Source organism: Salmo salar, chromosome ssa20 (assembly GCF_905237065.1).
Source record: "Salmo salar chromosome ssa20, Ssal_v3.1, whole genome shotgun sequence".
Lineage (NCBI taxonomy): Eukaryota > Metazoa > Chordata > Actinopteri > Salmoniformes > Salmonidae > Salmo > Salmo salar.
Window position 1 is genome coordinate 62,260,345 of NC_059461.1, and position 72,089 is coordinate 62,332,433.

The 72,089-nt window shown below is 44.9% G+C and overlaps 2 protein-coding genes across 2 annotated transcripts; one reads left to right on the plus strand and one right to left on the minus strand.

Moving 5' to 3' along the window:
* Window positions 1–8,570: 8,570 nt before the first annotated feature.
* Window positions 8,571–30,367, minus strand: LOC106581039 (protein ABHD15). The gene is made up of 3 exons (XM_014162712.2): window positions 29,221–30,367; window positions 9,946–10,298; window positions 8,571–9,383 (listed from the first exon to the last, which is right to left on the minus strand). The coding sequence occupies exons 1-3, from the start codon at window positions 29,770–29,772 to the stop codon at window positions 8,762–8,764; spliced, it is 1,527 nt and encodes a 508-aa protein (XP_014018187.2). The 5' UTR covers window positions 29,773–30,367; the 3' UTR covers window positions 8,571–8,761.
* A 22,575-nt stretch (window positions 30,368–52,942) lies between these two features.
* LOC106581025 (uncharacterized protein K02A2.6-like) lies at window positions 52,943–56,885 on the plus strand. The gene is given in 4 exon segments (XM_045703390.1): window positions 52,943–53,567; window positions 53,600–56,252; window positions 56,254–56,662; window positions 56,790–56,885. Coding segments are annotated over 4 exon segments (3,783 nt in total).
* The last annotated feature ends 15,204 nt before the right edge of the window (window positions 56,886–72,089 follow it).

Below are 72,089 nucleotides of genomic sequence, written 5' to 3' on the forward strand. Positions count from 1 at the left end.
AGAGAGAGAGAGAGAGAAAGAGAGAAAAAAACTATGTGGACACCTGCTAGTCGAACATCTCATTCCAAAATCATGAATATGGTGTTGGTCAACCCTTTACTGCTATAACAGCCTCCACTCTTCTGGGAAGGCTTTCCACTAGATGTTGGAACATTCCTGCCTTGAATTGCTTCCATTCAGCTATACAAGCTTTAGTGAGGTCGGGCACTGATGTTGGGTGATTAGGCCTGGCTTGCAGTCGGCATTCCAATTCATCCCAAAGGTGTTTGATGGGGTTGTGTCAGGGCTCTGTGCAGGACAGTCAAGTTCTTCCACACCGATATCAAAAAACCATTTCTGTATATACCTCACTTTTTGCACGAGGGCATTGTCATGCTGAAGCAGGAAAGGGCTTTCCCCAAACTGTTGCCACAAAATTGGAAGCACAGAATCGTCTAGAATGTCATTATATGCAATAGCGTTAAGATTTCTACGTTTCTAACTAAGGGACCTAGCCCGAACCATGAAAACCCCCCTAGACCATTATTCCTCCTCCACCAAACTTTACAGTTGGCACTATGCATTGGGGCAGGTAGCGTTCTCCTAGCATCTGCCAAACCCATATTTGGAGGATGCCAAATATATAAAAACAAAGACTCATGTAGGCTACCCGTGCATGTTCATCGTCTCACAAATGAATTCCAGCAGCCAAAACAGCGCTCTGTGCACCATTTGATTAATGATAAAAAAACACCTGCTAAAACACCCAATTAGTTTAATGACATTCGGCAATTGTCATTATCCTTACACTTGAACCCTGAATTGATGCGTCTACTGCTGTCTGGGCGCTTCAGTCTCAGCCAGTCATATCTGCCTTGGAAAAATGTCAGTGTTCTCATTAAACCACGCAGCATTTTGAAATGTATATAACAGCCATTTTCAAGTCCATTCGCTCATTTTTCAAGTTACTGACATGCGGTCATGATAAATAATGTTGTAAAAGCCTACAGTTTTCTTGACATTTTGTTTTAATTATTGTGAGAGTCTTATGTTTTACTTGTATGGCGTACCCCCACTATTTATTTTGCCGGGACACCATACCGGACCGTACCGGACCAGCTTACTTTCACCCCTGGCGCTAAGAAACATATGGTTCTCAGAACACCATTATGTGCAAGCTGGGTACCTAGCTGTCACATGGCATTAGTTCTCTCCCGTAGTGTCTGGCTGCCCTCCCTTAGCTTCAGGCACGGGCGTTAACACACAAGTCCTTAAACCTGAACCTTCGCTACACAGGAAACACATGATACTACAAGGACAACCACGGATGCACAGAGCCTACTAACAGGAATTCATGTAGTAGCTAGCATAGAGAATAACAAGGCTTTTTCTTGCAGATATCCCCACACCACACCCAATATGCACCATAGCCATAGGCCTTTAACCCTTTACACTTGTGAGAATTGGACTATATGGATAGGGCTAAATTGAAAGGTTTCTTACAGAATAATTATGGAAAGCATATGCGTAACCAAGGATTGCAATTGAAAGGGAACAGTTTGCAGATAATGTGGAAACTTTTAGACTAAAGGTGAGTACACAACAGTTCACCTGACACAAGACTGAATCCAACATTACACTGTTGATTTTTAGGTGCATTTTACATTTACTGTGCTTTTCGATGCATTTGTTGATAACTAAATCTACGATGGATACATTCAGCAACATGATAAGAATATTCTTGGAAAATTTGGGGTAGAAACAACATAAGACAAAACAATGACATGTGTTTGAGTGAGAGGTCAAACTGGTGTCTCCAAGTGGTCACACAGCCCTCCAACTGTGCACAATCCAAACATTAGACAGTATAATGTTTGGAGTGTGCACAATTCCTAAGTCATTTCAATGCACTTTTATGACCTAAATATGTTTTTAAGCTCTCCTAGCTGTGCCGTTGAGGAACTACAGCAAGCACACTTGTAGCTGTTTGTTTGGAACACAGCCCTGCATCCTCACCATCACACAATTACTGTTGTTGTTTACACAATCCAAAACCGGTCCATTATAAATTGCAAGCTGGGTCAGGTGGGCATAATTAGAAAGCTTGTTCTATTGCCGACATGACTAGCTATGGTATAAAATATGATCTTACAGTGTTAGACTTTCACAAGGCAACTCAGAGAAGCAGATGGTAATTCTGGTGCATTCAGATGCGTGGTATAGACTCATTCTGTTCAGGACAACCCAGGATATAACGCCATGTCTAACTGTACATCAAACAGAGTGATCATAAACGTTGACGCTGTATATGACAAGAGTTCTATGATATGGAAATGTGAAGTGCACATTTGGACTCACGGGTGTTCGGCTTGCTTGTATGACATCAAAGCGGTGTTTATTATTAACGTCTCATCTTCCAAAATACATAGAGGCCCGTTCATTTAAAGCATTTCCCTCTCAGACTGCAAAACATTTGGGAAAATGGCCCAATTAATGGGGCAACTTGTCGCACGGTGCAGTTCAGGACGTCTGTCAGTCCAAACCCATACAGAGCCTTTTTTTTTAAACCCATACAGAGCTGTGAAGCAGAGACACTGAGCTCTGACGTCATGTATATCATGTTATATCATCATGTACAGTCACTGCGTTCTAATTTAGGCACTTATCAGTGTCCAAGTCTGCCATTTTCAACCCATATACGAGTGTAAAGGGCTACCACAAAGGATCTGATGTGCTAGCTAGCTATAGAGATCAGTGATGTATTTTCCTAGCAAATACCATCAAACCCAGTATGAACCACGGAGGCTATACATCCAGGATTTAATGTGCTAGCTGGCTATAAAGAATAATAGTGATCCCTTCCTTAAGCCTTCCCCACACCACACCCAATATGACTATGTCATGTGTCTGCAGAGGAATGTGCTGAAGGCTAGTAGGCTACCAGAAATATTCTGCTTGAGATGGAGTTACTCACACATCACCATCACCAACCCCACTGAGGGTGAGGAGAGGATGGGAGAGAGGGGGGGAGTGAGGGGGGAGGAGAGGATGGGGTGGGGGAAGACATAGGAGGAAAGGAGGGGAAAAGGAGGTGGGAAAAGGTGAGAGAGGAGGGGAGAGAGAAGGAGTGAGGGGTGAGGGTGGAGGAGAAGAGGAAGTGAGAAGAGTAGGAGAGAGGAGGTGCACCAGGATTGAAAAAGCTCCAGATGAGCAGATGTTTTTACTGACGATCTGACTTTTGTGAGATTTTTGTGTTTATTGATGTTTTTCAGAAGTACTGCCAAAGCTGGCAGTCATAGACTCTTAGAAGTTTATGCAGCTGCACTTATTGGCATGTAAGGGCAACATATTGGATTAGAGAAGAGACTCGGAATCCGAGCTACCTTGGATAGGCCAAGCTGTTCTTTATCACTGCAAATGAGAACAGTAAGAGAGTGACCCAAAGTGACTGGTGTCAAATTCACTGGTCCATATGAAATAGCACACATTACACACATTATTAATCTGACTTGAGCGTGGACATAGGCTGAATACTGGATATAACTACAAGTCCACAATGTCCCCTCTGCATACATATTGTATTTTGGATTAATAAGTACAGTACAGTATATGCACTCATGACTTTATTGATTTGATTTAATATACATAATTATGTGCATTTCTGGCACAAAATAAATGTATCACTTCCCTGATTAGATTTTCTTGTGACTGTGCAGATATCTTTTTAAACCAGGGCTATATCTGGCCTCAATGTGCTGTGCTCCAGTTTCCCAGCCAAAAGCAGCAGAGATATAGCTGCGTCATTGTGTCTGTTAGGCAGTCTCTCAGAAAGAGAGAGAGAGAGAGAGAGAGAGAGAGAGAGAGAGAGAGAGAGAGAGAGAGAGAGAGAGAGAGAGAGAGAGAGAGAGAGAGAAATACCCCCATTCAGAAACCCTGCCAGTGCTGCCACATTCTTCATGAGGTCATTGTGATGGGTAAATAGATCAGACGATAACACCAAGGTAAGAGCATCATTAGAAATGTAGGTCATGCAGACAGGTCATAGGAGAGCCATAAAGGCTTTACATGGCTCTGCTCTGGTTGTTAGACAATATGCCCTTCACAAAATATTACAAGTTCTCATGTCAATACGGGTGGAAACATATGCTGTATTAATGTTGCTGTTGTTTTATGTTTGTTATTCAGACTCTTTTTTTGAATTATATTATAGTTAGTCCTTGAATCATTACAATAGTGTATTTTATCATTGAGCGCATTATAAAATGTGTAAAAAGTGACTGCCAGCATTTTGTAACATTCCTTAAAACGGTATCATGTGAAAATCAAGATAGATTTATCTGAAGCTGTGGTGCTCTATGAATCCAGTATCCATTAATCACAACATAGCTTATATTCAAGGCTGTATTAGTGGCTGTGAGAAGACACTAATGCTATCAAGCCTTTTTATGGGCTCCCGAGTGGCGCGGCGGTCTAAGGCACTGCATCTCAGTGCTAGAGGCGTCACTCCAGACTCTGGTTTGATTCCAGGCTGATTTGGAGTCCCATAGGGCGGCACACAATTGGCCCAGCGTCGCCCAGTTAGGGTTTGGCCTGGGTAGGCAGTAAAATTAGCATTTGTTGTTAACTGACTTTCCTAGTTAAATAAAGGTAAAAAAATATATATATACATTTTCCAGAGTATTTGGTTTTTCAAAACTTGTGGAATGTCACTTGCACCCAATAGCCACAAGATGGCGCTCCTCACCTTAGTGAAATATTACAGTACGTCAACACATCACTCCCTCCTCTTAGTCATCGAACAAGTCCATTATAATATCCTCTGTATTCCAGAGCAGGTTCTCTCACTGACCTATGGATATATCTTGATCATATCAAGGGACTAGGTCATTAGAAGCTATGAACGCTAATGAAATATCAATCAATGCAAATTCAATTGGACAGACGCAGACATTGGGGCTGGAATTGAATAAGCAACGTGTTAAAGGCCAATCCAATGTTAACAACTTAATTGGGCCGAGAGACTGAGAGGCCTGGTGGTTATTGTTTCTGTCGCCCCTATGTCTGTCTGCTCTAGTTGACATTTCACTAAATGAAAATGAACAACAAAAGAATGAGCATTCTAGGCAGGCTGCTTCGGCTCACAGTCATTTGCTCTATATTGCTACGAATAATTTACATCTTGCAAAATATTATTTTTAGTTTAACATGCAAAAATGACCTATCTGGTTAGCTACATTTACGATTCTCATATCTAGCTGATAATTATGAAGTAAATGTTTGCACTATGTTCTGTGCTGAAGTTGTCTGGGCACTGTGATCATATGTAATAGCTGTATTTACATGGTAGTTGCAGTGTCATTACAGTTTAGGTGCACATTGTTACATTACAACCATAAGGCCTGTTTGCATACTGTGATGCAGAGGTTTACAAAAGTGGAGCGATTGTAGACTACACCTATGGCTCTGGTACAATAAGGTACGATTACAGATACGGCTTTAGTAATCCTGGAATAATGGCACCAAGGAAAGGTAGTGTATTTTGTAAAGGGTCAGGGCTTGATGCTAACTGTAGAGTTGGCTCTGTGGTCCAGCAGTAGCAGCTGTCTATGTGGATGAGGATCTGTAGGGACACACCGTGGAGAGATATCTAACCAGATCACACGGTCACACACAGACACACACACACGTATGCACACACGAATACACACCACACACACATACACACACACGAATACACACCACACACATACACACACACACACACACACACACACACACACACACACACACACACACACACACACACACACACACACACACACACACACACACACACACACACACACACACACACACACACACACACACACAAAGACAGTGGTATTGCTCTGGGCATAGAGCTATTTTAGGAGACGTCTAAATGGAAAACTCTCCATGTGTTTGATGAATCCTCAGAGAAACAGAACTCTACTCTACATAGTCACAAAGTTCTAAGTATGACACATACAGTATTGTACATAAAATTCCACATATAGTAACTGAAGACTGTTAAATTCATACAGTGTTACACAACATTGCTGTAATTATGTCTGGACAAAAGATAATTCCTCCTCTTTTTCTTTTATTACATCGTTCCTTCCCAATCATTCAGATCATTTAACACATTTAGCACAAGTTTAACATTGTTTAGAAACTACAGGAAAATCATCATGTCACTAACAGTGCCAATTCAAAGTTGCGATTCCAGCTACATTCAACAAACCCCAGTCAGAGTTTGAATTACAACATGTGTGAAAAGCCACAAACCAACTGGTTCCACCCAGTTCAGCAAAACATCACAATATCATTACACATAGTTTCCCTTGAATCTGATTGGCTCGTCAGAGAAATACTGGCAGTCGTGTCCAGACGGGCATTTTTGGACAGTCATCGGGCGGAGGCACACGCACACACACACACACACACACACACACACACACACACACACACACACACACACACACACACACACACACACACACACACACACACACACACACACACACACACACACACACACACAGGCTTTTCTGGTTACACATAGTGTGTTTTGGAATGTTCATCCTTAAATTCTGAGTGTGTGTGTGTGTGTGTGTGTGTGTGTGTGTGTGTGTGTGTGTGTGTGTGTGTGTGTGTGTGTGTGTGTGCGAGTGCGTGTGCGTGTGTCAATGAAACCATGTTCCATCAATTACCCAGGTGACTGCTGCACACAGATTAATATTCAGCCGTTAAATGCAAAGCTTTCTTGTGCTGCAGATACAATCCCTTATCATCCATAATATAAATCCTTTATCATCCATAATATAAATCCATTTTCATCCATAATATACATCCCTTATCATCCATAATATACATCCCTTATCATCCATAATATACATCCCTTATCATCCATAATATAAATCCTTTTTCATCCATAATATACATCCCTTATCATCCATAATATACATCCCTTATCATCCATAATATAAATCCTTTATCATCCATAATATAAATCCTTTTTCATCCATATTATACATCCTTTATCATCCATAATATACAGTGCGGCAAAAAAGTATTTAGTCAGCCACCAATTGTGCAAGTTCTCCCACTTAAAAAGATGATTCATCATCATTCATCATAGGTACACTTCAACTATGACAGACAAAATGAGAAAAAAAAATCCTGAAAATCACATTGTAGGATTTTTTATGAATTTATTTGCAAATTATGGTGGAAAATAAGTATTTGGTCAATAACAAAAGTTTATCTCAATACTTTGTTATATACCCTTTGTTGGCAATGACACAGGTCAAACGTTTTCTGTAAGTCTTCACAAGGTTTTCACACACTGTTGCTGGTATTTTGGCCCATTCCTCCATGCAGATCTCCTCTAGAGCAGTGATGTTTTGGGGCTGTCGCTGGGCAACACGGACTTTCAACTCCCTCCAAAGATTTTCTATGGGGTTGAGATCTGGAGACTGGCTAGGCCACTCCAGGACCTTGACATGCTTCTTAGGAAGCCACTCCTTCGTTGCCCGGGCGGTGTGTTTGGGATCATTGTCATGCTGAAAGACCCAGCCACGTTTCATCTTCAATGCCCTTGCTGATGGAATCAGGCTTTCACTCAAAATCTCACGATACATGGCCCCATTCATTCTTTCCTTTACACGGATCAGTCATCCTGGTCCCTTTGCAGAAAAACAGCCCCAAAGCATGATGTTTCCACCCCCATGCTTCACAGTAGGTATGGTGTTCTTTGGATGCAACTCAGCATTCTTTGTCCTCCAAACACGACAAGTTGAGTTTTTACCAAAAAGTTATATTTTGGTTTCATCTGACCATATGACATTCTCCCAATCCTCTTCTGGATCATCCAAATGCTCTCTAGCAAACTTCAGATGGGCCTTGACATGTACTGGCTTAAGCAGGGGACACGTCTGGCACTGCAGGATTTGAGTCCCTGGCGTCGTAGTGTGTTACTGATGGTAGGCTTTGTTACTTTGGTCCCAGCTCTCTGCAGGTCATTCACTAGGTCCCTCCGTGTGGTTCTGGGATTTTTGCTCACCGTTCTTGTGATCATTTTGACCCCACGGGATGAGATCTTGCGTGGAGCCCCAGATCGAGGAAGATTATCAGTGGTCTTGTATGTCTTCCATTTCCTAATAATTGCTCCCACAGTTGATTTCTTCAAACCAAGCTGCTTACCTATTGCAGATTCAGACTTCCCAGCCTGGTGTAGGTCTACAATTTTGTTTCTGGTGTCCTTTGACAGCTCTTTGGTCTTGGCCATAGTGGAGTTTGGAGTGTGACTGTTTGAGGTTGTGGACAGGTGTCTTTTATACTGATAACAAGTTCAAACAGGTGCCATTAATACAGGTAACGAGTGGAGGACAGAGGAGCCTCTTAAAGAAGTTACAGGTCTGTGAGAGCCAGAAATCTTGCTTGTTTGTAGGTGACCAAATACTTATTTTCCACCATAATTTCCAAATAAATTCATAAAAAATCCTACAATGTGATTTTCTGGATTTTTTTTCTCATTTTGTCTGTCATAGTTGACGTGTACCTATGATGAAAATTACAGGCCTCTCTCATCTTTTTATGTGGGAGAACTTGCACAATTGGTGGCTGACTAAATACTTTTTTGCCCCACTGTACATCCCTTATCACCCATAATATAAATCCCCTATCATCCATAATATAAATCCCCTATCATCCATAATATCAATCCCTTATCATCCATAATATCCAATATCATCACCCCAGCTCATCGTGTATAAGACCTCTGCCAGTTGTAGATAGTGTGTATGTTATGTGAGCATGCGGGCAGCCTCTTACAGCTACTGACACTACGATGTCTGAAGACTTTGCCCTGGCTGCTACCCCCCAGGCCCCTCCGTCTGGCAGCCTGCTTAGCCCTCTCCTCTGCCGCAATGAAGTCCGTGGTGGCCCTAAAGAACTCCAGCAGGGCCCGGTGGCTCCAGCTAGTCCCAGGTGTCCCTCCAAAGGTCCCTCCCCCAGAGAAAGCACGCCCTTCCTGGGTGTTAAAGCCACAGTGTCCCCCTCTGGTGGTCAGCAGCAGGAAGAAGTGGGGGTTGCTCTCGAAGAGTTCCAGGGGTAGGGTAGACTGGGGGTCTCCTCTGATAGGGTCATCCTGAGCACAGACACTCAGAACGGGGATGGCGACTTCGTCTACATCCCGGAGGGGTTCATTGCGTTCCCAGTAGGCCTCCCAGGCTCCACCACTGCTGCTGCTGGTGCCCGCTGCTAGGGCCGGGGCTCCTTTAGGGCCTGGCTGCTGGCAGAACAGCACCTCCTCCAGGCCACGCATGGAACAGCTGGAAAAAAGGGCATCGGTGTGCACTGTCTCACCCAGCACTGTCCTGTACCTAGATATACCCAGACAAGGACACACACACACACACACGTGTTCATGAACACACACACAAACATAAAGAAACACACACAACACCCACACACAGCCACACACACAAACAAGTACAATCAGTAAATCAAACTAGAAGAGCTGCATGGCTCTATAACATCCTTGTTAGCATTGATTGTGAAACCACAAGTTGGGTCCCGATGCCCTGCTACATCAATAGCATGGTGGGCAGCGGTTGCCATGGTAATGGTATTGTATTTTAATCAAATCCTGTAATATCAGGGTATGTGACATTAATCCATTCTTCTCCTCTTCTCAATCAGGTTTCTCTCTTTCTCTCTCCACCCTCTGCTCGCCCTCCATCCCTCCCTACCCTCTCCCTACCCTGTTTGTTTGTCCCTCCCTCACTCTCCCTTCTTCCTCTCTCTCTCCCTCCCTCCCCTCCCTCCCCTATCACTCCCTCCCCTCTCCCTCCATCTCCCCTCCATTCCTCTCCTCCTCTCTCCATCCCTCTCCTCTCCCTCTCCATCCCTCTCCTCTCCCTCCCCCCTCCCTCCATCCCTTACCTGTTGAGGCATATCTTCTGGTAAGTCACCAGAGCCCAGTGTAGGGGCCAGATGGGACCTTTCTCAAACCAGCTCTGGCAGCGGAACACTGGCGAGAGGCAAGCGGCGGCCGTCACGTAGCTGGATGAACCACACTCTCCTAGGTAGGAGAGGAGGAGGCCGGACCCCGTGCTCTCGCTCACTGCGTACAGCCGGCTCACGGGCTGCCTGTAGCGCATGTAGCGTACGGCCTCGCGTAGGTCCCCTGGGTCGCCAAACTGCTGCAGCTTGACGGTGCTGAGGGGGGTGGCGTTGTGGCTGCGCCGGTTAAACACCACAGGGAGGTAGCCGTGGGACAACGCCACCTCACAGAGCTGAAGGACAGGAAACAGAACATTATGTAATTCATGACAATATAGACCTTTATTGAATTGAAGTGACATAGCAGTGAGGTCCAATCAATCATTGGTTCACCTCACTACAGGATGAAATGTGACATCATCAAAGCTGGAGGTAGAGGAGGGACAGACAGATGGAGACACAGTGGTCAGTGTGAGCTCACATAGAGTTTGGTCAATGTAAAAGCACTATTTAAATCCATTAATGCATGACTGACTATGAACTGTGAGGTCAGAATATGTGAGGTCTTCGAAAAAGCCCTACATAAATCTAATCAACATTGAATGTTTCAACTGACTATGAACTGTAACAACACCAACACAGGCTGCATCTGAAATGGCCTCCTATTCCCTATCAAAAATAATGTACTTTATAGGGAACAGGGTGCCATTTCCAACACACCCACAGAGTATGAATGAACAGCTTCAAAGAGCTATAAGAAGACAATGATTAGAGAGACTAGAGAGACCAAGAGGAGGTGTAACAGATCACTGCATTAAATATTTACAGAGCTGAGAAACCTGCAAGAGCACATAAACCTGGATATCATCCTTTCTCTCTGTGTTTCTTTCTTTCTTTCTCTCTCTCTCTCTCTCTCTCTCTATCTCTCTCAACTTCTCTCACTCTCTCTGTTTCTATCGCTCTCTCTCTCTCTCTCTCTCTCTCTCTCTCTCTCTCTCTCTCTCTCTCTCTCTCTCTCTCTCTCTCTCACTCTCAATTCAATTAAATTAAATTCAAATGGCTTTATTGGCATGGGAAACATATGTTAACATTGCCAAAGCAAGTGCAGTAGATAATATACAAAAGTGAAATAAACAATAAAAATTAACAGTAAACATTACACTCACAGAAGTTCTCTCTCTCTCTCTCTGTCGCTCTCTCTCAACCTCTCTCCTTCCCTCTCTTTCTTTCTTTCTTTCTTTCTCTCTCTCTCTCTCTCTCTCAACCTTTCTCCCTCTGTGTTTCACTCTCTCTGTTTCTCTCTCTCTGTTTCTATCTCTTTCTCTGTCTCTCTCTCTCAACCTTTCTCCCACTCTCTTTCTATCTCTCTCTCTGTTTCTATCTCTCTCTCGCTCTGTCTCTCGATCTCTCTCAACCTCTCTCCCTCTCTCTGAATCAATTCATCCTACTACTATAGTAGATCACAGCAGTATTAATGCGGCTACACTATTTCATTGAAGTACAGCTATTTTCCAACATAAGGATGATGAGGTATAAAGCAGGTTAACTTTGCTTCAGTCCTCGGTTTGTTTTCCCTCTCGACTATGCTGCCAGTGTCGAGCCAATGAGGAATTCTTGTCACAGAGACTCGAGAAACACAGAAGCATGCACACGCCCACACACACACAAACCCATGCCTGTACAGTTGCAGACACACACCTACACACTGTCACTCAGAAGCATGCACACGCCAGCACAGTACACCTACAGTACATCCTGCCACACACACTCCTACACATGCGTCTGCAACTCATTTACACACATTCTTCAGATGAATTATGTCAAACTCTCACAAACTCCCTCAAATATTCAAGGTCCAAAATTCAGCCTGAAAACAGCTCTGTGAAGAAGACCAAATGGATTTGTCTCTGACTCGACCAACCGTAGAAATGGAAAAAGTAGAAATGACATCATCACTGTCATAACACAACTGTTAAATGCAGAGGCAAAGTCATCATACTGGAGGGGTATCACAGTCAAGTCATCATACTGGAGGGTATCACAGTCAAGTCATCATACTGGAGGGTTATCACAGTCAAGTCATCATACTGGAGGGTATCACAGTCAAGTCATCATACTGGAGGGTATCACAGTCAAGTCATCATACTGGAGGGTATCACAGTCAAGTCATCATACTGGAGGGGTATCAAAGTCAAGTCATCATACTGGAGGGGTATCACAGTCAAGTCATCATACTGGAGGGTATCACAGTCAAGTCATCATACTGGAGGGGTATCACAGTCAAGTCATCATACTGGAGGGTATCACAGTCAAGTCATCATACTGGAGGGGTATCACAGTCAAGTCATCATACTGGAGGGGTATCACAGTCAAGTCATCATACTGGAGGGTATCACAGTCAAGTCATCATACTGGAGGGGTATCACAGTCAAGTCATCATACTGGAGGGGTATCACAGTCAAGTCATCATACTGGAGGGGTATCACAGTCAAGTCATCATACTGGATGGGTATCACAGTCAAGTCATCATACTGGAGGGTATCACAGTCAAGTCATCATACTGGAGGGTATCACAGTCAAGTCATCATACTGGTGGGGTATCACAGTCAAGTCATCACACTGGAGGGTATCACAGTCAAGTCATCATACTGGTGGGGTATCACAGTCAAGTCATCATACTGGAGGGTATCACAGTCAAGTCATCATACTGGAGGGTATCACAGTCAAGTCATCATACTGGAGGGGTATCACAGTCAAGTCATCATACTGGAGGGGTATCACAGTCAAGTCATCATACTGGAGGGTATCACAGTCAAGTCATCATACTGGAGGGGTATCACAGTCAAGTCATCATACTGGAGGGTATCACAGTCAAGTCATCATACTGGAGGGGTATCACAGTCAAGTCATCATACTGGAGGGGTATCACAGTCAAGTCATCATACTGGAGGGTATCACAGTCAAGTCATCATACTGGAGGGGTATCACAGTCAAGTCATCATACTGGAGGGTATCACAGTCAAGTCATCATACTGGAGGGGTATCACAGTCAAGTCATCATACTGGAGGGTATCACAGTCAAGTCATCATACTGGAGGGGTATCACAGTCAAGTCATCATACTGGAGGGGTATCACAGTCAAGTCATCATACTGGAGGGGTATCACAGTCAAGTCATCATACTGGATGGGTATCACAGTCAAGTAATCATACTGGAGGGTATCACAGTCAAGTCATCATACTGGAGGGTATCACAGTCAAGTCATCATACTGGTGGGGTATCACAGTCAAGTCATCACACTGGAGGGTATCACAGTCAAGTCATCATACTGGTGGGTATCACAGTCAAGTCATCATACTGGAGGGTATCACAGTCAAGTCATCATACTGGTGGGGTATCACAGTCAAGTCATCACACTGGAGGGTATCACAGTCAAGTCATCATACTGGTGGGGTATCACAGTCATGTCATCATACTGGTGGGGTATCACAGTCAAGTCATCATACTGGTGGGGTATCACAGTCAAGTCATCATACTGGAGGGGTATCACAGTCAAGTCATCATACTGGAGGGTATCACAGTCAAGTCATCATACTGGAGGGTATCACAGTCAAGTCATCATACTGGAGGGTATCACAGTCAAGTCATCACACTGGTGGGGTATCACAGTCAAGTCATCACACTGGAGGGGTATCACAGTCAAGTCATCATACTGGAGGGGTATCACAGTCAAGTCATCATACTGGAGGGTATCACAGTCAAGTCATCATACTGTTGGGGTATCACAGTCAAGTCATCACACTGGAGTGTATCACAGTCAAGTCATCATACTGGTGGGGTATCACAGTCAAGTCATCATACTGGAGGGTATCACAGTCAAGTCATCATACTGGAGGGTATCACAGTCAAGTCATCATACTGGTGGGGTATCACAGTCAAGTCATCACACTGGAGGGTATCACAGTCAAGTCATCATACTGGTGGGGTATCACAGTCATGTCATCATACTGGTGGGGTATCACAGTCAAGTCATCATACTGGTGGGGTATCACAGTCAAGTCATCATACTGGAGGGGTATCACAGTCAAGTCATCATACTGGAGGGTATCACAGTCAAGTCATCATACTGGAGGGTATCACAGTCAAGTCATCACACTGGTGGGGTATCACAGTCAAGTCATCACACTGGAGGGGTATCACAGTCAAGTCATCATACTGGAGGGGTATCACAGTCAAGTCATCATACTGGAGGGTATCACAGTCAAGTCATCACACTGGTGGGGTATCACAGTCAAGTCATCACACTGGAGGGGTATCACAGTCAAGTCATCATACTGGAGGGTATCACAGTCAAGTCATCACACTGGTGGGGTATCACAGTCAAGTCATCACACTGGAGGGGTATCACAGTCAAGTCATCATACTGGAGGGGTATCACAGTCAAGTCATCATACTGGAGGGTATCACAGTCAAGTCATCATACTGGAGGGGTATCACAGTCAAGTCATCATACTGGAGGTTATCACAGTCAAGTCATCATACTGGAGGGGTATCACAGTCAAGTCATCATACTGGAGGGTATCACTGTCAAGTCAATATACTGGTGGGGTATCACAGTCAAGTCATCATACTGGAGGGGTATCACAGTCAAGTCATCATACTGGAGGGCTATCACAGTCAAGTCATCATACTGGAGGGGTATCACAGTCAAGTCATCATACTGGAGGGTATCACAGTCAAGTCATCATACTGGAGGGTATCACAGTCAAGTCATCATACTGGTGGGGTATCACAGTCAAGTCATCATACTGGAGGGGTATCACAGTCAAGTCATCATACTGGAGGGTATCACAGTCAAGTCATCATACTGGAGGGTATCACAGTCAAGTCATCATACTGGAGGGGTATCAAAGTCAAGTCATCATACTGGAGGGGTATCACAGTCAACTCATCATACTGGAGGGGTATCACTGTCAAGTCATCATACTGGAGGGTATCACAGTCAAGTCATCATACTGGAGGGTATCACAATCAAGTCATCATACTGGAGGGTATCACAGTCAAGTCATCATACTGGAGGGTATCACAGTCAAGTCATCATACTGGAGGGGTATCACAGTCAAGTCATCATACTGGAGGGGTATCACAGTCAAGTCATCATCATACTGGAGGGTATCACAGTCAAGTCATCATACTGGAGGGTATCACAGTCAAGTCATCATACTGGAGGGTATCACAGTCAAGTCATCATACTGGAGGGTATCACAGTCAAGTCATTATACTGGAGGGTATCACAGTCAAGTCATCATACTGGAGGGGTATCACAGTCAAGTCATCATACTGGAGGGGTATCACAGTCAAGTCATCATACTGGAGGGTATCACAGTCAAGTCATCATACTGGAGGGTATCACAGTCAAGTCATCATACTGGTGGGGTATCACAGTCAAGTCATCATACTGGTGGGGTATCACAGTCAAGTCATCATACTGGAGGGGTATCACAGTCAAGTCATCATACTGGAGGGGTATCACATTCAAGTCATCATACTGGAGGGGTATCACAGTCAAGTCATCATACTGGAGGGGTATCACTGTCAAGTCATCATACTGGTGGGGTATCACAGTCAAGTCATCATACTGGAGGGGTATCACAGTCAAGTCATCATACTGGAGGGGTATCACAGTCAAGTCATCATACTGGAGGGGTATCACAGTCAAGTCATCATACTGGAGGGGTATCAGGGTCAAGTCATCATACTGGAGGGGTATCACAGTCAAGTCATCATACTGGAGGGGTATCACAGTCAAGTCATCATACTGGAGGGGTATCACAGTCAAGTCATCATACTGGAGGGTATCACAGTCAAGTCATCATACTGGAGGGTATCACAGTCAAGTCATCATACTGGAGGGGTATCACAGTCAAGTCATCATACTGGAGGGGTATCACAGTCAAGTCATCATACTGGAGGGTATCACAGTCAAGTCATCATACTGGAGGGTATCACAGTCAAGTCATCATACTGGAGGGGTATCACAGTCAAGTCATCATACTGGAGGGTATCACAGTCAAGTCATCATACTGGAGGGTATCACAGTCAAGTCATCACACTGGTGGGGTATCACAGTCAAGTCATCATACTGGGGGGTATCACAGTCAAGTCATCATACTGGTGGGGTATCACAGTCAAGTCATCATACTGGAGGGTATCACAGTCAAGTCATCATACTGGTGGGGTATCACAGTCAAGTCATCATACTGGTGGGGTATCACAGTCAAGTCATCATACTGGAGGGTATCACAGTCAAGTCATCATACTGGAGGGTATCACAGTCAAGTCATCATACTGGAGGGTATCACAGTCAAGTCATTATACTGGAGGGTATCACAGTCAAGTCATCATACTGGAGGGGTATCACAGTCAAGTCATCATACTGGAGGGTATCACAGTCAAGTCATCATACTGGAGGGTATCACAGTCAAGTCATCACACTGGTGGGGTATCACAGTCAAGTCATCATACTGGAGGATATCACAGTCAAGTCATCATACTGGTGGGGTATCACAGTCAAGTCATCATACTGGAGGGTATCACAGTCAAGTCATCATACTGGTGGGGTATCACAGTCAAGTCATCATACTGGTGGGGTATCACAGTCAAGTCATCATACTGGAGGGTATCACAGTCAAGTCATCATACTGGAGGGGTATCACAGTCAAGTCATCATACTGGAGGGGTATCACAGTCAAGTCATCATACTGGAGGGTATCACAGTCAAGTCATCATACTGGTGGGGTATCACAGTCAAGTCATCATACTGGAGGGGTATCACGGTCAAGTCATCATACTGGAGGGGTATCACAGTCAAGTCATCATACTGGAGGGTATCACAGTCAAGTCATCATACTGGAGGGTATCACAGTCAAGTCATCATACTGGAGGGGTATCACAGTCAAGTCATCATACTGGAGGGTATCACAGTCAAGTCATCATACTGGAGGGTATCACAGTCAAGTCATCACACTGGTGGGGTATCACAGTCAAGTCATCATACTGGAGGGTATCACAGTCAAGTCATCATACTGGTGGGGTATCACAGTCAAGTCATCATACTGGAGGGTATCACAGTCAAGTCATCATACTGGTGGGGTATCACAGTCAAGTCATCATACTGGTGGGGTATCACAGTCAAGTCATCATACTGGAGGGTATCACAGTCAAGTCATCATACTGGAGGGTATCACAGTCAAGTCATCATACTGGAGGGTATCACAGTCAAGTCATCATACTGGAGGGGTATCACAGTCAAGTCATCATACTGGAGGGGTATCACAGTCAAGTCATCATACTGGAGGGTATCACAGTCAAGTCATCATACTGGAGGGGTATCACAGTCAAGTCATCATACTGGAGGGTATCACAGTCAAGTCATCATACTGGGGGGTATCACAGTCAAGTCATCATACTGGAGGGGTATCACAGTCAAGTCATCATACTGGGGGGTATCACAGTCAAGTCATCATACTGGTGGGGTATCACAGTCAAGTCATCATACTGGAGGGTATCACAGTCAAGTCATCATACTGGAGGGGTATCACAGTCAAGTCATCATACTGGAGGGGTATCACAGTCAAGTCATCATACTGGAGGGGTATCACAGTCAAGTCATCATACTGGAGGGGTATCACAGTCAAGTCATCATACTGGAGGGGTATCACAGTCAAGTCATCATACTGGAGGGTATCACAGTCAAGTCATCATACTGGAGGGGTATCACAGTCAAGTCATCATACTGGAGGGGTATCACGGTCAAGTCATCATACTGGAGGGGTATCACAGTCAAGTCATCATACTGGAGGGTATCACAGTCAAGTCATCATACTGGAGGGTATCACAGTCAAGTCATCATACTGGAGGGGTATCACAGTCAAGTCATCATACTGGAGGGGTATCACAGTCAAGTCATCATACTGGAGGGTATCACAGTCAAGTCATTATACTGGAGGGTATCACAGTCAAGTCATCATACTGGAGGGGTATCACAGTCAAGTCATCATACTGGAGGGTATCACAGTCAAGTCATCATACTGGAGGGTATCACAGTCAAGTCATCACACTGGTGGGGTATCACAGTCAAGTCATCATACTGGAGGGGTATCACAGTCAAGTCATCATACTGGAGGGGTATCACAGTCAAGTCATCATCATACTGGAGGGTATCACAGTCAAGTCATCATACTGGAGGGTATCACAGTCAAGTCATCATACTGGAGGGTATCACAGTCAAGTCATCATACTGGAGGGTATCACAGTCAAGTCATTATACTGGAGGGTATCACAGTCAAGTCATCATACTGGAGGGGTATCACAGTCAAGTCATCATACTGGAGGGGTATCACAGTCAAGTCATCATACTGGAGGGTATCACAGTCAAGTCATCATACTGGAGGGTATCACAGTCAAGTCATCATACTGGTGGGGTATCACAGTCAAGTCATCATACTGGTGGGGTATCACAGTCAAGTCATCATACTGGAGGGTATCACAGTCAAGTCATCATACTGGAGGGGTATCACATTCAAGTCATCATACTGGAGGGGTATCACAGTCAAGTCATCATACTGGAGGGTATCACTGTCAAGTCATCATACTGGTGGGGTATCACAGTCAAGTCATCATACTGGAGGGGTATCACAGTCAAGTCATCATACTGGAGGGCTATCACAGTCAAGTCATCATACTGGAGGGGTATCACAGTCAAGTCATCATACTGGAGGGTATCAGGGTCAAGTCATCATACTGGAGGGGTATCACAGTCAAGTCATCATACTGGAGGGGTATCACAGTCAAGTCATCATACTGGAGGGTATCACAGTCAAGTCATCATACTGGAGGGTATCACAGTCAAGTCATCATACTGGTGGGGTATCACAGTCAAGTCATCAAACTGGAGGGGTATCACAGTCAAGTCATCATACTGGAGGGTATCACAGTCAAGTCATCATACTGGAGGGTATCACAGTCAAGTCATCATACTGGAGGGGTATCAAAGTCAACTCATCATACTGGAGGGGTATCACAGTCAACTCATCATACTGGAGGGGTATCACAGTCAAGTCATCATACTGGAGGGTATCACAGTCAAGTCATCATACTGGAGGGTATCACAGTCAAGTCATCATACTGGAGGGTATCACAGTCAAGTCATCATACTGGAGGGGTATCACAGTCAAGTCATCATACTGGAGGGGTATCACAGTCAAGTCATCATCATACTGGAGGGTATCACAGTCAAGTCATCATATTGGAGGGTATCACAGTCAAGTCATCATACTGGAGGGTATCACAGTCAAGTCATCATACTGGAGGGGTATCACAGTCAAGTCATCATACTGGAGGGTATCACAGTCAAGTCATCATACTGGAGGGTATCACAGTCAAGTCATTATACTGGAGGGTATCACAGTCAAGTCATCATACTGGAGGGGTATCACAGTCAAGTCATCATACTGGAGGGTATCACAGTCAAGTCATCATACTGGAGGGTATCACAGTCAAGTCATCACACTGGTGGGGTATCACAGTCAAGTCATCATACTGGAGGATATCACAGTCAAGTCATCATACTGGTGGGGTATCACAGTCAAGTCATCATACTGGAGGGTATCACAGTCAAGTCATCATACTGGTGGGGTATCACAGTCAAGTCATCATACTGGTGGGGTATCACAGTCAAGTCATCATACTGGAGGGTATCACAGTCAAGTCATCATACTGGAGGGTATCACAGTCAAGTCATCATACTGGAGGGTATCACAGTCAAGTCATTATACTGGAGGGTATCACAGTCAAGTCATCATACTGGAGGGGTATCACAGTCAAGTCATCATACTGGAGGGTATCACAGTCAAGTCATCATACTGGAGGGTATCACAGTCAAGTCATCACACTGGTGGGGTATCACAGTCAAGTCATCATACTGGAGGATATCACAGTCAAGTCATCATACTGGTGGGGTATCACAGTCAAGTCATCATACTGGAGGGTATCACAGTCAAGTCATCATACTGGTGGGGTATCACAGTCAAGTCATCATACTGGTGGGGTATCACAGTCAAGTCATCATACTGGAGGGTATCACAGTCAAGTCATCATACTGGAGGGGTATCACATTCAAGTCATCATACTGGAGGGGTATCACAGTCAAGTCATCATACTGGAGGGTATCACTGTCAAGTCATCATACTGGTGGGGTATCACAGTCAAGTCATCATACTGGAGGGGTATCACAGTCAAGTCATCATACTGGAGGGCTATCACAGTCAAGTCATCATACTGGAGGGGTATCACAGTCAAGTCATCATACTGGAGGGTATCAGGGTCAAGTCATCATACTGGAGGGTATCACAGTCAAGTCATCATACTGGAGGGTATCACAGTCAAGTCATTATACTGGAGGGTATCACAGTCAAGTCATCATACTGGAGGGGTATCACAGTCAAGTCATCATACTGGAGGGTATCACAGTCAAGTCATCATACTGGAGGGTATCACAGTCAAGTCATCACACTGGTGGGGTATCACAGTCAAGTCATCATACTGGAGGATATCACAGTCAAGTCATCATACTGGTGGGGTATCACAGTCAAGTCATCATACTGGAGGGTATCACAGTCAAGTCATCATACTGGTGGGGTATCACAGTCAAGTCATCATACTGGTGGGGTATCACAGTCAAGTCATCATACTGGAGGGTATCACAGTCAAGTCATCATACTGGAGGGTATCACAGTCAAGTCATCATACTGGAGGGTATCACAGTCAAGTCATTATACTGGAGGGTATCACAGTCAAGTCATCATACTGGAGGGGTATCACAGTCAAGTCATCATACTGGAGGGTATCACAGTCAAGTCATCATACTGGAGGGTATCACAGTCAAGTCATCACACTGGTGGGGTATCACAGTCAAGTCATCATACTGGAGGATATCACAGTCAAGTCATCATACTGGTGGGGTATCACAGTCAAGTCATCATACTGGAGGGTATCACAGTCAAGTCATCATACTGGTGGGGTATCACAGTCAAGTCATCATACTGGTGGGGTATCACAGTCAAGTCATCATACTGGAGGGTATCACAGTCAAGTCATCATACTGGAGGGGTATCACATTCAAGTCATCATACTGGAGGGGTATCACAGTCAAGTCATCATACTGGAGGGTATCACTGTCAAGTCATCATACTGGTGGGGTATCACAGTCAAGTCATCATACTGGAGGGGTATCACAGTCAAGTCATCATACTGGAGGGCTATCACAGTCAAGTCATCATACTGGAGGGGTATCACAGTCAAGTCATCATACTGGAGGGTATCAGGGTCAAGTCATCATACTGGAGGGGTATCACAGTCAAGTCATCATACTGGAGGGGTATCACAGTCAAGTCATCATACTGGAGGGTATCACAGTCAAGTCATCATACTGGAGGGTATCACAGTCAAGTCATCATACTGGAGGGTATCACAGTCAAGTCATCATACTGGAGGGGTATCAAAGTCAAGTCATCATACTGGAGGGGTATCACAGTCAACTCATCATACTGGAGGGGTATCACAGTCAAGTCATCATACTGGAGGGTATCACAGTCAAGTCATCATACTGGAGGGTATCACAGTCAAGTCATCATACTGGAGGGTATCACAGTCAAGTCATCATACTGGAGGGGTATCACAGTCAAGTCATCATACTGGAGGGGTATCACAGTCAAGTCATCATCATACTGGAGGGTATCACAGTCAAGTCATCATACTGGAGGGTATCACAGTCAAGTCATCATACTGGAGGGTATCACAGTCAAGTCATCATACTGGAGGGGTATCACAGTCAAGTCATCATACTGGAGGGTATCACAGTCAAGTCATCATACTGGAGGGTATCACAGTCAAGTCATTATACTGGAGGGTATCACAGTCAAGTCATCATACTGGAGGGGTATCACAGTCAAGTCATCATACTGGAGGGTATCACAGTCAAGTCATCATACTGGAGGGTATCACAGTCAAGTCATCACACTGGTGGGGTATCACAGTCAAGTCATCATACTGGAGGATATCACAGTCAAGTCATCATACTGGTGGGGTATCACAGTCAAGTCATCATACTGGAGGGTATCACAGTCAAGTCATCATACTGGTGGGGTATCACAGTCAAGTCATCATACTGGTGGGGTATCACAGTCAAGTCATCATACTGGAGGGTATCACAGTCAAGTCATCATACTGGAGGATATCACAGTCAAGTCATCATACTGGTGGGGTATCACAGTCAAGTCATCATACTGGAGGGTATCACAGTCAAGTCATCATACTGGTGGGGTATCACAGTCAAGTCATCATACTGGTGGGGTATCACAGTCAAGTCATCATACTGGAGGGTATCACAGTCAAGTCATCATACTGGAGGGGTATCACATTCAAGTCATCATACTGGAGGGGTATCACAGTCAAGTCATCATACTGGAGGGTATCACTGTCAAGTCATCATACTGGTGGGGTATCATAGTCAAGTCATCATACTGGAGGGGTATCACAGTCAAGTCATCATACTGGAGGGCTATCACAGTCAAGTCATCATACTGGAGGGGTATCACAGTCAAGTCATCATACTGGAGGGTATCAGGGTCAAGTCATCATACTGGAGGGGTATCACAGTCAAGTCATCATACTGGAGGGGTATCACAGTCAAGTCATCATACTGGAGGGTATCACAGTCAAGTCATCATACTGGAGGGTATCACAGTCAAGTCATCATACTGGTGGGGTATCACAGTCAAGTCATCATACTGGAGGGGTATCACAGTCAAGTCATCATACTGGAGGGTATCACAGTCAAGTCATCATACTGGAGGGTATCACAGTCAAGTCATCATACTGGAGGGGTATCAAAGTCAAGTCATCATACTGGAGGGGTATCACAGTCAACTCATCATACTGGAGGGGTATCACAGTCAAGTCATCATACTGGAGGGTATCACAGTCAAGTCATCATACTGGAGGGTATCACAGTCAAGTCATCATACTGGAGGGTATCACAGTCAAGTCATCATACTGGAGGGGTATCACAGTCAAGTCATTATACTGGAGGGGTATCACAGTCAAGTCATCATCATACTGGAGGGTATCACAGTCAAGTCATCATACTGGAGGGTATCACAGTCAAGTCATCATACTGGATGGGTATCACAGTCAAGTCATCATACTGGAGGGGTATCACAGTCAAGTCATCATACTGGAGGGCTATCACAGTCAAGTCATCATACTGGAGGGGTATCACAGTCAAGTCATCATACTGGAGGGGTATCACAGTCAAGTCATCATACTGGAGGGGTATCACAGTCAAGTCATCATACTGGAGGGTATCACAGTCAAGTCATCATACTGGAGGGTATCACAGTCAAGTCATCATACTGGTGGGGTATCACAGTCAAGTCATCATACTGGAGGGGTATCACAGTCAAGTCATCATACTGGAGGGTATCACAGTCAAGTCATCATACTGGAGGGTATCACAGTCAAGTCATCATACTGGAGGGTATCACAGTCAAGTCATCATACTGGAGGGGTATCACAGTCAAGTCATCATACTGGAGGGGTATCACAGTCAAGCTCATCATACTGGAGGGTATCACAGTCAAGTCATCATACTGGAGGGTATCACAGTCAAGTCATCATACTGGAGGGTATCACAGTCAAGTCATCATACTGGAGGGGTATCACAGTCAAGTCATCATACTGGAGGGTATCACAGTCAAGTCATCATACTGGAGGGTATCACAGTCAAGTCATTATACTGGAGGGTATCACAGTCAAGTCATCATACTGGTGGGGTATCACAGTCAAGTCATCATACTGGTGGGGTATCACAGTCAAGTCATCATACTGGAGGGTATCACAGTCAAGTCATCATACTGGAGGGGTTCATCATCAGCATTCCTAGTTTGATTAAATGCTTATAGCAACTTAATCATCAGTGCAACAATGCGTGAGCTAACACAGAACTTGGGCTTCTGCCATGTTGAAAGACTGGGTTCATTTTGAACAACGCACAGAATGTGTGTTTTATGAACCAGGTATTTGTCTAGCTCCGAATTACCATAGTTCAGTCTTACTCACTGCCTTGACTAATTAATAAATGTGCAGTAAACAGTATGGTGTCCTGTGTCTGGACACCAGGCTGTAAAATCCACACTCAGACGTGAGCTCACCTTTGGCTCTACGTCTGACTTTAATGTTGTTCCCTCCCTTCTCTCGGTCCCTTCCTAATCTCCTTCACAGATTTGACAGTACTGGATAGGCGAAAGCAATAGGGTGAAAACTATTTGGAGCTGAATGCTTATACAAACCCAGTAGTCTCAGATCTGCATTGGGGAGTTAATGGGAGTGGAAAACTCTTTTGGAATGAAATGAAGCCCTAGTCAGAAGGAACTCTGAAAGATCGCAGACTAGCTGGGGCGTTGGGGAGGGAGAGGGCTTTAAAACCTATAACTGTCCTGTAACAAATCATCCACGCACACCTTGCATAGTTTTCATACTGTATAGCCAGGCCAGCAAGACTATGGAGGTGTCCCAAATGACACCCTATTCTCTATATAGTGCACTACATATGGAATAGGGTGCCATTTGGGACACACATTGAAACGTCATCCTTTCATCCACATCTCTCTCTTCCTCTCCCTGTCTCTTCTTATCCTCTCTCTCTCTCTCTCTCTCTCTCTCTCTCTCCCGCTCTCCTCTCCCTGTCTCTCCTTATCCTCTCTCTCTCTCTCTTCCGCTCTCCTCTCCCTGTCTCTTCTTATCCTCTCTCTCTCTCTCTCTCTCTCCTCTCCCTGTCTCTTCTTATCCTCTCTCTCTCTCTCTCTCTCTCTCTCCTCTCCCTGTCTCTTCTTTTCCTCTCTTTCTCTCTCTCTCTCTCTCCTCTCCCTGTCTCTTCTTATCCTCTCTTTCTCTCTCTCTCCTCTCCCTGTCTCTTCTTTTCCTCTCTTTCTCTCTCTTCCGCTCTCCTCTCCCTGTCTCCTTATCCCCTCTCTCTCCCTCTCTCGCTCTCTTCTCCCTGTCTCTTCTTTTCCTCTCTCTCTCTCTCTCTCTCTATTCTCCATGTCTCTTCTTATCCCCTCTCTCTCCCTCTCTCGCTCTCTTCTCCCTGTCTCTTCTTTTCCTCTCTCTCTCTCTCTCTCTCTCTATTCTCCATGTCTCTTCTTATCCTCTCTCTCTCTCTCTCTCTCTCTCTCCCTCCCGCTCTCCTCTCCCTGTCTCTTCTTATCCTCTCTCTCTCTCTCTCTCACGCTCTCCTCTCCCAGTCTCTTCTTATCTGCTTTCTCTCTCTCCCTCTCCTTCTCTCTACCTCATTCTTTCTTTCACACACACACACACACACACACACACACACACACACACACACACACACACACACACACACACACACACACACACACACACACACACACACACACACACACACACACACATTCACACACACACACACACACACACACACAAACACACACACACACACACACACACAATTGGAGCTGACCCAGAAAGACAAAATAAAAAATATTCAAACAAAATTGGCCCTTTACTCACTCTCTCTTTCTACCTCTCTCTTTCTTCCTTTCATCCCATCACCTTCTCTCTCACTCTGATGCTCACTCGGTCTCTCAGGAAAAAGGAAAGTCAAATCTGACATAAGTCGCTTTTAGTTCAATCTTTCTTCCCATATCCTAATCTATCTCCCACCTATCCCACTCTCTCTTTCATTCCCCATCTCCCTAGGCTACAGACAAAAAACAAAATTCACTTTAACTTTTATCTTGAATTCCTTTTCTTCTTGTCCATGTTCTGTTATAATCTCCACCCGACACAGCCAGAAGAGGACTGGCCACCTCTCATAGCCTGGTTCCTCTCTAGGTTTCTTCCTAGGTTCTGGCCTTTCTAGGGAGTTTTTCCTAGCCACCGTGCTTCTACACCTGCATTGCTTGCTGTTTGGGGTTTTAGGCTGGGTTTCTGTACAGCACTTTGAGATATCAGCCGATGTAAAAAGGGCTTTATAAATAAATTTGATTTGATTTGATTCAGTTCTCCATCTCCCAGAAAATAGTAAAGTCACGTTTGACACATCTGACAGAATTGATCTTTCTCCAAATCTCCCTCTCGCATCTCTCATTCTCCCTATCTCTCCCTCTCCCCCTTCCATCTCTTCCTCCCTCATCTCCCTAGGCTACAATCATTCACTTAAACCTTAGACGAATTCCCTTTTTTTCTGCTGATTGCTGACAGGCTGTTTATAGTGAATCAGCGCCTATGAATGCTCCCATTGTTGACAGAATAGGCAGGTAGGGGGTGCTGGCAGTCAAGGTAGTGACTTATTGTTGCTCTCGAAAGTAACAGTAACATAAATCAGGCTTGGAACAATGCAAGCCAGATTGGCCGGTTTTACACTCAATTGGGCTACTTTATAGTGGATTGGGCAGGTGTTTTTGATCTGGTTTGGGTAGAAAGTGTCAAAAGAATGTGGCAACATTATCTGGACTGCAGGGTACAGTGACTCATTATAAGGCGTTAACGGGCATTGGAGTGTAGTCTTGTCCCAGATCTGTTAGTGCTGTCTTGCTGATTTGTATTTATTTAGTAGGGGGTGGTAATGGAATGAGTTGGCAAGACAGCACAAAATGATCCAGGACTATGCTATTGGGAGTGCAGCTGCAGTGACGTGATCCTTTCACTCACAGCCCGCCAAGGTAGAGCAAAGCCTTCTTAAAGCATTTCTCAATTACCACAATCACTGTTCTGAAGCCCTGGTTTTATCGCATGGCACTGTGCTCTTGTTGTCCACTTTCTTGCTCTCCTCCTCAGCTTGCCAAGACTGACTTGAACCAAGATGCCCCCCATGCTCAATGGGAATATGCATTGGCACTAGTCATTTCTCATATCTTGTCCAACCTCCTTTTTTACACCACCGCAATGATGAATTAGACATAATTTCACTGTTATGTAATTTCACCATTACAAAAATCTTCATTGAACCTTCACCAATTAATGGTATAGCAGTGAATTGTATGACCATGAGACAGGCTTTGTTATGTTACGAAATAAGTCATAATAACTACACTGTACCGGAAAACAGTAAATAATATGTTAATTTGGAGTATTATCAACAGTAAAATACTCTGAAACATTTTGTTACAGCATACTGTACATTACGGTGCATTGTGGGGAAATGTTGTGGGCGGGGAAAGAATTGCTGTATTTCAAATGGTAACGTAATTCCACCCCACACAATATAGTACAGTACCGTATCTTTGGAGCACCAAAAACCTTTTGACCACTAGTGGGTACATGGTATTGTTGTTGTATTACAGTTTTTTCCAACTGCTTACACACAAAATCTTTTCATGTCACACGATTTTTGAAACCTCTCACTCAAAGTGCAAAACTACACACCAAATATCCAAAACCATAAGCTATTTCTCAGCCTTTGACTCAGTTGTCAATTGCATAAAACAAGGCGCTGGAAAGTGTATGATCGCCAACCCTATGCCCGCATGCCGCTTCTCCAGGCAATGGAGGACGCATGTGGGAACATAGAGGTTGCCTCTGTCCAAGGTTGGATACGCCATGCTAGGAGATACTTCCCTAGATGTTTGGCAAGAGAAAACGTATCTTGTGATGTGGACGAAGTATTGTGGCCAGACCCAGCCCGGAGAAGAGATGAAGCGTAGCTTAGCACTGGTGACTGCCCCCGCCCACCAATTCCTGGACTGCCCCCCCCGGGACCCCACACACACAATTGTGTTCTTTACTGTATTCTAAAGAATATACTTTTGGTTTACATATGTTTATGGTTTTGTTGTATGCTACTGTATACAACAGTAATGTTTGGCCTAATAAATATTTGATGTTCCTACATTGCATTGGTGTTTACAGTGTACTTGTTACCCCTCTCAGCAGATTACTTTCACTGTAGAACATTGTATTGCAATGTAGATATAAGCCTATGAAAGACCAAAGAGCTTTAGATTTAGAACAACAGTGTTTAAATGGTATATCCAAAAATGTACTATAATGAAAGCAGTGTTTGCCATTTGATGCAAATGCTTCATTCTGACATGTGTTTATGGCATTTTGAATGCAGTGTTACATTTTGAAGGAGATGTGAGGCATTTTGCATTTTGTGTGTGCAGTTTAGGGAATTGTGTGTAGAGTTTTGAAAAAAAGGACACAGTTTTGAAAACGTGTGTAAGCAGTTGGAAAAAACGGTAACATATTTTGAGGGGAGCCCTGTAAGAGGCTATATTTGTTGCACCTGTGAGTGAGAATGCTGCAACAATTTAACTAATGTCTGGTTATAGTGCCCCATCAACTTGTATAGGGGACAGACTGGAATGGCAGCAAGTCTTAAACCTTAAATGGTTGAGCATTTTGCTATGTCCTTTTGGTCTCTTTTGCCCTGTAGTTGCTGCCAGTTTGGAAGCCTTTGTTAAGCCTCTAGAAGTACAAATGATATAAAATACACAATATTCATTAATATGCTGTAATGAGTGAACACTTTACCTAGCAGCCAACCTGCTTGCACTAATGCCTTGTAATTACAGTAAAATACTGTGAAATACAAACCCCTCCCCTCAATGAATTTCATTCATCCATCCATTCATTCAGATTACGGTAGCATTTTACTTGTTACAGTATAATACAGTCAATCTTACTGCATTGAACTGTATGTCATTATACAGTACTTGCTTTGATACCGTATTATTAGAGTAGGTGTAATGTTATATGAAATACTGCATTTTACTTGCCACCAAGCTGCCTGTAAACTGCTGTCAAATTCACAGGTACCCCTTTACAGTGTAGAGCTGATGTCTAGAGTTTATGTGAATCTTATTTTCGCCCCTGAGACTGTCCACAACAGTCCCTAATAGACATCCATAGAACGGTACGATGTGTTCTAAATAACAGCTATGATGTCAGAGCAAAGGTAAAAAGGAGCAAGACAACTAGCATAATGTAGCCCTCATTAAGACCATAAGACTAATAGGGCCCAGGTGGGCCCAGGGCACATTGTGGCTGAGGGTGTTTTCACTTGATGAACAAGAACAAGCCTGGTTATGATCAAATATTACATTACATTTCATCATTCATTCATTAAACTACCTTCAGCACATTTTTTGTGATTTTCCCAAAAGAGTTGGGAATGATGAGGAGGATGGGGCTCGTGGAATTACTCGAGGTTCTCCTCCGTTTCTGGTATGACGCACCGGCCATCGACACTGCCCAGTCCAGCGCCACCAGACCGTCGTCGCTCAACTGCAGGTAGTCCCGCACGAAATACGCCGGGCTCTCGTACGGCCAGCACGCGCCGTAGACTGTCTGAAGAAACGCACTCGCCCGCCAAGTCCATCCAGTGCACGCTGTGAAATTGCTGAAAGTCCTGCAGTGTTTGAAGAGATAGTTGGCCAGCGCCGAGGGTTTGCATATCAGCGCAACATCGGGGACTTTATTCTCACCTGCCCTGTCCGATGTCTGGGCATTAGCAAGGTCCACCGGGACCCCCCGGTCTGAGACCATCTCCTTCGTCTGCCGCCGTGAAATTCCGAGTCCCTGGAGGAGTGCGTCTGGCTCGCCCTGGGTACCAAAATATTTCCAAGCTGGCCAAATGACGGTCACCAGAATCCCAATACACAAAGCAACTAGCCATTCCAGCATTTTGACGGTGGGGTCAATTCCTCGGATGTTCAATAGGGCTACAGTTATGTTTTAATTAAAGTCAACCAAAACTAATATCAAAGCACAAAGAATAATCCGGGCCATTTTCGTTTGGTTGAAGTCCTCTTCTCACAAAGCACAACGTGCGCGTAACCATATAGGCTACCTGCTTTCTTTGGGATAAACCAGAATGCGCACAACAGGGTCTCCACTTTCTTTCCTACAGTAACATTTCAACTGTGATATCTCCAGCCTTATATGGTTAATTAAGTTTTCAGTTCAGAAGCAATCCTTATTGAAAACAGATTATTGAAGCAGAAATTTCGATGGCTGATCGTAACTGTAAACTGGAGAATACCCACCGTCGCCTCTACTGTGTTTCAAAATAAAGCACTCCACTCCAGATGGGCTGCCTTCCTCTACGTCTATTCCTGGGTAAATTAAGCAAAGTGTTTTCTCCTTCACCACATGAAAGGCATGGACACCCCCTCTCCAAGTCGTTTCAAATCGGGATACATGGTGTTCTCGGCGCGCGCCTTTGAATTGTCAGTAATTTAATGCAGAGCTGCGTAAACTTCGCTCCTCAATCTCAACAGCAGTGTGAGCAAGATAAACTTCAGAATGGAGCCTCCCAGCTCCCATACATAAACCCTCGGTGTCAGACTGTCACAGGGTAAACATCTTCCATACAATTCTGTTATGGACGTACAGTTACATTTTCTCTTTCAAGGTAGTCTTTATTTGTGAAATACTATGGCTAGATTTGTATTTGTACCCAGGGTAGTTGAGACTATAGAACCAATTGTTCTTCCATCAAAGATCATATAGATTCTATATTATATAACATCTTGGACATCTTGAATCCAAGCAACACCAGTAATGTATTTCACAGAGGTAATATAAATAGGATAGCTATAGCAACTACAATGTCTCTACCACTAAAAGTCTGCCTGTAGAGGATTGAAGCATAATTCATGTATAACAAGACACCGCAGTGTATGCATTAGGGCCATATTGTGACAATTACAAAGTATACATTTAATTAAGTGGATGTAAGCTCCATATGTACTAAATGGCCCTCAAATAAACTCTTATAGAGGCAGTCCAAACATAATGTTGCCCATCCACTGATGAATTAACAATCTAGGAAGTGCAGACAGAACCGGAGGCAGAAGATATACAGCTGGATTTATGGTAAATTACTGAACAGAAAGGGAATGTGCGGTACAAAAACAGAAAGGGAAGACAGGGCAGTGGATGAGTTCAGTAATAATTGTATCATCTGAATGGTTTTTCCTAACGTATTCTCCATGGGGATTGGATGACCTTCAATTGGAATTTTACTCAGAACATTTCCAGGTAGCTTGTCGAAGATTGGTGATATATGGGGCTGAGTGCTATACCTCATATTAGGTGGATACATAACATGTTTATATTATGTCTGCGTCCCGAAATGGCACACTATTCACTATAGTGCACTACATCTGAACAGGGCCCATAGAGCTCTGATCAAAAGTAGTGGACTATAGGGAATAGGGCACCATTTGGGAAGCAATCAATATTAGGTTGTGCTCCTAAAATGCTGCTTTTAGGAGTGATGGTGATGTTGTTGTTTTGGACCCATCTGAAAATGATGGCAGACTAACAGAGAGCTGTAGCCTGTCAGGGAGGACTGATGGTGAGGACCAGACTAACAGAGAGCTGTAGCCTGCCAGGGAGGACTGATGGTGAGGACCAGACTAACAGAGAGCTGTAGCCTGTCAGGGAGGACTGATGGTGAGGACCAGACTGACAGAGAGCTGTAGCCTGTCAGGGAGGACTGATGGTGAGGACCAGACTAACAGAGAGCTGTAGCCTGTCAGGGAGGACTGATGGTGAGGACCAGACTGACAGAGAGCTGTAGCCTGTCAGGGAGGACTGATGGTGAGGACCAGACTGACAGAGAGCTGTAGCCTGTCAGGGAGGACTGATGGTGAGGACCAGACTGACAGAGAGCTGTAGCCTGTCAGGGAGGACTGATGGTGAGGACCAGACTGACAGAGAGCTGTAGCCTGCCAGGGAGGACTGATGGTGAGGACCAGACTAACAGAGAGCTGTAGCCTGCCAGGGAGGACTGATGGTGAGGACCAGACTGACAGAGAGCTGTAGCCTGCCAGGGAGGACTGATGGTGAGGACCAGACTGACAGAGAGCTGTAGCCTGCCAGGGAGGACTGATGGTGAGGACCAGACTGACAGAGAGCTGTAGCCTGCCAGGGAGGACTGATGGTGAGGACCAGACTGACAGAGAGCTGTAGCCTGCCAGGGAGGACTGATGGTGAGGACCAGACTGACAGAGAGCTGTAGCCTGCCAGGGAGGACTGATGGTGAGGACCAGACTAACAGAGAGCTGTAGCCTGCCAGGGAGGACTGATGGTGAGGACCAGACTAACAGAGAGCTGTAGCCTGCCAGGGAGGACTGATGGTGAGGACCAGACTGACAGAGAGCTGTAGCCTGCCAGGGAGGACTGATGGTGAGGACCAGACTAACAGAGAGCTGTAGCCTGCCAGGGAGGACTGATGGTGAGGACCAGACTGACAGAGAGCTGTAGCCTGTCAGGGAGGACTGATGGTGAGGACCAGACTGACAGAGAGCTGTAGCCTGTCAGGGAGGACTGATGGTGAGGACCAGACTGACAGAGAGCTGTAGCCTGTCAGGGAGGACTGATGGTGAGGACCAGACTGACAGAGAGCTGTAGCCTGTCAGGGAGGACTGATGGTCAGGCCCAGACTAACAGAGAGCTGTAGCCTGCCAGGGAGGACTGATGGTGAGGACCAGACTGACAGAGAGCTGTAGCCTGCCAGGGAGGACTGATGGTGAGGACCAGACTGACAGAGAGCTGTAGCCTGCCAGGGAGGACTGATGGTGAGGACCAGACTGACAGAGAGCTGTAGCCTGCCAGGGAGGACTGATGGTGAGGACCAGACTGACAGAGAGCTGTAGCCTGCCAGGGAGGACTGATGGTGAGGACCAGACTAACAGAGAGCTGTAGCCTGCCAGGGAGGACTGATGGTGAGGACCAGACTAACAGAGAGCTGTAGCCTGCCAGGGAGGACTGATGGTGAGGACCAGACTGACAGAGAGCTGTAGCCTGCCAGGGAGGACTGATGGTGAGGACCAGACTAACAGAGAGCTGTAGCCTGCCAGGGAGGACTGATGGTGAGGACCAGACTGACAGAGAGCTGTAGCCTGTCAGGGAGGACTGATGGTGAGGACCAGACTGACAGAGAGCTGTAGCCTGTCAGGGAGGACTGATGGTGAGGACCAGACTGACAGAGAGCTGTAGCCTGTCAGGGAGGACTGATGGTGAGGACCAGACTGACAGAGAGCTGTAGCCTGTCAGGGAGGACTGATGGTCAGGCCCAGACTAACAGAGAGCTGTAGCCTGCCAGGGAGGACTGATGGTGAGGACCAGACTGACAGAGAGCTGTAGCCTGCCAGGGAGGACTGATGGTGAGGACCAGACTGACAGAGAGCTGTAGCCTGTCAGGGAGGACTGATGGTCAGGACCAGACTAACAGAGAGCTGTAGCCTGCCAGGGAGGACTGATGGTGAGGACCAGACTGACAGAGAGCTGTAGCCTGCCAGGGAGGACTGATGGTGAGGACCAGACTGACAGAGAGCTGTAGCCTGTCAGGGAGGACACACACACACACCGTTCACAGTAACACCCTTCCTGTTCTGTGATTTGGGAGTGGAAGACCAATCAAATGGCAGAATGGCAGATGCCATTGCGATCATATGGCAATTATGATTAAGGATTGGCTATAAACTCTTTCCAATCACCGGGCACTAGGATATCTCTGATGTCACCTACCAAGCAAATTGAATACTTGGAGAAGACAAGAGGCAATTTATTTTGCTTTCTTCAACACCTAGTTGGGTCTTTGTAAAGTCCACAAAGAGAAACGTGTGCCTCTTGTGTTTAGTAACTGTCTGTGATTGTTGCTTCTTTCTCTAGAGGAGTTTAGTCATCGACTTTCATAAAAGGTTTCCGCCCATCCTCTTTTAGGATTCCTAGAGAATGTGTTGAATAAATGGCACTGTTGTAAGGTAATTGTCACGATCGTCGTGTAAATAACTGGACCAAGGCGCAGCGTGAGTAGAGTACCACATATTTATTACAGTGAAACTTCAAAACAACAAAGAATTAACGAACGTGCAATACGTACCGCACATAGGCACTCATACAAACAATATCCCACATCGCAGGTGGAAAGAGGAACACACTAAGTATGATCCCCAATTAGAGGTAACGATTATCAGCTGCCTCTAATACACATACACCAACATAGAAATAAACTCACTAGAAATCCCCCTAGTCACGCCCTGACCTAAAACACCATAGAGAACCCAGAGGGCTCTCTATGGTCAGGGCGTGACAGTAATACACGTAGCATATACATGGCTTGACTCTACTTGTGTTGTGTGTGTTGTATTGTGTTCTGTTGTGTGTGTGTGTGTGTGTGTGTGTGTGTGTGTGTTGTATTGTATGTGTGTGTGTTGTGTTGTATTGTGGTATGTGTGCTGTGATGTGTTGTATTGTGGTGTGTGTGTGTGTGTGTGTGTGTGTGTGTGTGTGTGTGTGTGTGTGTGTGTGTGTGTGTGTGTGTGTGTGTGTGTTGTATTGTGGTGTGCGTGTGTGTGTGTTGTATTGTGGTGTGCGTGTGTGTGTGTGTTGTATTGTGGTGTGCGTGTGTGTTTGTTGTATTGTGGTGTGTGTGTGTGCTTAGACATTAACCAACCTCCAGTCTGTTGTTGGTGCATGTGGTGCAACCGTTTATCTTTGAACCTATGATGAGACGGTTTAATTTGGTGAGATACAAGAAGCCAACAGCTAATGATATTCATGAGGCTGAACCAAAGAAGAGAAATAAGAAATTAACAGAACAGAACTTTGGCCTCACTCATCTTTTTAATAGTTGTCGTGTCTTTGGGGTACCATTAAACTGAAGACATGTTTATCAATTAACTCCCTGTAATTATTATCACGCGATTAAACTGATTAATCGTTTAATTGTAATTAACTAAGAGATCGGGGCACCAAGGAAAATATTCAGATTACAAAGTTATAATTTTCCTAATATAACTTTCCTTTATTATAATATAGGCCGATTATCTTCTGGTTTAAATGGTGTATTTTACCTTGTGTTCAGTCTCATTCCAAACGTCGTAAATTGTTGTATCTGCACAAACCCAGTCTTTACTAAAATCATCCATACATCAATTGTCTTAAAATCATTTATTTACTACACTAAGTAATTAACAGAAAACATACAAACAGTAATTATCGTCACAAAGGATTGGTATAGTAATGTGCCCTAATGGCTAACAGGCATGGCTGGTCTGTTAGACAATGGGTCATAAACGGTCAGCTGAGAATGCACACCTACAGAGTTCATTAATATTAACAATTGACAATTGAAGGCTCACTCATTCGGGAACAATTGCAATCAATATATATTTACGCTCAGTGTGTCGTTCTGATTCTTGTTGGAGAGTTCTGTTCTGTTGGGGAGTTTTGTCCGCGTTCTCTCTCTCTCTCTCGGTTAGAATGGATCTTTCAGAGCGACATTCATTAATGTCGTCATAGAATGGTTGTTTCGTTGGTCTTCACGTTCAATGATATAATTTACTTAGCTGCAGACTAATAATTAATATCAAAGACTTGTTCTTATTCTGTCAGTATCAATAGTCTAAAAGTTAACCACGTGGTATAGTTCACTTTCAGTAGAGGAATTGGATGGTAAAACCTATTGGCCATGGAGTGGAGGCCTGGTCTAAAGAAATGTAAATCAGGGTGGGTTTTATAGTGACCCTTGAACAGGCTTGTCAAATGACGCCTGGTCCTGTATGTGTCCCTGGGGGCGTGCCTATGACTGAGTTAGACTTGGTTACAGAAATACAATTCTATCACATTACATCAGTACATAGCATCTCAATGTATTACAAAAGCTTTATCCTTATTAATACATTCTATACAACCATTATGATGCAAGTCTCAAGCTGAGGCTATTATATAAACAGTTTTATGGTAATATGGCTATATTGTCTCTTCTGAGTATCACAAAATTGTACCAAGCGGACCAGTTCGTACCTGGATTCTTCACCAATCTTCCATACCTTCTCCAGAACACAAATGTCGCTTGGCTCCCCAATTCTTTGAGTTGGAAGAATTTCCTGTGTCTCTCTATGGGCCATGTGGCCAGAGATTCTCCTCTTAGAGTTTTTACAACCCTTTCACACAGGGCCTGGGTTGGGGGGAAGGTAGGTTGGGGGATGGTACAAAGGGGAGGGGGTCAACTGTCCTCCCTGTACCAAAAGAGGCCAACGTCATGACATAGTCATGAAAATATATGATATTCTAAGTCTGTGGAGCGAGTGATGCTCATTAAAAAGAAAGGGAGGAAAGTGATAGGGAGGAAGAGACCAAGATGAGTGAGAGGGAGAATAGTTGATCTAGAGAGAGAGTTGATGTAGAGTAAGAATAGAGGTTATAAAGCCTGGAGGTCATCGTGATATACAGTTCAACACACCTGCTTCTCAGGACACGTTATGGCCCATCACACACATGTTATGGCCCATCACACACACGTTATTGCCCATCACACACACACTCCCTCTAGGAACGTCACAGGATATCGAAAAACAAACACACACCCTTTATTGTTTTGTTTAGGGATGACAAATTGTTCCGCATGACCCAAGGTTTTGGAAACACGCGCAGTCACATGTCACACACACACACACACACACACACACACACACACACACACACACACACACACACACACACACACACACACACCTACCTGACGGGCAGAATCTAGCTAACTGACATAAGAAGAGCCCTGACGGGCAGAATCTAGCTAACTGACATAAGAAGAGCCCTGACGGGCAGAATCTAGCTAACTGACATAAGAAGAGCCCTGACAGGCAGAATCTAGCTGACTGACATAAGAAGAGCCCTGACGGGCAGAATCTAGCTAACTGACATAAGAAGAGCCCTGACGGGCAGAATCTAGCTAACTGACATAAGAAGAGCCCTGACGGGCAGAATCTAGCTAACTGACATAAGAAGAGCCCTGACGGGCAGAATCTAGCTAACTGACATAAGAAGAGCCCTGACGGGCAGAATCTAGCTAACTGACATAAGAAGAGCCCTGACGGGCATAATCTAGCTGACTGACATAAGAAGAGCCCTGACGGGCAGAATCTAGCTAACTGACATAAGAAGAGCCCTGACGGGCAGAATCTAGCTAACTGACATAAGAAGAGCCCTGACGGGCATAATCTAGCTGACTGACATAAGAAGAGCCCTGACGGGCAGAATCTAGCTAACTGACATAAGAAGAGCCCTGACGGGCAGAATCTAGCTAACTGACATAAGAAGAGCCCTGACGGGCAGAATCTAGCTAACTGACATAAGAAGAGCCCTGACGGGCAGAATCTAGCTAACTGACATAGGAAGAGCCCTGACGGGCAGAATCTAGCTAACTGACATAGGAAGAGCCCTGACGGGCAGAATCTAGCAAGGAGCGTTGATTGTCCAGCAGAGGTCATACCCCTTTATATACGGTGTGTTTAAACTGGGAATGAGAAATCAAACTCTATTAATAGATTTATAATAGATTTATGATGAAGTATTTAGTGCTTGATGATGGTGCACTAAAGACAGATTTTGACAGCTGATCTCTAGTCTACTCTACATGATCAATTGATATTGATCTTTTCATTGGTTTAATTGGAAAAAGCTTCATCTCCAGCCACAGATACAGTATGACGTCACCAAGGAGAGGGTGAGCTGGATAAAGAGGGAGAGAGGTGGAGTGAGGAGAGAAACAACTGTGGGAGGCCTCATGTCTCAGACATAGTCATAGTTTATGTGTAGAGAACCAATTGTGGGGCTTTGGTTAAACAAATGTCCCCCACTCTCTAAATCTCATTGCCTCCCTGATGGGGATGGAAACCAGCTGTAGTGTGGAAGACTAAAATTATAGTACTGTCAGAGGCTGTCCAACAGGACTGTGTGTTGTGCCCCCCTTGTGTGTTCTCCCTCCTGCATCTGGGAACTATTATCTCAACATTGCCTGCCCTTGTGTACGCTTCCCACCCCTCAGCCCTCCCATCCTCTCCTCATCCCTCCCACCCTCCCCTCATCCCTCCCACCCTGTCCTCAGCCCTCCCATCCTCTCCTCATTCCTCCCACTCTGTCCTCATTCCTCCCACCCTGTCCTCAGCCCTCCCATCCTCTCCTCATTCCTCCCACCCTGTCCTCAGCCCTCCCACCCTGTCCTCATCCCTCCCATCCTCTCCTCATTCCTCCCACCCTGTCCTCAGCCCTCCCATCCTCTCCTCATTCCTCCCACCCTGTCCTCAGCCCTCCCACACTGTCCTCATCCCTCCCATCCTCTCCTCATTCCTCCCACTCTGTCCTCAGCCCTCCCACCCTGTCCTCATCCCTCCCATCCTCTCCTCATTCCTCCCACTCTGTCCTCATTCCTCCCACTCTGTCCTCATCCCTCCCACCCTGTCCTCAGCCCTCCCATCCTCTCTTCATTCCTCCAACTCTGTCCTCATTCCTCCCACCCTGTCCTCAGCCCTCCTACCCTCCCCTCATCCCTCCCACCCTCTCCTCATCCCTCCCACAATCCCCTCATCCCATCCTCCCCTAATCCTTCCCACACTCCCCTCCCACCCTCCCCTCGGCCTCAACTGTTATCCTCTAATGCATGTATTCCCAAACTGGGGTACGTGCAATGCCGTTGGGGGTACACCAAATAAAAATGTGATTCACATTTTTTTTATTGATTTTTTATTCACATTTTCAAACAGTCCATTTATATTATCCAACGGGGCTATACATTTGGGTGAGTTTTTTTTTCTCCTGAGTAGCCTCGTTTCACTGCCAAAAATAAAATTAAACCATCTAGTGTTCAGTGAAATAACAACACTGTCAAATACAAGTAGCCTAGTCAAATAATTAACATCCAATCACGTTAACCGTTACTCTCTCGGGGAAACCTTCACTCTTTTGCAGACATTTAGAAACGAAACATGAGAATTTGAAAAATAAGCCACAGGAGTGTTTTGAGCGAGAATAAAGACGACTTTCGAGTAGTAAGACATGAATAAAAGCAACAGATACCATTACAGTTTTTTACGATTGCTTACACACTAAAATGTTACTTTTCCCACAGTTAGCAAAACCTTACACTCAAGGAGCAAAACACAAGGCTAGATTTGCACAACTGTAAGCACATTGTCAGCTTCACACTATTTGCAAAACATTACACACAGTGATTTGCAAAACACTAAACACACTTGTATACATCAGACACAGAAGTATATCATGATGTCACTTCCTTGCAATTCCAAAGCACTGACTGTCAAATTACCACACCTATGAGCCAATCTGTTAAACACAGCCATCAGGTGCACAAACACATGATTGCTAAATTGTAGACACACCAATCAGGTTTAAGCACTATAAAAATGCAGCAGGTAGGTTCACCTGCCTTCAACCAAGATGGAAGGAGTCAGAAGAAGAGTGAGGGTGAGAGGAGGAGTACACAGAGGAGGAGAAGGAGGTAGAGGAAGAGGCAGAGGCCAAGGTTGAGGAAGACCTGAAGCAGGAGGAGAACGTGCACAAAGAAGAAGAGGACCAAACTTATCAAATGACATTCGTGCAACACTAGTGGACCATGTTGTGAACCACGGATTGATGCTAAGGGAGGCTGGACTGAGAGTTCAGCCAAATCTTAGCAGATATACAGTGGCATCTGTCATAAGGACTTTTCGACAGGAAAACAGGTAAAAGATCTGTCTACAGTTACAGTAATCAGCCGCTTATTGTATGCACCATATCAGCACTTGTGATACCCCTTCCTGTGACATTGTACAGTAAGTTACATGTATTATTCTCTACATAGGATTGAGGGTCGGGAACAACAAGGAAGAAGGGGGCCCATATTCACGCAAGAACACGAGAGAGATAATAAACATGGTTTTGGCCAATAATGCTATCGGGCTCAGAGAACTACAAGCCAACATTATCGGTGACCATGCCATTTTCAATAATGTCCATCAGGTCTCTCAGTCAACACTGGCACGCATCCTGAAAAGACATCAGGTTCAAATGAAACAACTTTATCGAGTGCCTTTTGAGCGGAATTCAGAGAGGGTCAAACGTCTGCGGCATGAGTATGAGGAGGTTTGTATTGTTCACTTTAGCACTGTGATGTTGCATACTGCACACATTACTTTTTTACATTGACTGTATACTAGACCTATCCTGAACTACACAATCTTGTCTTTCACTGTATTTCAGGGAGTTTTGCAGATGGATGCTGAGGAAATCCTGCATGAATTCATATATATTGATGAGGCAGGGTTCAACCTCACAAAAGCAAGAAGGAGAGGCAGAAATATCATTGGCCACAGGGCTATAATCAATTTCCCAGAGCAACGTGGGGGTAACATCACCCTTTGCGCTGCCATTTCACAGCATGGGGTTCTCCTCCGTCATGCCAAAATGGGCCCTTACAACACACCTCACATTCTCGCATTTTTGGACCGATTGCACCACATCGTCACAGCAGGTAATGAAATGCACCAGATGCAATACACTGTCATCTGGGACAATGTGTCATTCCACCGCTCTGCTTTGGTCCAGAACTGGTTTCAACACCATCCACAGTTGACAGTACTATACCTTCCACCATACTCTCCGTTTCTAAACCCTATCGAAGAGTTTTTCTCTGCATGGCCGTGGAAGGTTTACGATCTCCAGCCCCAGGCTCAGGTACCCCTCATTCAGGCCATGGAGGACGCCTGTGACCAAGTCGACGCCGCAGCTGTGCAAGGATGGATTCGACATTCAAGACAGTTCTTCCCGTGTTGTCTTGCTAATGAGGATATTGCTTGTGATGTTTATGAAATTCTCTGGCCAGATCCAGCTAGGCGAAGAGATGATGTATAGAATGTTTACTGTAGTATTTTCTGTACAATATTGTCAGTTTTTTTCAGATTATTTTTTATGTTTGTTGTTATTTACTGTAATTGTAACCTGTACTGGATACAGTATTTTCCGTTTGTCTGTTTGCTGAGCTAACAGTGTTATGCACACTACTGTAGTAGCATGAAAACTGGGACATGTTTTGTTGTGATTCTCCATGTTGACATGTTGACTGATTTGGGTATATGGAGAGAAATAAATGATATTTTCCTCAGTCTGCAGCATTGGTCTTGTGTAGTGTTTGTATAGTTGCACTTTCTCTGTGTACTTCATTTACAGTACTCTAGTCACTGACAATTAGACTTGCAAGAAGTGTTTTAGGTTAGCAACAGCAGTGTGTAACTGGTTCAAAAAGATTGAAGTCATATGAAATGTGTTTCGTATGGTAACAAAATATTGTTTTTATGAAGTCGTGTATAGTTTTGACAAGTGTTCCATTTTGCAAATGATCTGAAGTGTTGTGCTACTTTGGTGTAGGGTTGTGCTAATTGTGTGTAGTGTTTTGACAAACCGGGCCCTGTTTTCAAAATTGTGCTTAAACAATTGAAAAAAACTGTAAGAAGGGGCTAGAAGCATCTTATATGGTGAGCTACCAAGTGGCTAAGACATGCAAGCCGCATGCTATTGTGGAGGACTTAATTATTTTTGCTGCCGCGGATATGGCTAGGACAATGCTGGGGGGAAAAGGCCAACAAAAACTATACAGACAATTCCTTCATCAAACAACCCTGTTTCACGATGCATCAGTGACATGGCAGGAGATGTTTTGAAACTAACTGCTTCGCATACAAGCCAGTGAATTATATGCATTACAGCTGGATGAGTCAACAGACGTGGCGGGCCTGGCACAGCTCCTGGTATATGTCCGTTACGGTTATGGGGGGTCAATCAAGGAAGACATCCTCTTCTGCAAACCACTGGAAACCAGGACATGAGAGGATGTTTTTAAAGTACTGGACAGCTTTGTGACATCAAATGGACTTTGGTGGTCAAGATGTGTTGGTATCTGTACTGATGGCGCAAAAGCCATGCCAGGGAGACATAGTGGAGTGGTAACGCACGTGCAAGCAGTGGCGCCACTTGGGTACACTGCAGCATCCACCGAGAGGCTCTTGCTGCCAAGGGAATGCCTGACAGCTTGAAAGACGTTTTGGACACTACAGTGAAAATGGTTAACTTTGTTAAAGCAAGGCCCCTGAACCCTGGTGTATTTTCTGTATTATGCAATGATATAGGCAGCGACCATGTAACACTTTTACAACATAGAGAAGTGCGCTGGTTATCAAGGGGCAAAGTATTGACACATTTTTTTAATTGAGAGACGAGCTTAAAGTTTTCTTTACCGACCATAATTTTCACTTGTCTGACCGCTTGCATGATGACGAGTTTCTCACACGACTGGCCTATCTGGGTGATGTTTTTTCTCACCTGAATGATCTGAATCTAGGATTACAGGGACTCTCTGCAACTATATTCAATGTGCGGGACAAAATTGAGGCTATGATTAAGAAGTTGGAGCTCTTCTCTGTCTGCATTAACAAGGACAACACACAGGTCTTTCCATCATTGTATGATTTGTTTGTGCAAATGAACTCAAGCTTACGGACAATGTCAAATGTTATATAGCGAAGCACCTGAGTGAGTTGGGTGTGCAATTACGCAGGTACTTTCCCGAAACGGATGACACAAACAACTGGATTCGTTATCCCTTTCATGCCCTGCCTCCAGTCCACTTACCGATATCTGAACAAGAGAGCCTCATCGAAATTGCGACAAGCGATTCTGTGAAAATGTCATTTAATCAGAAGTCACTGCCGATTTCTGGATATGTCTGACCTCAGAGTTTCTTGCCTTGGCAAATCCCGCTGTTAAGACACTGATGCCCTTTGCAACCACGTACCTATGTGAGAGTGGATTCTCGGCCCTCACTAGCATGAAAACTAAATACAGGCACAGACTGTGTGTGGAAAATGATTTAAGACTGAGACTCTCTCCAATACAACCCAACATTGCAGAGTTATGTGCATCCTTTCAAGCATACCCTTCTCATTAACCTGTGGTGAGTTATTCACCATTTTTGATGAACAAATAAGGTTTCATATATAAGATGGCTAAATAAGGGGGTGGCAGCGTAGCCTAGTGGTTAGAGCATTGGACTAGTAACTGAAAGGTTGCAAGTTCAAATCCCTCAGCTGACAAGGTACAAATCTGTTGTTCTGCCCCTGAACAAGGCAGTTAACCCACTGTTCCCAGGCTGTCATTGAAAATAAGAATTTGTTCTTAACTGACTTGCCTAGTTAAATAAAGGTACAAATAAGAGCTTGTTTATTTGTATCCTGGTCCTATAAGAGTGCTTTGTCACTTCCCACGAGCCGGGTTGTGATAAAAACTCATTCTTATGTTTACAGTTTTTCCCAATTGCTAAAACACAATTTTGCAAACTAGGCTGGTTTTATCAAAATACTTAACACAATTCACAAAACCACACACCCAAACTGCAAAATACCTCATATATCCTGCAAAATGAAGCACAGCAACCAAAACTACATATAGCATTATCAAAATCAAACATTTGCACGAAATGGCACACACTTCATTCATATTACCAGATTTTTGTCTAACCAACTACACACTGTTGGGCATAATGAAAAGTACTCTCATCTTTAGTATGCTTTGCCATAATACTAAAATGGTTCAAATTGTAGAAAATTCTTCAGATGCACAGAAATATTTGCAGATACACACACATGCTGTTGAAACATTTTATTTTTTATTTTCACCAAACAAGTCAGTGCAACATATGCACAACAGATATATTTACATTGGACTGAACAAAAATATGCTCACAAAAAAACAGTAAACTGAAAAAGAAAATTGCAGAAAAATGTGCAGAAAAAATATAGAGAAAAAAAAAGAGGCAAGAAAAATAATTAGGCAGCATCTTGCTGCACAGCTGGGTCTGGCCACAACGCCTCGTCCACATCACACGCAATATCTTTCCTTGCCAGACATCGAGGGAAGAAGCCTTGAGTGCCTAATCCATCCCTGAATCGCACCCACATCAATCTCATCACATGCCTCTTCCATAGCCTGCACAAGAGGCATGCGCACAAAGGGCTGCCGGTCGTGTACCTTCCACCGCCATGCCGAAAAGAACTCTTCTATGGGGTTCAGAAATGGTGAGTATGGTGGGAGGTATTGCACGAGAAATGGTGGGTGGTCAGCAAGCCAGTTTTGGACTGGGGCTGCACGATGAAAGCTCACGTTGTCCCATACTACAACGTACCGGGTTCTTTGATGGTCTGCATCATTCATACACTCTGGTGGTGTGAGAATGTTGTGGAATCTGTCCAGAAATGTGAGAATATGGGCTGTGTTGTATGGTCCAAGGTTGGCATGACGGTGGAGGACACCATGCGTATTGGAGATGGCAGGGCACATTGTGATGTTCCCACCACGTTAGCCAGGAACATCTATAATGGCTCTGTGGCCAATGACGTTTCTCCCCCTTCTTCTGGTCTTTGCTAGGTTGAACCCAGCCTCATCTATAAAGATGAACTCATGTGGGATTGCATGAGCATCCATTTCCAGTACTCCCTGAAAACAAAGAACAAAAGCAATCAATATGGTGTTATCCAGTACACTGGGAAACAATGTTGCGTGTAGTGTACTGCAGTCAATATTGTACTTACATCCACATATGCTCGTCTGACCTCTTTGTTTCTTTGAGAGTTTCTCTCAAACGGCACCTTATAAAGTTGTTTCATTCTGATTTGGTTTCGCTTGAGAATGCGAGCCAATGTGGACAGACTGACTCGTTGAATGTTGTTGAATATGGTGTTGTCTTGGATGATGTGGCTTTGAATTTCTCGTAATCTGATTTCATTATATTCCAAAACCAAGTTAACAATGGCAGCTTCCTGTACCCCGGTGAACATTTGGCCCCTTCCTCCACCATGGTTGCGTCTCTCAGTCCTTTAGAAAAACAAAAATATAGGGCTTGGACAATGCAGCCTAAAGATATTTCCCCCACAGTAGAGTAAAAAATGTGTGCAGTTAGTGTATGACATCAGCCATTCATGAAGTAAACAGGTGTCACCCAACTGATATGTACTACATAGTGTGAAAGAAATTTTGGTTACATACCTGTACTCCAGTCTAAATGTCCGGATGACACAGGCGACAGTAAAACGGCTCAAGTTGGGCTGCACTCTCTGTCCAGCCTCTCGCATTGTCAGCCCATGGTTGATGACATGATGAACTAAGGTTGCTCTGATTTCATTTCAAAGTTGTTGTCTTCTTTGGCCATGAACTCCTCTACCAGCTCTACCCCTACCTCTCACTCTTCCTCCCCCTCTCATTCTCACCCTCCCTCTTCCTCTTCCTCTTTCTGCAACGGCTTCCATTGTTGTTGTAAAACAAAAGGTGCTCACTTGTGGTCTTTTCATAGTGCTTACTTGCTGATTGAAGTGGTAACAATTAACCATTGAGGTGTTTGGCCAGGTGGCACATGTATTGCCCAATTAGCTCATGTAGTGTCATTTTGAATGGCAGTGTTTTGAAATGGCAAACATGTGACTTTATGTCAGATTGTTGTGTCTTATGCAGAGAACCGTGTGTAGTGCATTTAAAAAGTGCCATTTTGAATTGCAAAATGTGTGTAAAGCAGAAAATGGGTTTAGACTTTTGGAGACTTCAGAAGAGGTTTTGCTCTCTGTGTGTCAGTTTAAATAATTGTGCTGTGCATGTCATTTTAGTGTGTTAGCAATTGGAAAAAACTGTTATAAAAAAACTGTAATAAAGGTATCGTATAGTGTGTGTGTGGCAGGCTTACAATGACGGCAAAAAACAACAGGTTGAATGTTTGAAGGGGTATGGGACTATAAAAACTTTGTGAACCACTGCTCGAATGAATGAAAAGCCGTAAACAGCTCAAAACATCTTAACACTTTTCTACTTAGATTAATTCCCAGAATAAATTCTGGGAATTCATCTAGCCCAATGCTAGTGGCAACAAGTCCTCTACACTCCATTTGTCACAAAAACACACATACACACACAAACACTGTGCAGTATGTCTAGCCATATTTGCACAGACAGCACTCTGAAATGTAATAGACACCATTATTTTGGTCGATTGTTGTTGGGTAAGCAGTGGTTTTCTGGAAACCTGCTTGATGCACAGAGGTTGTACGCTGGATTGATTCAGTGCACACTGGTGGTACGACACACCAATGACTCAGAGGTGTGGGGTGATGCGTCAAATCGTGCGACCACATCCTCTGAGGCTTACTTCCTGTCCCTCTTACACTTCCTGTTTAAGATTAACGCGAAAACAATCCCCAACCAAGAGAAATAACACTAACAAACAAAAGCATTAACAGTATACTACCTTAGCTAATTACAGTTGAAGTCGGAAGTTTACATACACCTTAGGCAAATACATTTAAACTCAGTTTTTCACAATTCCTGACATTTAATCCTAGCAAAAATTCCCTGTCTTAGGTCAGTTAGGATCACCACTTTTTTTAAGAATGTGAAATGTCCGAATAATAGTAGAGAGAAGGATTTATTTCAGCTTTTATTTCTTTCATCACATTCCCAGTGGGTCAGAAGTTTACATACACTCAATAGGTATTTGGTAGCATTGCCTTTAAATTGTTTAACTTGCGTCAAACGTTTTGGGGAACCTTCCACAAGCTTCCCACAATAAGTTGGGTGACAGAGCTGGTGTAACTGAGTCAGGTTTGTAGGCCTCCTTACTTGCACACGCTTTTTCAGTTCTGCCCACAACTTTTCTATAGGATTGAGGTCAGGGCTTTGTGATGGCCACTCCAATACCTTGACTTTGTTTTTCCTTAAGCCATTTTACCACAACTTTGGAAGTATGCTTGGGGTCATTGTCCATTTGGAAGACCCATTTGCAACCAAACTTTAACTTCCTGACTGATGTCTTGAGATGTTGCTTCAATATATCCACATCATTTTCCTCCCTCATGATGCCATCTATTTTGTGAAGTGCACCAGTCCCTCCTGCAGCAAAGCACCCCCACAACATGATGCTGCCACCCCTGTGCTTCACGGTTGGGATGGTGTTCTTCGGCTTGCAAGCCCCCCCCTTTTTCCTCCAAACATAACAATGGTAATTTTGGCCAAACAGTTCTATTTTTGTTTCATCAGACCAGAGACATTTCTCCAAAAAGTATGATCTTTGTCCCCATGTGCAGTTGCAAACTGTAGTCTGGCTTTTTTATGGCGGTTTTGGAGCAGTGGCTTCTTCCTTGCCGAGCGGCCTTTCAGGTTATGTCGATATAGGACTCGTTTTACTGTGGATATAGATACTTTTGTACCTGTTTCCTCCAGCATCTTCACAAGGTCCTTTGCTGTTGTTCTGGGATTGATTTGCACTTTTCGCACCAAAGTACGTTCATCTCTAGGAGACAGAACGCGTCTCCTTCCTGAGCGGTATTACATTTACATTTACGTCATTTAGCAGACACTCTTATCCAGAGCGACTTACTGTTGCGTGGTCCCATGGTGTTTATACTTGCGTACTATTGTTTGTACAGATGAACGTGGTACCTTCAGGCATTTGGAAATTGCTCCCAAGGATGAACCAGACTTGTGGAGGTCTACCATTTTTTTCTGAGGTCTTGGCTGATTTCTTTTGATCTTCCCATGATGTCAAGGCACTGAGTTTGAAGGTCGGCCTTGAAATACATCCACAGGTACACCTCCAATTGACTGAAATTATGTCAATTAGCCTATCGGAAGCTTCTAAAGCCATGACATCATTTTCGGGATTTTTCAAGCTGTTTAAAGGCACAGTCAATTTAGTGTATGTAAACTTCTGACCAATTGTTGGAAAAATGACTTGTGTCATGTACACAGTAGATGTCTTAACCGACTTGACAAAACTATAGTTTGTTAACAAGACATTTGTGGAGTGGTTGAAAAACGAGTTTTAATTACTCTAACCTAAGTGTATGTAAACTTCCGACTTCAACTGTATATCAGACAATCTCTCGCATCTCCTTCCAGACTGTATACTGTACCACAGCACTATAATAAGGAGTTATTTACTCCATTGACTGACAGCCTCGATAGCAATATCCGTGATGGTCCTGACCTGAACTGAAATGCTAAAGTACAGTATTGACACATGTTGTTCGGTTATTCATTACAGGCAGGTTGAGGATAAGCTGTACAGTACAGTCAGTCAGTCAGTCAGTGAGTGTTTACAAAAGAGACAAATATTTAGTAAAACTCATTTAGAAGCATACATAAGGACAACAGCAGGGATGCTGTGCCATTATGTTTCATCTGATACAAATAGTTGACAAACAATGAGGCTGTTTGTCTTGTAACATTAAGTACCACAGTATATTCCCAGTGTCACAAATGGGAATAAACTAGCTACCTCATAGTGTAGCTGTACTATGACAAAGCCTGCAGCCCTGCTCCTGAATCCTCAACGCAGCCAGGAGAGCAGAAGCTAATCTGAGAGCTCAACATTTCTACATCCTGACTCCTCAGAGAAAGTTGGGGTATGACATCAAAGCAGGAGAGAAAAGGAGGGAGAGAGATAGCAAGAGGGATAGAATGGTGGGAATGAAAGAGAAATATTCAGTTTGTGAGGAAGGGAGAAGGGAAGAGAGACGAGAGAGGTAAGAAGATAATGATAGGGAGGGGGAGGGAGAAGGGAAGAGAGACGAGAAAGGTAAGATAATGATAGGGAGGGGGAGGGAGAAGGGAAGGGAGACGAGAGAGGTAAGAAGATAATGATAGGGAGGGGGAGGGAGTTAGAGAAAGAAGAGAACGAGTGACAGAGTTAAAGAGTCAGGAATAAAGAGAGGGAGAGTAATGCAGCTGTTGTTGGACCTCCCGACCTGCTCCTGGATGATCTGAATAGAGATTAATGAGGTGCGTTAGAAGTAGATTCGATCTTCAACCAGAGAGAGGGTAGAGCTTAACTGTTCAAACGGTATCTCTAGAGAGAGAGACCCCTATGGATATATTACCACAGGGTGTATTCTATAGGATCTCTGGAGTGTCTTGTCATAACACTGTTATATGAAAGACATAACTGATCATGACTGGTAAAGACAAACCAAACCATTACATTGTCATAATGGATGTAATGTGATCAATGGTAATGTCGGACATCTTGAGTAGAGTAACAGTTTCTGATAAGTTTTATTTTGACCCTTTAATTCATCTCACTTGCTAGGCAAAGCGGTGGACTGAAGACAGAACAAAGACAAAGGGACAGAAGTGGGTGGGGGCAGACTCGGACCCTTAACAACCTGGGGATGAGTTGGCTAGGATGCAAGTATGTGTTTGTTTGTTAACGTTTCCATCACAAACACAGCGTGCCTGCCAAATGTTCACAATGCAAAACCCACAGCATGTCTGAACACCTGCAGACATAGAGATCAGTCAAGTGATTGAAAAATCCCATTGAAGCACCATTGGCTACTGTTTAAGGTGAACCAGCTAGTTGAATATACTACCTAAGCTCCCACTCCCCTGGGGGTTGTGTGTGTGTGTGTGCGTGCGTGCGTGCGTGTGTGTGTGTGTGCGTGCGTGTGTGCGTGTGTGTAGCAGAGTCTTCACTTGCTAATGATAGCTCTACCTCCATGTACTCTGTGTACCCTCTTGGTCCCAAGAGAGAGATAATCTTCCCCAGAGTGATGGATGAGTCTGAGGAGTGGTAGAGCAGTGTTCTATTCAGAATCACACCTGTAAGACTTTCAAAGCACATTAGTGAACGTTCACTTCAGGGCAAATTGAAAGTTAATTGAAAACACTATAAATATATTAGCAAAAGTTAGCTCTCCATTCCACCACTCTAATGTTTAGCTTTCCCTGCCCCAATACTGAACTATATCATTAACGACAAGCCTTTCCCTATATCAGTGCTCCGTGACAGCTTATATCTGCACCATAATGCACATCAGCCTATGGATAATAACAGTGTAGGCAGCCATAACAATGGTGGCCTAATCATGGACAACTATTGTCAGAGGAGCTTTTACAGCACCCACCCATATGTTTAGATGCTGAACTCCTGCCAAATCCATACAGACACATGAAGCTAGGCGACCTGCTTTGTTTACACACGTACACGTGCACAGACACGTGCACAGACACACACACACACACACACACACACACACACACACACACACACACACACACACACACACACACACACACACACACACACACACACAGACCCTCTTTGTGTACGTTCTTCTCGGTTGACCACTCACTTACAGACAATGTAGCTAAGCGGGTCACCATTGAGGGCACAATGTTCTGAGAATGTGTGTGTGTTCTGGCACTGTCGGGGTGCTTAGTGTGTGTGTTGAATGTACGGTAAAGAGAACACAACCTTGTGGCCCTACACTCCTCAGAGAGAGGCCTGACTATCTGCAAGGCCACGGGGATCAAACTATGATGCTGTGTGGTGACAGTGATGGAGCAACCCTGGCAAGAGAGAGAGAGAGAGAGAGAGAGAGAGAGAGAGAGAGAGAGAGAGAGAGAGAGAGAGGAGTGTGCGTGTTTGTGTGTGGTGGGGCGGAGGAAGGGGGGGGGGGGCTGAAAGCTAGAACTAGAATCAGAGGGGAAAGACTTGCCAGTCAGATAATGAATCTGTGGGAAATCAGCATGAAACAGCAGTGAAGTACTGTTCAGCAAAATACATTTGGTCTATCCAAAGTGACTTGAGTTGAGAACCTGTTGTTGTTGTTGGTTCTGGTTATTCTATTTACATTATACATTTCTATGATGACCTCTGGGAAGCAGGTCTCTCAGTGCTGAGGGCCCAAGGGAAAGGTTGCCATGGGAGATGGAAGGTTCCAGAGCTGGCAATGCTAAAAAATCTATGTTCCCACGATGCACTTTGTTTCTCATGCACCCAGCTTCTGTTAAAGCTCTCTCTCTCTCCAACAGAGAGACACACATACACTTTAGACTATACATGCAGTGCATTCGGAAAGTATTCCGACCCCTTGACTTTTTCCACATTTTGTCACGTTACAACCTTATTCTAAAATGGATTAGATAACACGCTTACATAAGTATTCAGACTCTTTACTCAGGACTTTGTTGAAGCACCTTTGGCAGCGATTACATCCTAGAGTCTTTATGGGTATGACGCTACAAGCTTGGCACACCGGTATTTGGGGAGTTTCTCCCATTCTTCTCTGCAGATCCTCTCAAGCTCTGTCAGGTTGGATGGGGAGCATCGCTACACTGGTATTTTCAGGTCTCTCCAGAGATGTTCGATTGGGTTCAATTCCGGGCTCTGGCTGGGCCACTCTAGGACAACCAGAGACTTGTCCCGAAGCCACTCCTGCGTTGTCTTGGCTGTGTGCTTAGGGCCGTTGTCCTGTTGGAAGGTGAACCTTAACTCCAGTCTGAGGTCCTGAGCGCTCTAGAGCAGGTTTTCATCAAGGATCCCTCTGTACTTGGCTCCGTTCATCTTTCCCTTGATCTTGTCTAGTCTCAAAGTCCCTGCCGCTGAAAAACATCCCCACAGCATGATGCTGCCACCACCATGCTTCACCGTGGGGATTGTGCCAGGTTTCCTCCAGACGTGACGCTTGGCATTTAGGCCAAAAAGTTAAATCTTGGTTTAAGAGAGAGGGAGAACCTTCCAGAAGGACAACAATCTCTGCAGCACTCCACCAATCAGGCCTTTATGGTAGAGTGGCCAGATGGAAGCCACTCCTCAGTAAAAGGCACATGACAGGCCGTGTGGAGTTTACCAAAAGGCACCTAAGGGACTTTTGGAACCGCCGAGTCTCTTCCTAGAGCTGGCTGCCGGCCAAACTGAGCAATCAGGGGAGAAGGGCATTGATCAGGGAGGTGACTAAGAACCCAATGGTCAATCTGATAGAGCTCTAGAGTTCCTCTGTGGAGATGGGAGAACCTTCCAGAAGGACAACCATCTCTGCAGCACTCCACCAATCAGGCCTTTATGGTAGAGTGGCCAGACAGAAGACACTCCTTAGTAAAAGACATGACGGCGTGCTTGGAGTTTGCCAAAATGCACATGAAGACTCTCAGACCATGAGAAGCAAGATTCTCTGGTCTTATGAAACCAAGACTGAACTCTTTGGAGAAAAAAAGCATCACATCTGGAGGAAACCTGGCATCATCCCTACGGTGAAGCATGGTGGTGGCAGCATCATGCTGTGGGGATGTTTTTCAGTGGATTGTCAGGGTTGAGGAAAAGATGAATGGAGCAAAGTACAGAGAGATCCTTAATGAACACCTGTTCCAGACCACTCAGGACCTCAGACTGGGGCAAAGGTTCACCTTCCAACCGGACAATGACCCTAAGCACACAGCCAAGACAGCCAAGACAGTCTGTGGATGTCCTTGAGTGGCCCAGCCAGAGCCCGGACTTGAACCCGATCGAACATCTCTGGAGAGACCTAAAAATAGCTGTGCAGCAACGCTCCCCATCCAACCTGACAGAGCTTGAGAGGATCTTGAGAGGATTGAGAGGATCTGCCAGGAGGAATAGAAACTCCCCAAATACAGGTGTGCCAAGCTTGTAGCGTCATACCCAAGAAGACTCAAGGATGTAATCGCTGCCAAATGTGCTTTAACAAAGTACTGAGTAAAGGGTCTAAATAATTATGTTAATGTGTGTTATAGTGTGGACACTATATAAATAATTACATGGTTATTATTGGCATTGACCGTGACCTTTCCCCTTTGATGATGTCATCACTAAGAGTGAGTTCTGTGCAATGTGATTCTACCACCGGTTGAGTGGGCTATATAGTTCTGCTATATTTGTACCGTTTGTACCTGGCTGTACACCTTTTAGTTATTGGGTTGAAAGTAAAGGAAAGTAATATAGAAATGCGTGTGGGCATTCCTTGTCAAGTTACTACACCTTTTTGGCAACGAGGATAAAACTTTATCAACTTGTACAGGGCGAGGTGCTAGCTAGCTAAGAAACAGTGGAGGTAGTCAGTTAGCTAGCTAGCTTAATGAGCGATGGAGAGCAGGTGCCGCTGGACGGAAACGCCAACGGGACAATCAGCAGCAAGTGAAAATCGCTAACGAGGATCAAGGACAAGTTGCCGTTATAATGGCAATGTTTGGGACTATCACTGAGTTTGTGGAAGAGAACGAGGACTGGACGGAATATGTGGAAAGGTTGGGCCACTTTTTCTTGGCAAATGGAATCACAGATGAGGCTAAACAGCGCTCTATTCTCTTGAGTGTGTGTGGGGCTAAAACCTACAAGCTAATGAGGAATTTGGCTACACCACGGAGACCGGGAGAAATTCCTTTTGGGGATCTAGTTGCTCTCGTTCAGACTCACCACAATCCAACGCCTTCAGTGATTGTCCAGAGGTTCAAGTTTAACTGCCATGTTCGGAAACCAGGTCAGTCTGTTGCTAACTTTGTTGCTGAATTACGTGAACTCTCTGAACATTGTGAGTTTGGGGCTATGTTAGAGGACATGCTCCGTGACAGATTAGTCTGTGGCATTAATGAGGACAGCATACAGCGCCGGTTGCTGGGGGAAGCAACACTGACTTTCAAGAGAGCATTGGAACTATCTCAAGTGATGGAGATGGCCGCTAGTAATGTGAAAAATATTCAAAAGGCCAACAGTGAAAGTTGTGCAGTGCATCAGGTGACAAAAGAGGTGGCAGGAAAAAGGGGAAAAGCAGTGGAATGTTTCAGATGTGGAGGGACACATTCTGGTAACAACTGTTCATGGAGACTGTCTGTTACAATTGCAACAAAAAGGGACATTTAGCAAAAAAATGCAGGGGTCCTAGGAGCAAGCCAGAGGGTGGGCGGACTGGGCTGGGCAAGTTCACAGCACCAAAGCCTCAGTCAGCAGCGCACCACCTAGAGAGCACAGAGGAGGAGGAAGAGCATTGTTCCTACAACATGTTTAATGTGAGGGAGCCGCACGCAGAGCCTATCTATGCTACAGTGGAGGTAGATGGAAAGCAGATGAGGATGGAGGTTGACACGGGGGCCTCTGCCTCTGTCATAAGTGAGGAGACCTACAAACAAAAATGGGGCTCAAGACAGGTTTCTGCCCTCACACCGGCAGGGATCAGACTGCGTACGTACACCGGGGAGACCATACCATTGCTGGGGGCTCTAGAGGTGGATATTGCATACAACAGCCAGGAAGCAAGAGCACGGCTCTTGATGGTGAAAGGGAATGGGCCTAGTTTACAAGGGCGTGACTGGCTAAACAAAATACAACTGAACTGGGGTGAGATAAAACACACCCGAGTGACTGAGGATGTCATTCAAAAGTACCCAGAGGGCACACTGCAGGGCACTGCAGTTAAGCTGTTCGTGGATCCTCAGGCCGAGCCTCGCTTTTTCAAGCCCAGGACAGTGCCTTACGCCATGAAAAAGAAAGTGGAAGATGAGTTGGAGCGGCTGCAGGAAGCAAACGTCATTACTCCCATTCAGTTCTCCCGCTGGGCAGCTCCTATCGTTCCCGTTCTGAAAAGTGACGGCACGGTGCGTATATGTGGGGACTACAAACTCACCATCAACAGGGCCTCTAAGCTAGACGCTTACCCGCTGCCGCGGGTGGAGGACTTGTTCGCGACACTGGCAGGAGGCAAGATGTTCTCAAAGCTTGACATGAGTCACGCCTACCAACAGCTCCTCCTGGACGAGGACTCAAAAGAGTATGTCACAGTGAACACGCACAAAGGCTTGTTCAGGTACAACCGCTTTGTTTTCGGAGTGGCGTCCAGCCCAGCCATTTTCCAGAGGACAATGGACAATCTGCTGCAGGGGATCCCTCATGTAGCAGTGTACCTGGATGACATCCTGGTTACAGGGGAGACGGAGGAGGAGCACCTCCACCATCTGGACCAGGTGTTAAAGAGATTCTCTGAGGCAGGGCTGCGCCTGAAGCATAGCAAGTGCACATTCCAAGCACAGAGTGTGACATACCTAGGTCACAAGATCACAGCGCAGGGTCTGTGTCCTGTGGAGGACAAAGTCAGGGCAATCAAGGATGCTCCAAACCCCAAGAATGGGTCAGAGCTCAGGTCGTTCCTGGGCATGGTGAACTACTATGGTAAGTTCCTCCCTGAGCTGTCAAGAGTGTTGGCTCCACTTTATCAGCTGCTCCACAAAGACTGTAAATGGAAGTGGGGGCCAGCACAAGAGAAAGCTTTCAAGGAAGTGAAAGCACTACTACAATCAGCACAACTTCTGGTTCATTTTGACCAAGACAAAGAGATCATCCTGTCATGTAACGCCTCACCCTATGGCGTCGGGGCAGTACTCTCTCATCAGATGGAGGACGGGTCAGAGAGACCCATTAGATTCACATCACGTATGCTGACGAGTGCTGAGAAGGGTTATTCACAGTTAGACAAGGAAGGTCTGGCCATAGTCTTTGCTGTGAAACGCTTCCATCAGTACCTCTACGGTCGTCATTTCACCATATGCACTGACCACAAACCACTGATGAGCCTTTTTAGTGAATCAAGATGCATTCCGCCCATGGCTTCAGCAAGGTTACAGCGCTGGGCCCTGACACTGTCAGCTTACCAGTACACGATAGTGTATAGAGCGGGGAAGGACAATGCAAACGCAGACGCGCTCAGCCATCTCCCGCTACCAGAGATGCCTGCCACAACTGTGGTGCCTCCCGAGACAATTTTCCTAATGGAGAGATTGTCAAACTCACCTGTGAATGCCAAACAGATCAAACAGTGGACAGACCGGGATCCTATCCTGTCCCAAGTGAAAAGATTCCTGATGCAGGGTTGGACTCCTGTCATAGAGGATGATGGACTAAGACCTTATGCAAAGCGCAAAACTGAGCTGAGTGTGCAGGATGGTTGCATACTCTGGGGGTCCAGAGTGGTTGTTCCACCCCCTGGCCGTGCACAAGTCATGGATGAGGTCCATGAGGCTCACCCGGGTGCCTCCCGGATGAAAAGTTTAGCCAGATCTTACATCTGGTGGCCTAACATGGATCAGGAGGTAGAAGACAAAGTTAAATCATGTTCTGAGTGCCCGATCAACCAGAGGATGGCGCCGCCCGCGCCCCTACATCTGTGGGAGTGGCCTGACCGCCCATGGTCCAGGCTGCACATAGACTTTGCAGGCCCTTTCATGGGTCACATGTTCCTTGTCATGGTGGACGCACACTCCAAGTGGCTGGAGGCGCACATCATGAGCAACATCACAGCGACCACAACCATCGAAAAGCTTCGGCAGGTGTTTGCAACCCATGGTCTGCCTGACTCTCTGGTGTCCGACAACGCAACAACATTTACCTGTGACTTGTTCCAAGAATTCATGCGGAGAAACGGGATCCGCCATGTCCGCAGCGCCCCGTTTCACCCGGCCTCAAACGGCTTAGCGGAGCGGGCTGTGCAGACACGAAAGGATGACTGGGGGAACCATCACAACTAAGCTCTCTCGGTTCTTGTTCCAGTACCGCATCACGCCACAAACAACAACAGGACAGGCTCCAGCGGTGATGTTAATGGGCAGAAAGCCAAAAGCTCACCTGGATCTACTGCGTCCGAACATCAGAGCACGAGTGGAATGGAAGCAGGAGAAACAAAAAGAGAGACATGACCACCACGCGAGGGAGAGACAGTTAAAACCCAATGACACTGTCTACATCCGCAACTTCACAAGCAGCCAACGCTGGTTGCCAGGTATCATTCTGAGTCAGAGTGGTCCCATCTCCTTTGTGGTCAAACTGACTGATGGGCGAGTCATGCGCAGACACCAGGACCATCTCCGCCTGCGCTATGACAAAGACAAGACCATCTTTTCAGACGGAACAGCTGTGGGTGGTAGTATACAAGTTGAAACCCCACAGGAAACAGCATCTGAGGAACAAGGGCATTCAGTGGTTCCAGCAGAGGGTGATGGACATTCTCTCACAAACACCCAACGCGCTCCTGTGCCCTCAGACCCAGGTCCACTGGGACACGCCTTACCTGTGTCTCGTAGCACACCAGGAGTACTGCGCAGATCACAGCGTAGTCACAAGCCTCCTGAAAGACTAACTCTGTAGTTGAGACTGAGAGACTCGTGGTGTTAGTGTTTGTTTGGAGCAGCAGACCTAGTTGAAAAGAAATAAAGACTGTCATTTTTTGTTGTTGTTTGTTTACATTTACAGTAACACCAGCAGAAGTTCTACAGTGTGGTGTAGTAAAGAAAAGAAAACACTGATGTGGTTTACTTGTTAACCTTATGTTTTCCTTACGGGGGGGATTTAAATTGAGGGGGGAGAAGTGTTATAGTGTGGACACTATAGAAATAATTACATGGTTATTATTGGCATTGACCGTGACCTTTCCCCTTTGATGATGTCATCACTAAGAGTGCGTGTGGGCATTCCTTGTCAAGTTATTTCACGTTTGTACCTGGCTGTACACCTTTTAGTTATTGGGTTGAAAGAAAAGGAAAGTAATATAGAAATGCGTGTGGGCATTCCTTGTGATTTTTATTTTTATTTTATTTTTGTGAAAAAAAATGTTTTTGCTTTGTCATTATGAGGTGTTGTGTGTAGATTGATGAGAACATGTGATCAATTTTAGAATAAGGCTGCACTGTATTTGAAGAATAACTGCCTCCTTGGAAATGTTTTAGGTGATGTTCTTTTGAGCATTACTGTCTTATTTAACACTCACAGACATTCGAGATACCCCTATTAACGACCTACTAAGCTCCACTGGCCAGAACATTCTGTGCTCTACAGTGTATCCACTCTCCTCTTGAATATTTTAGAGGAATCCTCTGGTGTGAAACTGAGGAATGTGAAATACAGACATTACACTCAGTCATCATGGTTTCTACTCCCCTCTACCTCAACCAAAACACAGCATTGTATTAGCCTATACTGTATGTGCTTATGCTGTAACCAACTCTTCTATCATTGCCGACGTTTCCCCCCACTCCTTCAACCCACACAGACATAATTGTTTACCTCCGTTCCTGATGGCTTGTCTTTCAGTTTACTATCCCTCTCTCCCACTCTTCCTCTCTCACTCCCTCTCCCTTTCCTTTTTTGTAATATTTTATTTAACTTTTGGGGGGGCAATAAACAAAAACGTACATAGAGAAAAATAAAAGACAACTTAACATTTACATATACATTTCAACAAACATGAATTACATCACACTTGCTCAGACCCACATGTTCCCACTATACACACACCCAATGTTAACATTTTTAGCAACAAAAAAATATAACAAAAACAATTTGGGGGGCTTTGCCTGTTTTGCATGTTATTTTGGCATTAATATGTGTCACATATCAGTTTGCAAACAATGTACAAAATATATATCATTGAGTTAAAGCCGCGTACAAACATGGACTCTTTTTTTGTTTTCTTGAGTAAGGCAGTTCCAAAATGCAGGTGTTTCAGCCTAGCCATGCGGTCAATGAAAAATGATTTGTGCCACGCTCAAAATAACTGTTAACTCAGAACTGCGAAAACTTGACTTCAATGAGTTCAAGACAACTGGGAAGTTGGGAATAAACGAGCTCCGACTGGGAAAATAAGTATTGAACGGTCATCCAACTTGGAATTATAAATCCGGCCTCTTTCTAGAGCTACGACCTGAAGATCAATGATGTCATCATGATACAACCTTGTTTTTTTCTGAGTTCCCAGTTGTTTTGACAGCACCATAAATCCAGAGAATGCCAGACTTTGATGACAAAATTTGCCCACGAAGAACCGCTCCACCACCTTCTTGTTCAAGTGAGCGCAGCACAATAAGGGGAGTCCAAAAATGTATTGTATGCTGCTGCATAAATTATGTAATATGCCAGGGAGAAATGTATACTGTGACTAAGAAAGTAATACTAAGTGTACGTTTTTTAGTAAGATGTTAGTAGCCCATGTGCCTCACCCTAATAATTTGGTCTATTTATCCCTCTTAATTTCACCTACTGTTCTGACTTGGTGTTGCACACGTAGCCTGTAACTTGTTTAAGAGAAATGTAATAATCAAATATTGTAAGAGCTTTCATTGACTGCTTATACAGTATGCCCCCTATATTTATACTACGGTTCTGACTTGGTGTACAGGGAGAACACTGTAAGATGGCCCATGTTCTGAATTCTGTCACTGTACATTTCAAAAGTGTTAAACAAATAGTTATATTGACTACGTCCGTCCTAGCTTGCTCATTAAGGTCTTAATCTAAATTACGGATTGCCTCTTATCCGCTTGTCGTCCCCTTATGGCATAGTTTGTACATCTCAATTGTCATTAGAAACTACATTTGTTTAAGCAAGTCAGCCATATCAGCTATGTTTTTTTTTAAAGGCAGTAAATGAGGCTGAATGAACTGGTTCGCTGCCAGACAAGGCTCTGCTGATAGCCAGGTGTAGCAGTGGTAAGATGTTGGGACTGCTGTCGGGACTCTGCTGTTGGGACAGCTGTATGTAGGCCCTAACAGTTTGTGGGCACCGTTTGTCACCGTTATAGTGTAATTCATGTATTGTTTAGTGTAGTGGCTTTGCTGGCATACATCCCACTTTCAATTTTTTTTGCCCCACCAAGAATTATATGCTAAAATAGACACTGGATATGAGTATTACCCATATCATTGGAATTATATACTTCTCATATGTCCCGCTACAAAATATGTTGTGTTATGACCTCTTGGAGATCATCTAGGTTCTCTGGTTCTTCCATGGAGGCTGGGTCAGTGACAGAACCTGTTGTAAGAAGCGTCAGGCAGTCATGCTATGTATGTAGACGGTATGCACAAAACCTGTTACAACATGGACACACTAGCATGTACTCTATGCTAGTTCAGTGGCTTATTTCTGAGTGCAAACTACAATATGTGAACCTTGCATCTAGAGCTGTAATTGTTCCTGTCTTGCTTTCGCCAGCCAGGGGATAGACAAATCTATCCCAAGAGCTTTAGTGAGTTCTCAAAATAAAGTGAATCACAACAGTGAATGACAGGAAGGAAGTTAGAGAAAAAAGGCATCCTTGGTGCTCTTAACAGTCTCTCCACTGGAAAGAATAGACCCGCACAAGCCCATTCTACAGACACACAACGCCATAGACAACATCCATCCCACTATAAAGAAAAACAAAAATCCATGGCCACCATTTTTTACAGCAAAAATAATTTAACATTGAAATTTCCCCAGAAACGTTTTTTTTCAGTAAATAATGAGGTTTCCTCAGGAACTTTATTTCGTTGAACCTGTTTAACCTGGTTTGAACTGGATGGAGAGAATGAGCCTCGGAACCTTGAGGCTAAAGAGGAAAGACATAGCTTCTCTTTCCTAAATGCCCTTTTCTGTCAAAGCACTCTCATTCTATCCGCCACTATGCCATGCTTCACTAGAGAAATCCCAGTGGTAGACTGTATTTTTTATTTTAACCCTATCCCAAACCTTAACCCTTAACTTAACCATTCGGAATGAATGCCTAAACGTAAGCCTAGACTCAATCAGATCAAGCGTTAACCATGGATAGCAGAACCCGCATAGCGGCTCCAACGCCGTTCCACCTCCGACACTGCCAAAACACCCGCTATGCAGATGTCAGCTAAAGCAGACCTGATTGAATAGAGCCCTTCAAGTTTTAACCCTATCCAAGACCTTAACTTCAAAATGTGATGTCTGGAGAAACAGAACGATGCTGAGCAGGAGGAGTCAACCCAGGGTGTTAAAAACATTTGATCTCAGTGAGTATAACCTAGATAAATAAAGGTTCATGAAAATGGGAAAGGAATCATGTCTCCTGTCTAAAGCATTTTCACACATGGTTTTACAGAATATCCAAGGTCTGAATGGGGTGGTTGCACACGGTGTGTGTGACGCACTGGTGGTTCGTGCTGCTTCGTCGCTACTTGCCTCAGTGATCACCACTTCCTGGGACATCACAAACAGACACGCACGCACACGCACACACACAGATTCTGCCCTCTAGGAAATACTGCTACAGTATGAGGGTGCACCATATGACTCTCAGTTGAACCTGGTACATGAATATACAGAACTATACAGAACTATATGCATTCAGACAGCTGCTCTCATTCGGGGGTTTGTTTAACTTAACAATAAAGGGTGGACTCCATGGAAAGATGTAGACACACGCACACAAACACAACACACATCATCCGGTGTAGTTTCAGCCGATCTTAATTTAAGTCCACACAGACAGTTCCTATAAGTCCCGAGACCAGACAACAACAACAACAGTGTTCCTGCACAGAAGCGACTGAACTTCTCCAATGGGCACAGGGCTTCCAGTCGGATACCAAATCTATCCATCTCTCTGGCTTTCTGCCACCACTGCTCTCCCGTCATCGTAAAGATTGACTACTGAAAAGGAGATCTATAAATAAAGGTCTGTAGAAGAGCCCCCCAGGTGTGTGTGTGTGTGTGTGTGTGTGTGTGTGTGTGTGTGTGTGTGTGTGTGTGTGTGTGTGTGTGTGTGTGTGTGTGTGTGTTTGTTTGTTCTGCTGTCACTCCTGAAGCAGTGGGAACACAGCAACCCTGACAACGTGACTCCAACACCATTTACATACTGGTTTATACTTTATGGTTCATCAAATTCATACACAGACTTGCACACAGAAAGACCGGCACACACACAAACATGCACACACGAGCACACGCGCACACACACACAATAAGCCAATAGTTATCCTTAATAATTTCACAGTCACACACCTCCACATGTGAACAACGCTGCTGCCCACCATGGTACACCATCAGCACAACACCTCTGCCGATCCATCTGCCTTTGTCTACCTTTAAATGCCAGCCTGGCACCCACCACCAACCCCTGCTGTGTCAGACTCCATTTCACTTGTATATGTTAGGTTGGCATGGGAATATGAGGCTCATCAAGATCAGGTTATCTGGTTCACAATGTTCCTAGCTACGTAAACAACTGAGACTGAGACCCAGCTACTGAACATATACTGAGAAATCGGAGGCAAGGACAACAAATTCTGATTTTTCAGAATGCACCAAATTGATGATGTTATGGTTTGTTTTTGAATTGCAACATTGGAGGAAAGAACATGGGGATAATGAGAATGACGTGAGCCAGCCAACTAGCCAGGCAATGACATCATCAGGAATAATGGTGATGATGAGACCAGAAAGTATCTCTGGTTGTTTTGTTCCTGTTAGTCTATTTTCCAGGATCACTGTGATGATGTGGAGAGGAGTCAGTATGTGATTGGAACCATAGAATTAGGAATTAGAATACTAATTTAATAGGTAAGTAATTTCATAGGATCTCTATGATTGGAACATTCAAGATTATCAGCAGAGGCCATTGTGACATCGAGCACAGAGCACCCTGAACGCAAGCAGACACACACTGGGTAATGGAATTGGAATTGAGCAGCTCTCAATGTTCATATGACTCACCCAAGGGCAAGAACTGGCAGTGTGGAGGGAAGGAAGGCGAGGGCTGGAGAAAGGGAGAGAAAGAGAAAGTGACACAGTGAAAAAAAGAGAGAGATTAAGAGAAATAGAGACAGAAAAGGGAGAGATGAAGAGATAGAAAGAAACAGATATAGGAGAAAGGGGGACACAGAGAATGTGAAAGGACAGAAAAAGAAAGAAATACAGCCTTATTTGGACTAGCAAGTCCTCGGTTGAGGTCAGGATAGCGAGCCCAAAAATGTCCCATGTATCCTCTCTTGTTTATAAGCAGTGAGAAGAGTCAGGATACTTGAATGTTATGAATAATGACAAGGTCCAGGCCACATTTTATTACTCTGTTTTATTCAAATATACTGGCTTCCAGGGTTCAAACATTTCAAATAGTTTAGCTTGGCTTGATTGAGCTTGCCTGGAGCAATGGAACCAATAGAGTGGTCACAAATGTGAAAACTCCACCCCTTTGCCACTCCAGGCAGGCTAAAGCAAATACAAATAGTATTTGATCTCAGGTCTGTTGGTCCCGACACTAATGTCCTAATAAATAGTACAAAGACTGCATGTCACTTGATCCACACACTACCATTAATGAATGATTTAAAAACACTGTGTTGTCCAGGAAACAGACACTCTTTGGGTCTTGTTTTTGTGGTCAAAGCGCCAGCTGTATTCTTGGAGTCTAGTAGCAGCCTAACCTGGCGTGAAATTAAGATAAACTGGACGCTGAAATAAGATGGATAACATTTGTCAAACTAACTGGAAAGGGAATAGTGTCACTAATAATTTCTCTAATTAATTTGTGTACACATAGCATTGATGAAAGCATTGATTCACACAAGACGAATCCCAGTTTAATGACAAACATAATAGAGCTGTTTTTCATTAGGTTTCTATCTGCCAGTGAATACGCAAGGAAAAGCTGATGGTCACGGAAAATAAATTGAAAAAGGAAAACAGAATGACATTAATTAAATGACGTGTTTTGGTTATGAACTCCAGAGTTAGCACAAATAAAATGGAAAATTAAAGGAAGAAGAGACTATCATCACAGAGGTAGACCTGTTCTGTTCCAATCATATTCCCTCTGAATTCCCTCTTTTACAGAGGCTATATATCCTGTTCAATCCATCACCCAATGCCACGCGAACGGTTCTAAATGGACTGATGTTCTCTCTAATGTCTTGGAGAGAAGGCTGGCTGGCTGGCAAGCTCAACTTTCCAAAAATAGCTAATGAATTCAGCCCTCTAGCCTCTGAGGGAATAAGTAAAACTGTACCAAGAGGCTGTGTGTGTGAGACAGCGAGAGAAAGGTGGGGGGATGTAGAGAGAGAGATGGGGAAGATATCATAGATACAGAATAGACAAGAATCGAAATCCTATAATGATTACATGACTCATCGTCATTCATGCTGCAGCAAATCAATGTTTGGTATATGAGGTTTTATTGATTTGTTGAGAGCTGAAGTGAAGTCCAGACAGAGATCATCCTTACATTGATAGCCACAAAACCTGTCATCTATTGATTGCCAGAGAATCTGTCCCAATTGGCCCACCATAACATATCACACACACCCTGTTGACACCACAACTGAAAAGAACTCACTTGATACATGATGATTGTAGAACATCTACATAACCATCACATGATAATCAACTTTATATTCATAGACCTTTGTTCCCTGTTCAGTTCTGGGAACAACACTAGAAGTTTTTACAATGGTCACTGCTGTTTTGCGTGTGGAAAATGACACCCAGAGTGGTGTTAGAACCACTTAGGCAGGTGATAATATTCAGAGCATGGCATCAAACCACACTCCCAGAGGATTATAGGCGTGTTGGTGATGGGCGCCAGATGAAAACTTTCTGGTTGTCAGAGTTCCAGACACACTGCTGACATTATTAAATCATATTAATTGGCCAACATACTGAATCAACGACCCGATTAACTATAGTTCCTTTCGGGCATACATGAGTGCACACATGCAAATAATATTAACACTCTCACACACACACCCTATCCTTTCCCACTTCAGTAAGCAGCCATGTAGCGTGACGTCTCTCTCACTGCAGCCAGCCTAAAAGCCTATCCAAGGTTCTGGCTTGGTCCAAAATGTCAGCCTGTTCCCTTTATTGCTAGGGAATAGGGTTGGGAGACATTTCAGATTTGACCTCTGTTTCACTCAAACATAGAACAAGATATTGGACATGACAATGATATCATAGATACGTATCTATTAAGATACCTTAATAGAACATTTCTCAAGTAAAAGTGAGTCACCCTGGCATGGTTCCACCTGTCACCAGAGGGCGGCAGAGACCGTCCTAGAGACATTGACGGCACTCAGGTGTGTCCTATTTACTCATTATGATTTCCCTGTTAAAAGAGGTGTGTTTTCTGTTGTCCTTTGCTGAAGCTTGAATTATGTGCTGTGTGCATTTGTCTCCTGGGGGAGTTTTCGAGACTAGTGTTTGTTTTTTTTGCCCAGTGTTACTGTGATCCTTCTGTTACCATGTCTCAGTAAAGTATTATGTTTATCCTTAACCGCTGATTCCTCGTCTGGTCTCTTCTCTCTCTTTCTTGTCACAACAAGCTTCAGCTCACAACATGGACCCAGCAGAGATCACCCAGATCAAGAATGTTGTAACACACCAAGGAGCGCTGCTGGGGCGGCAGCAAAAACAACTCTTCCAGATAATAGAAACCCTCCGGGCACTTACCGACTCCCTCCAACCACAGTCCAAACCCCACCCAAGAGGAACCAATGCCCAAGTCTCATCACACAGTGCTACAGGAGTCGCCGTAGGTCCTCCAGGGAACCTGCACCGGAATCCCAAGATCCCAGGCCCCGAGCGGTGTGACGGCCACCCGGGAGGATGCAAGGGTTTCCTCACCCAGTTCTCTCTGGTGTTCGAGCTACAGCCCTCCTCGTTCCACACCAATCGGGCCATGATCACCTATATAATCTCTCTATTCTCGGGGAAGGCCCTGATGTGGGAAACGGCGGTGTGGGAACAGCAGCTACCATCCTGCAGCTCCATATTAGCCTTCACTGCCGAGCTGCAACGAGTCTTCAACCACCCATTAGGCGGATGAGAAGCGGCCAGCCGACTGTTCAACATCCCCCAAGGGGCCAGACCAGTGGCTGACTTTGCCATTGAGTTCCATACCCTCGCCGCCAAGAGTGGGTGGAATACGGAGGCAATGGTCACCGCTTTCCACCAGGGGTTGTCCAACTCCATCAAGGATGAACTGGCCTCTCGGTAACTGGGAGTGGACCTCGAGTCTCTGATAACGCTGGCAATCAGGAATGAAAACCACCTTTGAGAATGCGTGAGACAGCACTTTTTTGACACATCACAATTTCCTGAGCACCCCAAGCCCCCCGAACCCAGCATTGAGGAGCTCATGCAGCTGAGACGCACACGTCTGAGCCCAGATGAGCGTGACAGGTGCATGCACGAAGGCTGCTGCCTCTACTGCGGAGGTCTCAGCCATCTCCGAGCTACATGCCCAGAGCTGATGGGAAATGCCAGGGCTCACCAGGACAAGGGGAGACCCTGACAAGCTGTGCAGTTACCTCCCGGATACCCAGTCATCGTCTGTCACTACATGCAACCCTCCACTGGGACAACCATCAGCACCAGATTCAACCCTTCATGGACTCCGGGGTCGCAGAGAACTTCATTGATCAAGACTTCGCCAGAGAAATACAAATCCCCTGAGTGAAATGTCCCATCCCTCTGCAGATTCAAGACCTCGATGGATGCCTTATTTGCTCCGGCTAGGTGGAATATCAGACCAAGCCTATTCCACTACAGGTTGGGGTGAATCACTCAGACTCGTAGTTTTCTTTTGATCACGGCTCCCGAGAACCCCTTAATCCTAGGGTACCCCTGGCTAGCGTTACATAACCAACTACTCTCCTGGTCCACAGGACACCTTCTAGACTCGGGTAAGAACTGCCAGACTAAATGTCTAAGACCCCCACCTAGAGCCTCGCCGCATCCCCCTGCATCCATGGAAGACCAAGACTTCTCCACTCTCCCTCCTGAATACTTCGACCTCCGGGAGGCCGTCAGTAAGAGTCAAGCCACCACCCTCCATCCTTATCGTCCATACGACTACGTCATATAACTCCTATCCGGCTCCACCCCTCGCCGGGGCTGTCTTTACTCCCTCTCGATCCCTGAAGCTGCAGTCATGGACAATTACATCCGGGAGTCGCTGGAGGCAGGTTTCATTCGCACCTCAACATCCCCAGCTGGAGCAGGTTTCTTCTTCGTGGGAAAGAAGTATGGAGGTCTGTGTCCCTACATCAACTACCGAGGGCTAAACAGGATCACGATTAAGAACCGTTACCCCTACCCCTGATGTCCACCGCCTTGGATCTAGCCCAGGGGGCCCAATTCTTCACCAAACTGGACCTCTGCAACGCTTACAATCTGGTGAGAATCAGGGAAGGAGATGAATGGAAAATTGCCTTTAACACCCCGAGTGTATTTAGTCATGCCATTCAGATTATCGAACTCACTGGCAGTCAATGACACTCTTAGTGATATGTTGAATCGGTTCATCTTTGTTTACCTCAACGACATCCTGATCTTCTCCAAGACCTTCTGGAACACATCCTGTGTGACCGCCAAGTCCTGAGATGCCTCCTGCAGAGTCAACTCTACGTCAAGATTGAAAAGTGAGTTCCATGTATCCCAAGTCTCTTTCCTGGGCCACGTTATCTCTACTGCTCGCATCCAAATGGACCCTGTTAAGGTTAGGGTGGTCACTGACTGGACCCATCCCGCTGCACTCAAACAAGTCCAGCAGTTCCTCGGATTTACGAATTTTTACAGGTTTTTTACACTGATCTTTTGTGAGGTGGCATTGCCTCTCAAGGCCCTAACCCGCAAGTCCCAGACCCATTTTGGCTGGACCCCTGAGGCAGGACATTCATGGAGCTCAAGGGACGTTTCAGCTCCGGACCCATCCTCATTCATCCTGATCCTACTCGTCCCTCGTGGGAGAGGTGAGAACGCCTCGGACACTGGCGCAGGGGCGGTCCTTTCACAGTGGAACGAGGGGGACAAGAGAATGCACAAGTGCCTTTCTTTCCAAGCAATTTTTGCCAGCAGATCGCAACTACGATGTAGGCAATCGGGAGCTCTTGGCAGTCAAGTGGGCCCTTGAGGGGTGGAGACACTGGTTAGAGGGGGCACCTCATCCTTTCATTATCTGGATGTACCATAAGAACTTGGTCTCCATTCAAGAAGCCAGAAGGTTGAACGCTCGTCAGGCTAGGTGTGCTCTGTTTTTTTTCAACAGGTTCTACTTCACTCTAGCCAATCAACCCAGGATACAAGAATCAGAAAGCAGATGCCCTGTCCCGCCAACACGATGTCTCTAACGAGGAGAGGGACTCCGAGCCCATCATCCCCAGCTCCCGCATTGTGGCCCTTGTGTTATGGAGTACAGAGACCATGGTATGACAAGCCCAGACCCGAGAACCTGACCCCGGCAGGGGTCCCACTAACTTTATGTTCGGCGATCAGCCTGTTCTCGAGTGCTACAATCGGGACACTCCTCTAAATTAACTGGGCATCCAGGGGTTAATCGGACATTGGAGTTCCTGAGGAACAAATTCTGGTGGCCCAACATGATTGAGGATGTGAAATCCTTTGTTGCGGCTTGTTCCACCTGTGCCCAAAGCAAGCCCTCACGACAGCGACCGGCTGGGTTGCTCCAACCTCTGCCCATCCCCATCCCCAGCCGGCCCTGGTCCCACCTGTCCATAGACTTTATCACAGGGTTACCTACATCCCAAGGGCTTACCATTATCTTGGAGGTCGTTGATCGGTTCTCCAAGGCAGCCCATTTAATTGCCTTACCCAAGTTGCCCTCAGTCGAAGGAGACCGCTGATCTCATGATTACCCATGTCTTTCAACTACACAGACTTTGCCAGGACATTGTCTTGGATCGTGGGCCCCAGTTCGTCACACGGTATTGGAATCCCTTCTGCTCCCTGTTGGGGGCGTTGGTGAGTCTCTCCTCGGGGTTCCACCCACAGTCGAATGGGCAAACGGAGCAGGCCAACCATGAGCCAGAGAAGTTCCTACGCTGTTTCGTCTCCACCCAGGCCAGCAACTGGAGCAAGTCGTCCCGTCCCCGTCCCCCCCATTTCCTGAACAAGAAGCCGAAGTGGGGGTGCCATCAACCGAGGCGCTCATTCGACGATGTCACCGCACCTGGATCAGAGCGCAATCCTCCTTGCTCCGCTCATCTGCCCGACACCAACACCAGGCAAACCGGCACCTAAGGCCTCTTCAGCTCCTCCGACCGAGTCTATGAGTGTGGCTGTCCACCCGTGATTTTCCCTTAAAGGTGGACTCATGGAAGCTCGCTGCCCGCTACATAGGACCATTCAAGATCCTGAGTCGCATCAACCCGGTCACCTATCGTCTCCAGCTTCCCAGGTCTATGAGGGTTTGTCCATCCTTCCATGTCTCCCGTCTCCCGTTGGTAAGGACCAGTCCCTTCTCTCCCCCCACACCTGCCCCTCCGCCCCCTCGACTTGTCGATGGTCGCCCAGCCTGCACTGTCAGGTGGCCCCGAGGAGTGGTCTGTTTTGGCTCGTCGGGTCCAAGGCCCCCTGCAGTACCTGGAGGGCTACGGCCCGAGGAGTGGGCGTGGATGCCAGCCCGGGACATCCTGGATCCGAGACTCATTGGGTACTTCAACCAACTACACGGTGGTCACCCTGGCCCCCTTGGCTGGAGCCGCTCCTACTGTCATGGTTCCACCTGTCACCAGAGGGCGGCAGAGACCGTCATAGAGACATTAACGACACTTAGGTGTGTCCTATATACTCATTATGATTTCCCTGTTAAAAGAGGTGTGTTTTCTGTTGTCCTTTCCTGAAGCTTGTTACTGAGAAAAGGTAACGGAAGTATCACAGTGAAGTATTATGTTTATCCTTAACCGCTGATTCCTCGTCTGGTCTCTTCTCTGCAGCTGGGTCCAACCTCACCATGTCATACACCCATTAAAATACTACTTGAGTAAAAGTCTAAAAGTTTGTTTTTAAATATAATTAAATATCAAAAGTAAAAGTATAAATCATTTCAAATTCCATATATTAAGCAAACCAGATTGCTACCCAGGGGCACATTCCAACACTCAAACACTCCATAATTTACAAACAAAGCATTTGTGTTTAATGAATCCGCCAGATCAGAGGCAATAGGGAAGACCAGGGATGTTCTCTTGATACGTGAGTGAATTTGACAATTTTCCTGTCCTGCTAAGCATTCAAAATGTAATGAGAACTTTTGGGTTTCGGGGCAAATTTATGGTGTAATAAGTACATTTTCTTCAAGAATGTAGTGAAGTGAAAGTTGTCAAAAATATAAATAGTAAAGTACAGAACTTCAAACTACTTTAAAGTATTTTTACTTAAGTACTTTACACCACTGATCGTTGTCCTAAACATAATTGTGTAATACTCTCTCCAACTCTTCATGTTAGATCTACAACCACAGCACATGGATGAGTGAATGAGCACTGAAAAGATGCCTGTAGCAAAAGTGACTAAATGGACTGTAGCTGATTGTGGTGTCTAGCAAATGGACTACTGTAAAAGCCCTATTAGCCAGAGGCAATGGCCCAGACATCCTGACTATGTTCCGAGAAATACACCATAAGTGCATCCGCATTAGCAAGATAAACAGGTAGTATACGGAGGTTCTCTTCTTATGCTGACTATGAGTGCAAACTAAGCATGAGGCTTAGAGATAGGCCACCTCATTTCAGCCAGGGCTCTAAAGGGGATGACCTTTGTTTTTGACAAGAAAGGATGAGATTGGACTACCTGGGATTTCCCAGGGGTTTCCTAGTTGGTATAGACAGTTTCACATTTGTTCCCAAGATTGGGTCCCAGCTTTTAGGGATTGCTGAGCCCAGGGAGGGAATGGGGAGGGACAGAAGACCGAGGCAAGCAGCAGGGTGAATATGTTTTTACTATCTAGATGACTACACTGGCACACTCAGTCCCATACTGTGGTTCTTGGTTTCTGGAATGGCTGGCTGGCAGTGTCGGATTCTGAACTGAGGAACTATGTATTCTCTCTCACCACTTCACATATAAATACCTAGAAAGAAATGCTTTGAGTTTATTCACTCACACTCAGCTCAGCACTAGGTATCCTGTGGGAATTGAATAGTAATGGAGAAAGAGGAGGGTTGGGCTGAGTGTACCTTACTTACCCAAGCCTTGTTTATTAGCTCTGGGTACCCCTGCAAATTAAATGGGCTGGGCATAGCATTACATATACTGTAGAAGATTTATACTTACAGGATCTTGGTGGGGAGGTGTGCCTTGCAGTAGCCTTGTCAGCTTGCAAATAACTACTGCACGTTACGGGTTGGTATACTGAAGATGCTGTCGTCATACAGTTTAAGGCTATGGATAGTGTTGGAAAAAGTACCCAACTGTCCTACTTGAGTAAAAGTAAAGATACCTTAATAGAAAATGAGTCATGTAAAAGTGAAAGTAACCCAGTAAAATATCCCTTTTATCACGTTTTAAATATACTTAAGTATCAAAAGTAAATGTAATTGCTAAAATATACTTTAGTATCAAAAGTAAAAGTATGAATCATTTCAAATTCCTTAAATTAAGCAAACCAGAAGGCACAAGTGTCTTGTTTTTTAAATGTATGGATGGCCAGGGGCACACTCCAACACTCAGATTGTCACAATAATAGATGCAGGAGGGGTGAAGTCAGGTGCAGGAGACTCAAGTACGTGGACACACGTTTAATAAAACCACAGTCCACAATGCTGAACAAAACAAGGCAGAACGGTTCCCTTGAAGACACAACAGTCCTGGAACGAGCCAGGACGCAGCCCAGTAACCCTAATGCCCAAAATGCGTAATATCCTGAACAACGATAAATCCCCAACATGCAATCACAGACACGAAACAATCCCGCACATCCCAAACAAAAAACAGACTAAATACCCCACTAATTACTAAACACAAAACAGATGCTACCCTACACAGACATTACCAAAAGAAACAGAAAGGAGATCGGTGGCAGCTAGTAGGCCGGGGACGACGACCGCCGAGCGCCGCCCGAACAGGGAGAGGCGCCACCTTCTGTGGACGTTGTGACACAGACATAATTTACAAACAAAGCATTTGTGTTTAGTAAGTCCTCCAGATCAGAGGCAGTACACAGTACATTTATCTGAGTACATTTTATTCAAATTGAATACAATTATACTCTACAAAAGATAATATTTGGTCCCAGTCTAAATAGAGTAAACATTACTCTTGTTGCAGAGTTCAATTTTCAGAGTTATTTCTACTCTATTCAGTGTTTATATTTAACTCTACAAACTGTAATTTACTCCATTTAGAATAACATGGAAACAACTCTACTGCCAATTCACTCAATATAGAATTGAATATTATCTGTGTAGGGATGACCAGGGATGTTATCTTGATAAGTGAGTGAATTGGACAATTTTCTGTCCTGCTAAGCATTAAAAATGTAACAAGTAATTTTGGGTGTCAGGAAAAATGTACGGAGTAAAAGTATATAATTTTCTTTAAGAATGTAGTGAAGTAAAAGTTGTCAAAAATATAAATAGTAAAGTGAAGTACAGATACCCCAAAAAACTACTTAAGTAGTACTTTAAAGTATTTATACTTAAGTACTTTACACCACTGGCTATTCAGCATAATAATGAGTGACCACAAACATTTATATGACTGTTATTACATCCAGTGGTATGGCTAAGGAGACATTCACATAAAGAAATGATTTACAGT

Coding starts and splice junctions, on each gene's coding strand:
- LOC106581039 (XM_014162712.2), bottom strand. CDS start 29,772: ATGCTGGAATGGCTAGTTGCTTTGTGTATTGGGATTCTGGTGACCGTC. Junction 10,299..29,220: donor TCACAAAAAATGTGCTGAAG/GTAGTTTAATGA, acceptor CCTGTCCTTCAG/CTCTGTGAGGTGGCGTTGTC. Junction 9,384..9,945: donor CAGAAGATATGCCTCAACAG/GTAAGGGATGGA, acceptor GGGTATATCTAG/GTACAGGACAGTGCTGGGTG.